The sequence below is a fragment of the Podarcis liolepis genome (assembly GCF_965112155.1).
Source record: "Podarcis liolepis genome assembly, chromosome: 4".
Lineage (NCBI taxonomy): Eukaryota > Metazoa > Chordata > Lepidosauria > Squamata > Lacertidae > Podarcis > Podarcis liolepis.
Window position 1 is genome coordinate 53564588 of NC_139558.1, and position 72089 is coordinate 53636676.

General features: G+C 40.9%; 3 protein-coding genes across 3 annotated transcripts; 1 reads left to right on the forward strand and 2 right to left on the reverse strand.

Moving 5' to 3' along the window:
• The first annotated feature begins 10880 nt into the window (after positions 1-10880).
• Positions 10881-13554, forward strand: CLDN14 (claudin 14). The gene is made up of 2 exons (XM_083498819.1): positions 10881-11625; positions 13481-13554. Exons 1-2 carry the CDS (start codon positions 10922-10924, stop codon positions 13503-13505), a joined length of 729 nt encoding a protein of 242 aa, XP_083354945.1. The 5' UTR covers positions 10881-10921; the 3' UTR covers positions 13506-13554.
• Positions 13555-23697: 10143 nt separating this feature from the next.
• CHAF1B (chromatin assembly factor 1 subunit B) lies at positions 23698-38368 on the reverse strand. Its single transcript, XM_083500473.1, has 14 exons — positions 38260-38368; positions 36303-36429; positions 35225-35357; positions 33840-33960; positions 33171-33274; positions 32058-32154; positions 31750-31834; positions 29908-30001; positions 28374-28443; positions 28197-28288; positions 27257-27413; positions 25525-25938; positions 24992-25086; positions 23698-24563 (listed from the first exon to the last, which is right to left on the reverse strand). The coding sequence occupies exons 2-14, from the start codon at positions 36426-36428 to the stop codon at positions 24454-24456; spliced, it is 1698 nt and encodes a 565-aa protein (XP_083356599.1). The 5' UTR covers position 36429; positions 38260-38368; the 3' UTR covers positions 23698-24453.
• Positions 38369-41574: 3206 nt separating this feature from the next.
• On the reverse strand, positions 41575-69620 carry MORC3 (MORC family CW-type zinc finger 3). The gene is made up of 17 exons (XM_083500187.1): positions 69469-69620; positions 60439-60511; positions 59363-59495; positions 58323-58537; positions 55916-56063; positions 53886-54036; positions 53150-53281; positions 51076-51195; positions 49508-49605; positions 48163-48264; positions 47946-48068; positions 47784-47855; positions 47203-47245; positions 46044-46216; positions 45056-45899; positions 44088-44179; positions 41575-42529 (listed from the first exon to the last, which is right to left on the reverse strand). Exons 1-17 carry the CDS (start codon positions 69508-69510, stop codon positions 42379-42381), a joined length of 2712 nt encoding a protein of 903 aa, XP_083356313.1. The 5' UTR covers positions 69511-69620; the 3' UTR covers positions 41575-42378.
• Positions 69621-72089: the final 2469 nt, after the last annotated feature.

The window sequence follows — 72089 nt, forward strand, 5'->3', positions numbered from 1 at the left end:
CCAAGGTGGAAGCAGTATGAATAATTTTTCTCATGTACTGCACTAAGCCCTTTGGAAGACCCCTGCTTTCACCAGGGCCAGTTCTTTTTATAGCACCAAACACTTCCTTTTATTTAATACGGAATCCTTTAAAATGTTATTGGCTTCCCATAGCAACCGTCTCCATTTGTGTCTGCACAGGTGATTTAATAGAGTTAACAAATTTGCTTAGAGGGGAAGGATTGTGTGTCATTTAAGTTGAACAAATGATTACAGGATATACAGGTTTAGCGCTTGATGGGTTTCTTCAGCTGCAGTTGTACTGAAGGGATGGGAAAATTCCTCAGCACTGAGGGCCGCTTTGTCACAGTGGCTTGTTCTTCTATGCATACATCTATTAGCATAATTGGGAAGTGTGACTATTAACATACTGGGAATTGTTGTGACAAGGCCCCTCTCATTAGCTAACTCTTCACCAAGCTGCAGTCAAATTTTGGATCCTAAGCTTTTAGTAAACACTGGATTTCTGTCTTAAAGTTTCCTACAGAAACATAAGGACTAGAAATTTACCTTATAAAACAATGGAAGCAAAATGGTAGACCACATGGCACCAAGTTCTCAGGTTCGACATCCCCAGGTTGGGATGGGAACAGACTTACCTGAAGTCCTGAAGAGATGCTGCCAATAAGTGCAGACATTACTGAACTACAGTGGGCCAAAGTCTGGGTCAGTATACATGGCAACTTTCTGTGTTGCAGGGCAAAACTGCTTCATATCTGGTCTTGGTCCACTTCCTAGTTGCAGTGATAAGATGGACAATATGGTCCAAGGGAAGAATTTAGCACTGATAATAACAAACTGTCCGGTGATATATTAAAGCAGTGCTTTTTTCTGGGGGGATGCAGGGGGACACCCCCCCTAAACATTTTGTGAATATTTGTACTTTTGTCCATTTACTGTATTTTCCTACCCTGATTTGAACTATAAAATGATGATTTTCTTGAGTCAGAATGAGAGTACTCGTAAACATTCTTAAAGGGGGAAAAAAGCACTGTATTAAAGTCTGTATTGCACTGTAAGAATTAGTAGGGGATGAAAATTGACACCACAATAACTTATTAGTCACTGTGGTGTAAACCACTGATCCTTGGGCTTGCTGATCGGTAGGTCGGTGGTTCGAATCCCCGCGACGGGGTGAGCTCCCGTTGCTCAGTCCCAGCTCCTGCCAACCTAGCAGTTCGAAAGCACATCAAATGCAAGTAGATAAATAGGTACCACTCCTGCGGGAAGGTAAACGGCGTTTCTGTGTGCTGCTCTGGTTTCGCCAGAAGCGTCTTAGTCATGCTGGCCACATGACCCAGAAAAACTGTCTGAGGACAAACGTCGGGTCCCTTGGCCTGTAAGGTGCGATGAGCGCCGCAATCCCTTTACCTTTTTTTAAAGGTAGGATGAGACTCTGTTGTTTCATGACAGTACCAATGAAAATTATAAGTTCCACTCTCACCAATGGCATCTATTAGAACTGCCTGCTTGAGTTAAGTGCATACCTACATGGGTAATACCTTAGCACAGAAATGGGCTGCTCAGGGGCAGGTAGAAAAAATAAATCCACTTGCAGGTCCTAACTTGACCTAGAGTGGCCTACTGAGGTTAACATTTAACAAGCATCCAGCCAACAGCAATTCTCCTTTACAAACATCCTAGCATGGTCTGTATTTTTCCTTGGCTGGGCAAATTCTCTCTCACACACACACTTTCCTGTCAGGCTGTCTTTACAGTCACTGGTTATTTCTACTCCTATTCAGACCCAGGAGAATGAAACACAGACTGTGATTAGGTTTAATTAGACACCTGTTTAAATCCCATATGTACTAACGGTAGAATAAATCCAATTGCCTCTCAAGCTCAAATGTCTATGAAGGTACTCTCGGGTGGGGTATGGGGAACCTAGCCTAGGCCCCAATCCAGGAAAACAGTTAATATAACATACTATACTTTAAGCGTATGAGTAGTCCAAGTGATGTCATTGTGAAAGTGAAGTACATATTTAAGTGCTTTCCTGGATCAGGGCCATAATACTAAGTCACTGGACTTTAGGGTAAGTATCCTGTGAAAACAAAAAGCCAGGACACCATTACTCTTGGCATTAAGAAACCTATTTGTGAGGGACTTTTTTCTTCTCCTCGTGCATGTATAATTCACTGATTTGACTGTCAGGCAAAACAAACCTCAGTATTAAATAAAAAGCATTAGCAAATGCTAAAGGTAACGTCATGGTTGTAGCAGCAAGCCCTCATAAAAGTCAGGAAATTTAGAAAGGTAAGGTTTCTCCCCCAAATGTTAGTTCTGCAGGGCTGAGAGGGCCCAAGCTCACCAGCTGCACTATTGAACTCAGGGCCAGCCTGCATGTTACTTTATCCTTGTGGGTTAAGGATAGAAACTCTCCATGTAATTAGGAGCACCCGTGTGGCTAAGTGCAAGAGACGTTACAGCCAGGGCACACAGAGTTTCCACGCAGATTCCCAAGGGGGATAATGTAATACGCAGACGAGCAGCTCTTAAATCCTAATCCTAACTCTTTTACTGGGGAGCAAATCCCACTGTATTCAGTGAGGCTTTACAAACAGGTAAGAGCACATAGGAATGCACCATTTTGACTCAGTCCTGTGCATGTTTACCTGTGAAGGAAGTCCAGCTGTGACCTACAGTCCTCCGTCCCTGCTAGTAGGTGTAGAGAGGACTGAAGCCTTTGTGTCTAAACCACGTTTTTAGTTATTTAATGTAAGAAAGAATGAGGTAATTATGAGTGTAAATGCAAACAAAGCTTAATAAACTTAAAGGCTACAGAATCACAAAAGCAGCATAAAACAATTAGCAAGATTAAAATGTATCCAAAAAGCTTGAGGAAATAAAATAAAAAGGTCTTTGGTGCAAAATATATATGGTAGGGACCTAGCCAACTTCTCCTCCAGCAGTATATCCTAAGTGGAGGGCCAAATACCTTTTCATTTAAAGACGCTGACTCTTGACAATACCAGGGATGGTCAAACTGTAGATTATGACCCTGATATCGGGATGATGGTGATAATTTATTAACATTAAATAAACATGGGTGGGGGGAGTAAGAGAAATAACTTAGGGCATTTACACTTAATACATTATATTAAAAGTACACCTACTTCTGTATAAATGCTTGATGTTCTTATACAACTGACAACATCTATTAATGCTCTGCTGATCCCCCCCTATTTTAAACGGCTGTAAATAATTGCCATAAACATCTGCATAGATTTCCACTGAAAACAGTGGCAGCATTAAGATAAAATCAGCAGTGTAGTTATTGTTTGAGGGATGTAAAACTGAAGAACAGACAAAATGGTCTTAGTAAAATAAGCAGGGAGAGAAGATAAATAAAATGAACCAAGGAAGGAGAGTGAGGGAAGTTGTTGGAAATTTAATGATATGTTAAATGTCTGTTTTGTTTCTAGAATTGAAAATTCATAAAAAAATAAAAACAAAACAAAAAACATCTGCATAGATTTCTCCTCCCTAGACATCTAAAATGCTATCACTGTAATTTGGCACATAAAGATTGTATCCGGAAATGTTCCAAAGCCATTTTTAAAGAGGTGGCTTGTTACTGTTTTTCCAGTTCTTGCTATAATCATTATGACTACCTCTAAAATATTTCCTGTTGTATTTCCCTTTTATTTATTTATTTCATAAAATTTATTTACTGCTTGATTGTAAAAAAAACAACCTTAAAGAAATGGTTTACAAAAAGAAGAAAACAAGAAAATTATTGGTGAAAACAACAAAAACAATGATTTAAAACATTCAAAATTTTAAAACCAGCACATCAGCATATTTCCTTTATTACACGTTTCCTGGAGACCTTTTAGAGAACAGCTTTTGCTGTAAATGACAACAGATAACTGGTTATATTTCATACAGTTCATATTCCTTCCATTAAACTTAGGATTTTATATTCCCATCATAGGTATGGAGGATGCTTTTTACTAGCACACAACAGGCCATTGCCTATAGATATGCTGTCCCTCTTTACACAAATCAAGTGTGGAGCAGCATGCAATGAGAGAAAAAGCCCCTCAAAATATACACACGGTTGTCCTTAGTATCTAGTGGTAGATTCCTTTAGTTATGAGAAAGAAAAATGACTTCCCAACATTTTGTTGCCCAGGGAAAGAAATATTAGCATAGGCCATCAAAATCCTATGATTCTGACACACACATGGAGTAAAATCATATTCATCACTTGAATTCATCACTGATGTTAGAAATTATTTCAAAAACTTGATATCACAATAAGGGGCAGTGAAGAAATTGCAGTAGATCATCATTTTCACATTCAATTTTAAATGTTGCCTTGTTTGGTGCACACACACACACACACACACCCAAGGCGGATATATACTTGAACCTGCCCTCTGAAAAGAGGTGAGTAATTGAATTTAAAACCACAAAACTCACATCAAATCAGTACATGATGTTTGTTAGTGTATCTGACATGTTTGGCTAGTGAATGTTCACTCAGTTTTTATTTTATTTTTTTTAGTTTGGGGAAAATAGAAACGTTTGTGGTGAAGAAACCCCTATAGCTTTCCTTTTTGTCAAACCAACTCCGCTTAAAAAGAAAGAAAAAGTTCTCTGCTCAAATTAAAAAGACAGAGCTGTTTCATAAAATGTTTAACGTACAGAGTGATGCTTCTGAGCCAGATGAATGTCTTTCTCGAATCGGCATGCTGTGGTTTTGCTTACCATGAAAAACTTAAAATAGGCAGTGTTTAGATAAGGCAGACGTCAGGAGCAGTGTTGTCTCACTATTGTAAAAACGTCGCTCCTTATAAACGAGCTGTATTGCTGCCTGATGGGATTTTTCCTGGCTGGCTTTTGAAAAACCTAAACTGGATTGAATCATCACAGCTGGCTCTAAAATATCAAGAATTAAATAAGTATTTTATGAGCATTATAAGAGCGTGAAAGTTTTAAGTAGTTAAATAATGGCAGCGCTTGGCAAGTGTTACGGGAAAGATGAATGAATTTGGGACGGGTGGTATTAACGTCTATTCTGTCTTTGCAGAGAAAGATAAATGCAAATGGCAAACAATATGGGACTGAAATGTAACAAAAAGCTGATTTCAATATAACTTATTTCCCTCCATGGGGGGAAGCAGAGACATAGCACAACTGAAAGCATTTGGCTGTTAGGCAGCCACAAGAACAGCACTGAATGAATTAAGGTGGCAATGAGAAACCTCTACAGCTTGCTACTTGTGGGTTATGTAAGCCCTGGGGGATAATGGGAGGCTGCAAGGATGCCAGTAAGAAAGTTCAGATAATATGACGCAAGAGCTTAAAGGTGTTTCACTTCCATGACATTAAAACTGCCCTGTGCCTTGAATATGCATTTAACAATGCTCTTGCCATTAAGATGCACACATTATCATATTAACAGTGCTATGAAATTTACATACAAAGTAGTTTACATGGACATATAGTTAAACTACAAGCTTGATTGCAGTGTAATAGTATTGCTTTTGATGTATGGAATGGCATTAAGCCCGTAAGTGTAGTTTTCTTCTTCTTTCTTAAGCTTCTTGTCTCTAGAATCTGTCACTAAAAATATAGCCGTCAGGTGCCTGGAAGTAGTAAAGGATTTGCCTGTCTTGATTCTATCATTCAGGCTCCAGTGTTCAATCAGGCTTACAGTCACCCGATTTTCTGAACAAGTATCAGACACACAGATTTGGGTAGCCCATGTTTGTCTCAAAGCCCAGTGGTTCTGGAGAGGCCACTTGGAGCTAGCCAGCTGCTCTTCCTCACCAAGGAGAAAGAAGAGGAAGCTAAGAGGATGGCCAAGCGAGCAATTTAAATAGTTTGGGTAGAAGAGGGAAATCCTGCTGAAATCCTCTTTCCCTTTTTACACTTAGCCACCCAGTCAGGGAGCAGGAATAACCAGTAGTGCCAGACAGGGCTGACAAGCATCCCAGTACAGAGATTGATGCCCGTAACCGGGGTGTGGGGGGTGGATAGAGTGGTGCCGAGGTTTCGGGTTCAATCCCCATATGGGACAACTGCGTATTCCTGCATTGCATGGAGTTGGATGATCTGCAGAATCCCTTTGAACTCTATGGAAATGGGCTTCTTCTTAGCTATGAATTGAAAGCCTGCCTGACGTTCATAATCTTTTAGGAACAACATGGCTACGATGGTTATTATGAATTATTTGGATCTTGAACTGAGTAAAATGCTTCTCAAAATGTTTATATTCGTATTCTAGTACTCTTGAAGAAAAATTCAACAAAATCAACCACCTCATCCAGAGTGTTATTCATCACTTCGCCGTGCCCAGCTTAAATGCTTTATTTAAAGTATGGAAACATTCAAACATTCTGATGACTTTCAAAACAGCTTACTTAAAATATTTGTGTGACTGTGGAAAAGGAATGGAAGTAATCCCAGAATTCACTAAGCAGCCTTTCAGCCTTTCCATATCACAATATCTCTTATTATTATTAATAGTTTTCAGTGGAACGCTAACAGTATAAAACAGTATAAAATTCTTAACATGAATTACCGTAAGCACTTTGTTACCCCACTAACATTTCAATATAAATGCATCACATAACCATAAACAACCCCTGAATCAAATAACCACAGATCTTGGTACATTTAGCAAAAAAACATTATTGCAAACATCAGCAGACCTTCTGTTAAATAGAAAGGACAGAGGGAAGAAAAACAAGGACAGTTAAGTTATTAGGCAAGTAAGACCCAGTCTGATGGATAGGATATTCTAAAACTGGCAGCAATGTTGCCTTAAATGTTGTCGTTTTATCTCTCTCTATATAACATTTTTTCCATTAGGATTTATGAGCTTGTCATACAATACAATTGGCAACTTGGTTTCCTGTATAGGACTAGAAGCCATTCAGTCCTATACAGGCAACCAAGTTGCCAATGAGATTTTCACAAGGTTTTTTTTTAAACAAAATAGTCAAATGGTAGTGGGCAAAAATACGTTTTAAAACAGGAAGAAATCCCATACGTGGGATGTTCTAACCAAGAAGGCCCTATCTCTGACTGCCACCCAGTTGTCACTTGGAAATGGACTGGTAGCCAGCTGAGTGAAATATGATACAATATCAGGATATTAATTTAAGATTTTGCATGCATTTTTACATCATTGAGTTATCTTATCTCTTCATAGATATAATAATGTGCCTGGAATGGTTTCTTGCTGACACTGGTTTGGTGAGTGTTTTCTTTTCTTTCTTTTTTTAAGGTCAAATCACCAAAAACTGAATTCCTGCTAGCCAACAGAATGGATATATAGATGAAGAAATGGTTTTAGATACCTTTGCGGTGCAAGCTTTTAGACATTTCCCCCTGTGCATGCTATGCGTCGTTGTTGTGATCAATCACTTAACAGATTATGACACTCTGAATTGCACATGAGATGATCAATTTTGTTATTACCTATGGAATGAAGAAATAAATTGTTTTCCCATCTATCAGTTTCTTATGGCATGTAGATTCGCTCACTGTTAACATGCCTTTATTGCCTTGTGTCTTTAGCCACAGATGCCGTTGGACAGCACTAATTCAGGCAGCCATGTTGGGAACAAGGTGGCTGGAATGAAATGGTACAGATGGCAATGCTTTTACAAGTCTTTGATGCTCTTTGAGATACATGTGTTAATTTACAGTTGTTAAGCAGAAGGTGAAAAGCCGTCCCCATAGCAGTTAAAGCCATTCTTAACGCCAGTAGCAGCTGGCAGGGACTGTAAGGAAGGGACTGTGGAAAACATGACGTCAAACAAGTGAGGCTAATTAACACCAGTTTCCCAAATTAGAAAGTCTGCAATAGCTAGAATTTAAAAATAACACCTTAATGATTTCTAAAAATAGCAGCTGACTTGCCATTGAGTATCATGACCTCCATTAAACTTGGAGCCTGTTTCCTGTGACTAATGGCGTAAATCGCATTTACCTTTTATATTCTATTCTCTTTGGGATTAGCACTGAAGCTTAAGGCCTGACCTTGAAAGGCCTTCTCATAAAGACCTAAGATGAGCTCTCAAATTGTACACAACGCATGGTGCATACAGGTATGCATACAGGTATGACAGGATGTTTAATTAACTGAGAGAAATCAAAACCAGGAGTGTACCAAGGATGGGTCTCTGTACATGAATAAAAGGTCAAGGAAAGAAACTGGAGCATCAATGAACTGAAATTAAAAGGCAAAGAGGATGATTTGGCCGATAAGACTCTGGATTAGGACACAAAAAGAAAACCTCAAGTCTTCTTTAGGCTTCTTGCACAAATTCAGGTAAGGAGACTAATTTCCCAAAGGTTACTTTCCCCATCGATTAAACAGAGTTAATAGTACTGATCTTATAGAGAAGATTCTCCTATATAATTTATATTTCTATTTGTTCATTTGTTTTATATTTCTCTGAGTCCACCAGGGTTTTTTTAATGGATACCCTAGACAAAGAGCATATAGATGGAGCTGGCACAAAGAATGAGAACCAATGGTAGATATAATATAAAATATATAAAGGCAGTAAATGTAATGCCCATAAGCCTTAGGTGCAACATTAGGTGCAGCTAAACCCTATTGATTTCAAAAGGACTTAAAAGTGCCCAACTTTGCTCTTGAATGCCTTTGTTGTGTAGACAGAGATGTTTGCAAATATTTCTATCATAGGACAGGGAAGCTCCTGAGCTGAATACAATGGAACCAAAAGCAGAGTGCACCAAATTAGAATGTTCTTCTGGCAATTCTAAACACACACACACACACACACACACACACACACACACACGTGCAAATATCAGTATAACATACATGCAGATGTTATTGTGCTGCAGTTAAAGAAAGTATGCTATACTGAAAGAAAAACCATCAACGAGCAATTTTAGTTCACATGTACAAGAGTCATCATATCTAGTGATGACTGTATTTTACCTTGACACTTCCATTTTATTCATGGAACATGACTATTAAGTGTCTTATTTAACATTTGTTGCGAGTGACCGAGAAAGCAAAATGTGTGATGGAAGATTATTCTACCTGATATCCTGCAACACTATTCAGTGATGCCATCCAATAGGACAGGCATAGGCAAACTTGGCCCTCCAGATGTTTTGGGACTACAACTCCCATCATCCCTAGCTAACAGGACGAGTGGTCAGGGATGATGGGAGTTGTAGACCCAAAACATGTGGAGGGCTGAGTTTGTCTATGCCTGCAATAGGATATTGGATTTGGCCATTGGAGATCTGGATTCTACCTGTCTTGTGCAGTGTAAGTTTATGGTGTAAAGTAATTCTGTTAGCGCAAGAATTTCCATTCACTTAGCAGAACTTCCCTTTCTTCGCTTCTCTCCGCACCTTCCCAAAATCTGATCCAGAGGGTTGGGGTGGAAACTCAGAACAGATTTAGGGGGTGTACATAATTATATAACAAAATCTATAATAGAGAGTTTATTAAAAACTATCCTCCTTAAATGAACAGTCATGAAACAGGCCCAAACAAGCACCAAACTTTAAAGGCATCCAGAACAACATCAACAACATCAAAAAAACCTGCACCTGTTTGACTGTAATTTGGTATACTTTATCCATTCTGGAGAGGCTGCTATGTCTGCACATTTCATCTACTCCTGTAAATAGGGGGGAACATTGATATTTCTAAAAAAATGTCAATAGTAAATGGGGCAGGGAACATTGTCTTTTTTTCTTGTGGACTTGGCCTCAGACCCCAGTCCAGCTCAGACAGCTGTTTTCTGAAGTGTTGAATCGGGGTCTGAACTGAATCATCTGGTTGGTGCACAGATCTATTATTTTGCTTCTTTCCCCCTTGGATCCTATTTGGATTTTGACTCAACAGTTACTTCATGTTTTAACTTTCAGAGTTTTTGATCACACTCTCTTTCTCTCACACAGCTTTTGCAGGCAGCTTGCAAATGAAGCATTAGCAGAGATCACTGAAACTAAGATTTACACAGGTGGAAGGGCCTCTATTTCTTTCATGGTGTTTCAGCTTGAATTTATTATAGGATGTTTTCTATAACTGTGAAGGTACCACCTCTCAGAAGCTGCATGATACACATCTGGTTTCACATGCTGTCATCTAGATTAAAGCCATAACCGGAGTCTCCATGGGGGCTAATGAAAATTATTCCCCTTCAGGTTCCTTTATTAAAACAACACCATCTCAAGAAATAGTGGGAAAGGGAACTGTAATCCACTGTGCTTTACCCTCTTCTAGAAGCCTTTTTTAAAAAATTCACTTTAGTTGCTTTTCAGTTTGAGCAAACACAGCATCATTGTTTTTGTAATCCTGCTATGACCTTTTGGAAATGTTTTTATCCTGCAAAGTAGCTTTTAGGCTCCTGCTTCATAAATCTTTTCTCCCTCTGTTCCATAGGAATTTGAGAGCGTTCTAATCTTGCTGTTGTTGTTGTTTAAAGGAAATAGGTATTTTAGAAAGCCTGTTAAGAAGACAAAATGTTTCTTTTAAAGTATTTTTCAGTGTTATATCTTATATGGGTGTACACACACACACACACACACACACACACACACACACAGTGTTATTCCTCATGGAGCAGACAGGGCAGGTGTAAATAACAAGAAGCAATTACTTTCCCACCGTTTTCACAGAGCGCATTAAAGTGGGTTAAATATGCTAATAATCACACTAACTGCCTCTGGAATGCACCTTACTGGTCACTGGAGTAATGCACTCGTATAATGTTTAACTTCTTGTTCCGCAATTACTTCTTTATTAGGCATCCAGAAGGTGTCAAAGCAAACCTGCCATATATCTCCCGGGAGAGGCTGTGCTTTCAGAAGGAGCCCCAACCAAGATACTGCACCGAGCGGTATAACCCGGACAAACATTAACATGGCCAGCATGGCTATTCAGTTACTGGGCTTCTTCCTGAGTCTTCTCGGTCTTGCTGGGACAATAACTGCGACCATCCTGCCTCACTGGTGGAGAACAGCCCACGTGGGAACCAACATCATCACGGCTGTAGCATACATGAAGGGTCTCTGGATGGAATGCGTTTGGCACAGCACTGGCATCTATCAGTGCCAGCTTCACCACTCTCCGCTGGCTTTGCCTCGTGACCTCCAAGCAGCCCGTGCCATGATGGTGATTTCCTGTGTTCTTTCCACCTTGGCCTGCGTGGTTGCTGTTTTTGGCATGGAGTGCACCCGGTGCGTCAAAGGGTCCTCTGCCAAAAACGTGTTTGCTGTCTTGGGCGGAGTCCTTTTCATACTGGCGGGGCTCGTGTGCCTCGTCCCTGTTTCTTGGTCAACCAATGATGTGGTAACTGATTTCTACAACCCAATGCTGCCCCATGGGATGAAGTATGAGATCGGGCAAGCCCTTTACCTTGGCTTTGTTTGTGCTTCATTGAGTATCATTGGTGGAACCATCCTCTGCGTTTCATGTCAACGTACTGGGAACGATTTGACCTACCACTCGCAGCCGAGGAGTACAAGGGCAGCTCCAGCCTACAGACCCCCAGTGGCCTACAAGGCAAACCACACCTCATCACTAACTTCTGCTTCTCACAGTGGTTACAGGTTAAATGACTATGTGTAAGTTCTCTGGGATCTACTTTTATAATCTCAGTATGTGGAGTGTTTTCAAGGTGGTGTTATTAATGTACAGTCATTTTCATACAATGTTTACCTCTGGTTTGCTGTTCATGTAAAGAATATGTGTAATTTTTTTTTTAAATGCTTTGAAACTTCCAATTAAAAATTACGGACATTTATATTCTAGAGCATGTAACTTTCTTTATCAGTGGAATCATGGTCAGTATATGAACTTCTGCTGTATAGAGCTCTGTTTCCATTAAGGTTCCATTGACGTGCTTTCGAACTGCTAGGTTGGCAGGACCAAGCAATGGGAGCTCACCCCGTTGCGGGGATTTGAACCGTCGGCCTTCTGATCAGCAAGTCCTAGGCTCTGTGGTTTAACCCACAGTGCCACCCGCGTCCCTCTGTTTCCTTTACCTGCTTCAAAAGAAAAATCCCCAAACACATTTACATACAAATAAGAAGAAATAATACACAGTCTGAATATAGCATATCCCATAATAATAATTAGTATTATAATAGTTTACTAGTTACTTTTTGTACAAATCTCACAAATTAGTACAAATCTCACAAATTTGTACAAATTCTAAAACAGTCTAGCTCCGAGGGGCTTCTGGTGGTTCCCTCACTATGAGAAGTGAGGTTACAGGGCACCAGGCAGAGGGCCTTCTTCGTAGTGGCACCCAACTTGTAAAACACCCTCCTATCAGAAGGAAAACAGATAAACATCTATTTAGAAGACATCTGAAGGCAGCCCTGTATAGGGAAGTTTTTAATGTTTAATGTTTTATGGTGTTGCTGGAAGCCGCCCAGAATGGCTGGGACAACCCAGTCAGATGGGTGGCATATAAATAATAAAATTATTATTATTGAGGAGAATTTGAGGCATGTGAGCCAAAGAAGCCAAATATGGCCCTCAGGATTCTCCCCAGGCCACAACTTTCCCAAGCTACATCCCTCACTAATCCCACTTTTTTAAAAATAACTTTATTAAAGATTTTCTTTGTTTACAAAAGCACATGCATTGTCTCTTTCTTCAGGATGTGTTTTCTACGGATCAGTTACATTTGTTGTGAGACATTGGTGCTATATGCAGTATAGGGTTGGGAAGAAAAGAGAGGGGGATGGGAGAGAGGGGGTGGGGTAGTAAAGCTTATGTTCTTTTACTTAGTATGTTTTAGGCTGGCTGGTAGAGGCATCTTGCTAGTTTCCCAGTAGTTGTGCTGACCTCCCCATCAACCTCACCCCTCCTGGTAAGCAACAGGGACCCAGCTGCCGGGAAGCTAGGGTAGCTGCTCTGCCCTGCCTAGTGAGCCCTTTCTGTTGGCAGGAATCTGCCCTTGAACTCTGATGATAAGCATCTTCATTGCCTGAATCGAGGATAGAAGGGGATGTGTGTGGAGAAACTAGCCTACTGAACAATGGTAAAATTCTGGTTTATTGAATCTGTCCACTTAAATAGAAGGTTGCTCAGAGGAGAATGTGGTCCTCTGGCTTAAAAGGCTCGCCAGTCCTGTTCCAAATGGTTAAAAATAAATCTGATAAATGGGGCTCAAGTTAGAGAATTCTAGACTCTGGACAGTCTTCCAGTGGGTTTCTTTAGATGGCAATATTGTTTAGCTGACTTAAACATGTGTCACGTCCGTCCTACTGCATTTGGAAGCCTTCCTGCTCATTCTACTGAGTGGGGCCCCCTGGACATCAGCCCCAGAGTCCTGCCCTGATGGTGTCTCTATGTGTAAATGAGTTCCTTCTTTCTCTCTCTTCTGTCAGCCCTATTTAATGAGCTAATGTGACCACCAGAAGATTCATTTACTCATACATTTAATGGGGTGCTTTTTTTCTTTTGCAGAGCCATTGGAAAAATTGGTGCCTGATCATTTACTGCAATATTGTCCTGTGATTTGATTCCATAGATGCTGCCACACTACTGGGCATAAGGCTGCTTGATGTTAGTATGAAAGCACAGGTGATGGTTGGTGGTGAGACCCAGACAGGGAACTTCCTTCCAGGCAGGACAAAGAATTGCTAACACGTGATCTATCAGTTTCGGTTTCTCTTGCTTTCTAATATGTCGAGTCTTCAGTTTGGTTCGCTACATTTCCACAATAACTGGTGACTATTAAGGCAATATGGATACTCATATTTGAAGAGAATATGAGATTCAAGGCACGGCTGTATGTTATTAGAAACATCATATCTAACTTAGTTTACCTTTCTTCACTTACCTTTCCAAAGATATAAGGCACTGTGGCTGAACGTATAAAGTTTAATTCTGAACTGGTGAAAAGTCACAATATCTCTCATCAAGTTTATTGTGAATCCTGTATTCATATTGTGTGCCTTTTTCTTTCTTCAATTTTTTTTTATCATCTAATTGATCAATAGTGCATTAAAGCTCAGTTAAACTGGTTTGGCAGTTCCTGTCAATTTCATTCATTATCTCCCAGACTTTTATTTAGTTCCGGAAAAGGCAAGTCTGCAAGAATAACTCTGCAGTTTACACACTCCATAACTTTACAGTTCCTTTTATCAGCTGAATATTGCCACAGGAAGCACTTCATTTTGTCTCAATGTACCATGTGAGTTTACAAACATTGAAAGTAGAGTCCATTACCACTGCTGTTGGAAAGACGATACATTTTGTGGTCATGTGGTCAAAGGGAAACAACGTTAAAGACTTCCATCACTCAGGAGGATGTTCCATTTATACTACCTTTTCATGCTTTCTGTACATAGGAGTGATTAACCTAGAGCCCAACAATATCTAGAGGGCTACCACTGGCATCATCCTGGACTACAGACCATTCTATCTGGGGTTGATGAGAGTTAAACTGCAACATCTGTCCCATTTTTTTTCTACAAAGTGGATTTTATTCAGGAAAACCATGTAATATAGAAACTCAAGAGTTCTCCTCAGCTCTCCTTTAGAGACAGGAAGTGGTTCTTCTCTCTAGGGTGAAAAGAGGCACTCTGAGAAAGTGTGGGAGAGCTTTACTTCACCATTAAGGTGTAATGGGAAGTTTCCAGTTTTGACACACAGAGTTAACTTCAGCTGCTTTTGGTAGATTGCAGGTTTAAAAGTTACATTGCCCAGCTATTTTTCTCTGTGTTTTTTAAGTGAAAAGAAAATTCATAATTTAAGGAACATGATTGCCAGTACCAATGGGCCATATGCTGGAAACACTATAACTAATACTATATATTTCAAATGTAGCTGTAACGGATTATTAGCATAATAAATACACACATGGACGTAGCTGATGAAATCCTAGGGGTGGAAGAATGCTTTTGTAAATGTGGCCCACTTGTAAAAACATTCGCTCACACAGTGAGTGTCAGTATTGAGCAGTGAGGAAAAGTATCAGGTAATCCACTAAAGGTGAACCAAAAAATTTGACATGAAATTAACTGTGAGGCAGCCCAGATCAATGAAGTGGGAAAGATACTTTTTTGTAGTGAGACTACACAGGATCCAGGTGACGAAATCCCAATGAGAAGATTTGCACTTCAGGTGTTGTTGTTATTATTATTATTATTATTATTATTATTATTATTATTATTATACTGTTGGGCTTAATTGTACTAATAATTTACAACAGGTCAATGTTTAACTGAAGCAGATTCATCTGCTCCTTAGCATATGCACTGAAACAGATGAAAATATAGCTGTGATAGGAACTAGTGCTAGTTCCCCTAAACACATACAGAGTGCAGATGCTCTCCACAGAGTAACAAGATCTTGTGCATCATGCATCAGAGAGAAAGTCTTGCAGGCCAGTTCCTTTGCTTTCTGCATCCCCAAGGGCAACAACAGTGGCTCAAGACCTGGTGTCATATATACAATTCATGGTGCACCATTTCTGTAGGGTTGGGATGGGCCAGCCCCTAACAGACCTCATGTTTCATGGAGTGATGATGGCCCTCTCTCAGAATTTTGGTTTAGTTATGTAGCAAGTGCTGAATTTGGAGTTACAGATACTCCCACCCATTGCTGAGGCTAAAAATCTATAATTACTTACCAGGGGTTATGGTAAGTCCCACTATGGGAGTTCACTGCATTTTTAGTAAGTTATTTACACCGATATGTATATCCACTTTTATGCACACTTTCTCTAAATGTAATGCATTTTTGTAACACCTTTTTTAAAAAAACTGCATTGCAAAACTTGGAAAAGGATATCTGCATTTCAGTCTGTATATTTTTTTCAGGAAGTAAACATCTGGTAGACTCTGAATTTCTCCCCTCCCCCTTTCTATAGAAGTGCAGGGGCATACCTAGGCATTGGTCAGTTGCCCCCTCCCCTGAAGGGCACAGTCCCAGGGGGGTGCAAAAATCATGCCTCGGCACTCTGGCTTGGAGTAGCTAGGAGCCTGCCCATCTGTGTGGTCAGACAGACCAATGGAGGAGAAGGAGGAGCAGAGCAGACCCGATCCTGGTGGCTGCAGAGGAAGTCCCTGGTGGCGGGGCATAAAAGGTGACACAAAGCAAACTTTTTCAGTTTCTGGTCCATGGTCTTTCCTGGCTTCAGAGGTGCCAGTGCATCTCCTTGCCAGCGGCGCAAGGGACTGAAGGGGCAGGTTGTGGGTGCCGACACATCTCCCTGCCAAGAGCTCTAGGTATGCCTCGGTTGAAGTTCAGCACTCTCCTATTCATGTCTACTTGTAATGAAGTCCTACTGTGTGACTGAAATCTAATACATCATTAACAATCCATCTGGAAAAATATATTTGGAAAGTCCTAGTAATGCTTGCAAAAGCATTTGTTGTGCATGACAGTGGCACATTCTCCACAAAAAAAGCTGTTTGCAACGCTTGCTAACTTGCTTGGAGAAGCAAGCAGTGGATATGGCGATGAGGCTGCTGCATGGACCTGCTAGCACTGATAAAGGAATGCAAAGGAAAGGCTGGAGTTTAGTGTTACATACGGGAAATTGTAAAGCTGAGTAAGGTAATGGACAGTGAGTGAGCATTATGTAATGCAGTGGTGAGGAACCTGTGTCCCTCCAGATGTTTTTGGATTCCAATTTCCATCAGCCCCACACAGAATGGTCAATGTTCGGGAGATGGAATTTAACAACATCTGGAGGGTCACAGGTTCCTTATGTAATGCACGTTGGTTAGGATAACATGCTTCTACTTATTTGGCTTGACGGTTGCACTTATTTACATTACGGAGTGAAAGGAGGCATGTCATTTCCTGCCATTTATCTCACCTATTAAAACAGTCAGGGATTGCCACCGTCTAACAATGGGTTTGCCAAGTCCAAACATGGGGATCCTACTGGCCACTTTAAGAGCTCAGAGGCAGCCTGCTGCCCAGCAGTCCTGAGACGTTAAATCTCACAACAGAGCACATGCAGTAACATTTCAAGATGACAAGAAGGTGGAAGTGCCTGTATATAAAATATAAAATATCTCTCTCTCTCTCTCTCTCTCTCTCTCTCTCTCTCTCTCTCTCTCTCATTCCTGGATTTGCTAGTTTGGGCTGCATAACAAGGTGAAACTATTCCCAAGTTATGCTGGCAAATTTCTAATAAAACTTGATAGTAAGAAAATACAGTAGACGTAAAATAAGCCATGATGAAAGGAACAGATATTTCAAATGCCTCTGGGTTAATAGAAGTTTTGTTTCTTAGTGAGCTTGCTTGTCACTCATCAGATATTGAAAAAACTGAATGTGGAAAATTCCCCCTACAGAAGTTAAGCAATGCCTGGAGGCAGATGGTATTTGATATTTTATGATGTCAAAGGCTCTCTGCTGGAAAGCATTCTGAAATACCAGACAATGCACCATTGGAAACCTCTGCGTATCTCCCTCCTGCCACTTTTTTGTTTGCTGATTCGAAACACGCACACACATTGTGGTGCAATCCTATGCATGGGTAATCAAAAGTAATCTCAATTGTCTTCCATGGAGCTTCCTCCTAGGTGAATATATGTAGGGTTGCAATCTATAATTAAGTACTTTGGTAATGATAATAAACGTAAAAGGTAGGTAGAGGACCGCTGGACGGTTAAGTCCAGTCAAATAAATCTGCTCAATGGACTGTTTTGAGGTTAAATTAGATATAGATTAACTACTACCCCAAACCTTAAAAAAAAAAAGCCCTAGGACATTCAGGGTACAGTGGTATCTCAGGTTAAGAACTTAATTCGTTCTGAAGGTCCGTTCTTAACCTGAAACTGTTCTTAACCTGAAGCACCACTTTAGCTAATGGGGCCTCCTGCTGCTGCTGCGCGATTTCTGTTCTCATCCTGAAGCAAAGTTCTTAACCTGAAGCACTATTTCTGGGTTAGCGGAGTCTGTAGCATGAAGCATATGTAACCTGAAGCATATGTAACCCGAGGTACCACTGTATTTTGATTCATCTACGTGTTTAGTTCTATACAGTCATGGGAAACAGAAAGGGGAGCAAGCAGAGATGAGATCGCTCTGTGCCCCTTGCCTTCGCCCTATCTGAAGGCAACTACCTGAAGCAGGGAGCCTTTTGTATAGTCAGAGCTCCCTGTGTGTTGTAGAACCACAGTTCTAAAATGTGTTGGGAGCCTCCATGGATACAGAAGGCTTCCTCTTCAGATAGCCGCCTACTATGTGTTGGAAAGTGATGATGGGATGGAGCTATTGCACTCATTCCTTACTCCCTGTGTTTACATTTCCCTATTGCTAACAGCTGCATGGGGCTCTGGTAATCAATGACTGTAAATATTTATTATTAGGATCATTGCATTTGGTACGCAAAAGGTAATATTCACCACGTAATGTATGACTGTAAATATACATTGATTTATTTAAGGAGTGTTGCCTTTCTGTACCAGAAAGGTTATTTCTCCAGAAGGTGAGCTAAATTATCTGGGTTTTGTTTCTAATCAAATCAATTTATTCCAAGTAGCTGTGAACATTAACAGTAGGTTAATCACCGATTAACCAGTAGGTTAATTGCAGAATCTCACAGAAGTGCAGCTGATGGCTCCTGCCCTATTTCAGCACAGCAGGCAGACAATCTGAATGGAGTATTAACTACCTGCTGTGCTTGGCTGGCCTCTTTTTCTTAAAATAAATAACCCTATGAAAAAGTCATTAACAGAATATTTGGGCTTGCTGTAGAAAGAAAATTAAAAGTATCAAAGTAACTTCAAAATTTTAACAGCCTTCCTTATTGCAGAGGAACAGGCATCCCACAGCTGTTCATATTGCCTGATGTGCTTTAGCCAACTATAATTGCAGCCCAACATTTCCTCCTTAAAAGTGTTCCTTGCCCAGGAGCCGAGCCAAGTACATTTTGGACAAGCCTAGGGTGTTAAAAATATGAATGTGCTCTTATTGGAGCAAACCTGCATGTTTCATATTAAATGTGCTCATTGAGAAAATAATCCTGCAGAGTTTGTCAAGATGATAATTACTTTGGCAAAAAAAGAGAAGGCCACCTTGCCTGGCCTTCATCAAAAATGGACTCCATTTACCAGAGTTTAATGGAGAGGCCTTGCTTGAAATGGACTGTGATGCATAAACGTTGCTGGTTCCTATTTTTAATATTTATGGTTCAACTGCCTGGCAAATTATCTGGTTCCCTCAAGGGGCCCCCTTTGCACAGGGCCTACTTCAGTCTACAAAGGAATAATGGTTCCACTCCTCTGTGCCTGCCATTGTAGAAGGCCTGAAAGATCAGGTTTGATTTCTATTTTTATTTCACAGTTGTGTTTTTTTTAGACCTAGGGACTTCCAGATATGTTCATAGAATCATAGAATTGAAACTCTCAGGGTCATCCGGTCCAACTCCCTGTAATGTAGGAAATTCAGCTAAAGCATCCAAGACAGAGGGCCATCCAGCCTCTGCTTAAAAACCTCCAAGGAAGGAGAGTCTACAACCTCCTAAGGGATGTTCTTTCCAAAACACTTCAGAAATTGGGAAGGGATGGGGGAGGAGAGTGGGGTTTATTGATTTGTTTGTTTTGTTCTTATTATGTACTTTGTGTTTTTATCATGTATTTTTATGTTGTGAAGAGATCTGTGGACAAAGGTATACAAATTTAATACTACTACTACTAATAATAATATAAATAATATAATATAGCATTACCAAAATGTGGATCATGGATTGATCACCATCACCACCTCCTTCTCTAGGCTTAAGTATAGCAGATCTGTTCACACGCTAAAGGCAAAGAGTGACTGCAGAAGATAGTTGGTTCTTAGAGATGTTTTGCAAATGTAGACATCTGAGGAAAAATATATCATGTGAATTGGCAATACAGTGGTACCTCGGGTTAAGTACTTAATTCGTTCCGGAGGTCCGTTCTTAACCTGAAACTATTCTTAACCTGAAGCACCACTTTAGCTAATGGGGCCTCCTGCTGCTGCTGCGCCGCCGGAGCCTGATTTCTGTTCTTAACCTGAAGCACTATTTCTGGGTTAGTGGAGTGTGTAACCTGAAGCGTATGTAACCCGAAATACCACTGTACACATATTACACTGACATATGTGAAATCCATCAAAGGGGAAAATGCCTTTGAGTATAACATGAACTGGCTCAAGTCACATGTATTCCCAGATTTCCCTGGCCATGCCTACATAAAATAAACCATGGCTTCATTGTTTTCTGAAAGTTTCCAACATGCATTTGGTTTGCCAGCAACCTTGTGGGGCACAACCCTGAAGAAAAAGCCCAGCCTTTCAGTTACTGAGGAAACAAACACTATAAATCTAACTACAGAGCAATTGTGTATTAAAAACATTTTTAAGCACAGTGGAACAAAGCAATTGTGAAATGTTTGAACAACTGTGAATTGGACATTTCTTACTTTAAGGCTTCTTTTAAGAAGTAAAACAGTGCAAAGATAAAAAAATAAAATGTCCATTTTGCTGGCCCACTTGAAATTGCAGACATGTTGGCTACAATATATATATATATATATATAAAGTCACCCCCAAAGTAGCATGTAGTCATAGTCTTGCATTAGATAAGCTTTCTAGTTTGGTACACCTAGGATGCAACTTTGAACTACAGTAGTTGGTGGCAACATTCAGCTCCCATACAAACCCCCTAAAGCCGTATTCCTGTTAAACAGTGACACCCAGTGGCCAGATGCTATTTACACACCCACTTTTCTCTGCATTCTGCAAACATGTTGTCTGTTTTTGATTAAGGAATGCCATGGTATTTTTTAAATGCACATTGTACAAAGAGACCTGCTTGTACATTTTATTATACATGGACAAACTGAAATAGCTAATGCCATAATGGGAAAAAATTCATAACAGCAGCTTTGTCCATTTGTTGTGGTTCAGTAAAGTCAAAGGAAGAGGAAGAGAGAGCACTGGCAGATTCGCCTGCAGCTGAACCAGCCCTGACTTGAGGGGGACTGATGTTACTTTTTGCAATGTTATACTGATCTATTAAGTACTCCATATTCTAGCCGCTTGCATGCTTTAGGACAGGAATGTGCAAGCCTGGAACTAAAGGAAATAAATGATGTCAAGATAAAGAAATCAGCAAGGCACAATGTTCTCTTGAGAATGGTAAATTAATAAATAAATTAATTCTGTTTCTATACAACATTGGGTTTTTAATTGTAAGCTTCGTGTTTTGTTTAATGCTTACTATAAGATCGTTTGAGAACTAACCATTCAACTTTACAGTACCTTTTACATGTGGGTGCAGTAACCCATCAGTAGAGCAGCTGCCACATTAATTGCCCTGCCTGTTCATTGCAATTGGGGTGAGAACATATTAACATAATAGTTTATTATTTATATGCCACCCATCTGACTGGGTTCCCCCAGCCACTCTGGGCGTCTTCCAGAAAGGGCAACTCCCCCCCCCCCCCAATTTGATTCCAGTTTATTTATTATTGAGATATATTACCCACAGTCACCCAAAAGTCTCAGGGCAGTTTACGTAAAATGAATATACAAATGAAACTACAGTAAGACATAGTAATAGTAGGAAACCAATATGGTACAACGGGTGGGAAGAACAAACTGCACCAGGGCCAGTGCTGGTCTTTGCAGGGAACTGAATGAAGGAGCTTTGGATCTGATAAAAGGTAAAGGGATCCCTGACCATTAGGTTCAGTTGTGCCCGACTCTGGGTTTACGGCGCTCATCTCGCTTTATTGGCCACAGGAGCTGGCGTACAGCTTCCGGGTCATGTGGCCAGCATGACTAAGCCACTTCTGGCGAACCAGAGCAGTGCACGGAAACACCATTTGCCTTCCTGCCAGAGCGGTACCTATTTATCTACTTGCACTTTGACGTGCTTTGGAACTGCTAGGTTGGCAGCAGCAGGGACCGAGCAATGGGAGCTCACCCCATCGCAAGGATTTGAACCGCCGACCTTCTGATTGGCAAGTCCTAGGCTCTGTGGTTTAACCCACAGCGCCACCCGCATCCCTTGGATCTGATAGATCCATGCATATCCTGAACAGGTTTCACCTGTATCATTGGTGAAACCCCAGTGGCAGAACAGGAATGGTGCACAGGTGTAGCAGGGAGACCTACTTCCCCATCCGCCCCCTCCCCACAAGTGGCTTGCATGCCACATCCTAGGACTCTTCAGGTAGCAACAGGATCACCCTAAGTTAGATAAAGATTTTTTTTTTTAAAAAAAATATCTTAATCACCACAGGACCATATATTTAAGATCTTATTCACCTTCCCATTTTGTACTATTGTATCCCACTCACATGCCAACCATGTCCTTTAGTCATATGGGACAATTAGGGCACTCCCTGTGTAATATAATCGATAGACAGGACACTGAATACTGCCCCATTAGTAATTTTCAAACTCCCTAGGTATTATCTGTTGGACAGCTATGGTCAGTATATTTAAGCAAAAAGGAGAGGGACTCATACCTTATTCTCAAACTTTGAACAAGAAATCATTATTCCATATTGATATTAGAGTTTACTATCTGTGCAATAAGTGTTTTTGTTAACTAGATATACAATTTTTATTGCATTCCTGCATGTTTTCATTAGGCCTAACTTGACTGATTCTGGATGTACAGTGGTACCTCGGGTTAAGAACTTAATTCGTTCTGGAGGTCTGTTCTTAACCTGAAACTGTTCTTAACCTGAAGCACCACTTTAGCTAATGAGGCTTCTTGCTGCACGATTTCTGTTCTCATCCTGAAGCAAAGTTCTTAACCCGAGGTAATATTTCTGGGTTAGCGGAGTCTGTAACCTGAAGCATATGTAACCTGAAGCGTATGTTACCCGAGGTACCACTGTACTCTAAATAATCTCTCTCTCTTCATGATGTTCTCAGCTTTCCTCATGCATTTAATACTGTATATGAAAACTTGTTACAGCCAATCAAGCATAGTGGAAGTTGTTGGAAACTGAATATATGTAGCAGCAGCAGCTGCATAAGACTCTTTGTATGTGATGGGTACATCCATGTAGTTTTATTTTATGCCTCTTGAGATTGTAGTGGAATTTGGAATGGGGGGGGATTGTGCTGCCTTATAGAAAGGAAGTGCCATATCACAACATCTGCCATTGAGATTCAACTACAGTGTACCTTGGAAGTCAGATGGAAGCTCCTGCAACCAATTGGAAGCCACATCGGACGTTCAGGTTCCAAAGAACATTTGAAAACCGGAACACTCACTTCTGGGTTTGTGGCGTTTGGGAGCCAAAATGTTCAACTCGCAAGGCGTTCGACTTTCGAGGTACAACTGTACATGTAGCTTGAGTGAACCTTAGTGTTCATGTGAAACAGGACTCAGGCTGAAGCCATATACAGATTTACATGAAAGCAAGTTGCTTTAAGCTTGCATGATTTCCTTCCACATAAACAATGTACAGCATTTCACCACAGCAGTAGTTTTAGAATTTGCTCAGTTTGTAAGAACAAAAATAGTCTATCACCCTTAATCTTTTAAAGTTAGTCTAACCATCTACTTCAGATTGCTGCAGACTCCGTTTGCATCTATTGCAAACATTTCCATTAAGATACTGTACTTAAATGAAACTAAATACGTCCCGTCCCCCCATGTATGATTTCTCACTGTGACTAGGAATGAATGAAACCAAATTCCAGAGAAAACATGGACAGGAAAATTAATATGAATGTTCAACTTTTTATTCCAATCACTGCATCATATTGCTATTCTTAGCAAGTATAAAAGCACTCACAAATGACAAAAACCTTTCACGTATTTTTATTATTGCAACCTCTTTCGAGTTTTTTTAAGCACTGTTAAGTAGAAAGGAATTATAACCATCTGTAATATTTGCATGACATATTAAAACCCCATGAGACTTTTAAATTAACTTTGCCTGCGTTTTATGTAGAGAAAAGTAGCAGTTTTAGATTCTGAACTTTGCTTTCAAATCAGTTTACATAACTGCCTATTGAAGACTTGCCTTAAAACTCTGGCACCTTGTCATTTACATGTAGCTGAAAAAGCTTGGATTTTCTAATTTTGCATTTAATTGGTACAGGAAGATAACATAACATGAATGAAGGAATGAATGAATGAAGACAGAATGCATTAGTTTCACAAAATTCTGTGGGACTGCATGGAGCAAATTAGTTTGTGAAGCAGACACCCTTTATTTAAAGCAGCCTTTGTCTGCCAGATACAGACTTCCAGGACAACTTAAGTGTGTAAAGGACTACTGAAATAATACACATTTGCATCCAGGTGAGATTTCCACATCCGCAGACTCTAAAGAGCCTACTGCACAGTCAACTTTTTGCTTAGAATGCTTGGCGTCCATTTCACATGATGTGGCTTTTGCAAGTATTCTTTGGACAACTCTTGCATTCTGCAGGCAAGGCATTCATTGAAGTTCAGCACTTTAGTAGTGGCTTTACATTTTATTTTCATTTTCAGTTAATTCAGAGATGGAAGTTTCATCAGATTTAAGACGCTTAGGAGGTGGTGGATTTTGCAAAGGGTCTTCAGGTGGTGATGGCCTCTCTGAAATAATTAAGAAAATCATTATTTTTAGGTTTAAGGTTTTCAGAATGTTAAAACTACTGGGACAACAAGACAGTGGGTAAGATTCAACATAGCGTATGTTTGGTGCCCACTTGCACTATGTTGCTTCTCCTTCCTATCCGGAGTGTTTGGGGGACACCTGGTGCAGGTTTTGGGGCTGGGTGAAGCAGGGAGTAGAGAAACATGAAGTCCCGTTGTGCACGTGGATTTCTGCTGTGCAAGCAGGCAAACATTGCTCTTCCACAGTAATATCACACATTCCCCCCAATTTATAAAAATGAGCAGGGTACATTTACTGTGCCGCCCATGCCAACCCCCAGTGCAATCATAAATTGTGGAGGCAAATACAGTTAGAGCAACACTCATTCGACACTTTTTGAAAAGCTATCAGCAGTAAGATATTTTACCATGTTGAACCGTTGCCGTGGAAGCAGCTGTAGAGATGGGATCGGAAGGCGATGAGTCTTGAGTGTCTGCATTTAGAGGGATTAAGGCAACTCTCCTAAAAGCAATTAAATATTTAAAAACTGAGAACGCTTGACACCCTTACACACATGCACAGTTTTCCAGACTCCCACTTTCCTCATGCTACGTCTCTAACTAACTATCTCTGGCTCCTTCCAACCCTCCCTTCCCTTGACTCCACGGCTAGAGCTCAGTCCCGTTAGAGATTCTACACTTAAATCTGTTTACCCATCTCTGCATTTTTCCTTTGATGTTTCCCTGTGTCTGTTTAAGAGTGTAAGACTCCTGGGATAGGGACCTCTCATACCTGTTCTTTATAAAGCACCATGTACATAGATGGTACTACAAATATAATGAAGTCTGAGCAGAAGCTTCATTGAGGACCAGGCAATGCTTCCTGGCACTACATCTGCCAGAATTTCCTTTGTAAGGCTGTTTCATACCTATCAGAAGAGCCTGGTTGCATTACGCTCACCTTGGTGCTTTGCTCCATGCTTGTAAGGTGTTAAGGGTAACCCTCCTGGGTTGGTTTGCTTTTGAGCTTGATGGCTGCATAGGTTTCTTCTCTTCCAAAGAGGGCACTGGGGGTTTTCTGACAGCAATAGGTGTTGAGGGCAACTCTTTGCTGTTTATCGGAGTCTTGCATTGCACAGCTGGGCTGCTTGGATCCATGGTCTTATTAGGAGGAGTGGCATCCACTGGTTTTGGAACTGGGGAGGTAACACTGGACGACTGGCCCTTTTTCATTTTTTTCTCAGCTGTGCTGGGGGTCCCGGCACTTACAGCTGGCTTCTCTTTCAGTGGGATTCCAAGCTCATCTTCTTCAAAAGTCACAAAAGAACAATATCCATCCGTAGAAGAAATAGCAAGAAAGGATCCATCACTAGACCTGGTGTTTGTTTAGGGAATTAAAAAGAAGTTTAAGTGCCTCAGTTGCATTTCAGTATTGGAAATATGAACATAAAGCATGTTTGGAGTGTAAATGACTTACATTTGACTTTGTGGAAATAACTTCTTCAGAGGCCCTGCTCTGGCTACCCCCACCAACAACATGGGATGGGCAGCTAACAGAGCCTTTTGGGAAGTGGTACCCCTGTTATGGAATAGCCTTACAGTGGGGGTTTGCCCAACACCCTCTTTGAGGCTTTTTCAGGGACAGGTGAAGACTTTCAAATTGAGAACCACTGTCCTAAGTCTTATGGTCCACTCCTTAGTTTTGACACTTGCATTTTAATTGTTTTTTGTTTTCAGTTGTTTTATTTGTATCTTGATTATTTTGCATGGTATTTTAAATGTTGTATTTGTTTTGTGAACTGCCTAGAGAACTTATGATATGGATTAGCCATATAAATCTGGTAGATAAAAGAAAAACAAATATGTGAATATAAATGCAGTGCATGAGCTGGAGCCAGAGTTCACTGATCTCACCCATAGCAGTTTTGGTTATGACAATGAGACATTTTGGAGCTTCAGGTAATCACAGAGGTTATTGTTGCCAAGGCCCATGCCATAAATGACAAATCCCCAAATGCTACAAGCAGTCTGAAGTCCTGGGTTTGTATGAAAGGAAACAATTACCTATATGGAAAGGAAACAATTTCCTGTTGTTAAAGTTTAGATGGGCCATGCTACTTCTGAACAAAGGAACAGTTTTTGGAACAGTGCCAAAAGTTATTTTAGTGACCATGCCCAGAATGATGAGAAATAGAAGGCTTGCAATAATATTTAAAATCAAGTTCACCATAGTTCCATAACGACATGACTTACTATACACAGGAAAGTTCAGATGTGTGAAAAAGTGATATGTTCTGTTTTACAGTAACATTCTGCCTTACTAAAGTTAAATCAGTGCTCTGACAAGACTCCATATTTGTTGCTCCTCTGGAAGAAAAATATTTACAAGGTGCTTGGTGGTGCTGAGAATGGATGCTAAGATTAAAGAATCTTTACTATGTGGTCTTGGTCAGTATATCAAAAATATTCAAGGCAGTTGTGACAAGCAATCACAAGGTCCTGCGTGCTCTGAAGGAAGGCAGAAGGGCCAGGGACTGCAGGCCAGGAAGCACATATGCCATCAACTCCCAGTTGGCATCAATGGACTCTTCAGTCTTCATTTTTTGTGTGTTTTAGTTTTTAAACTGTATATTGCCTTGGGTGTCTTGGCAGAAAGGCAGCATATAAATCCAATAAACAAACAAATTACCTACCACGAAATGTCACTAATAGTATGGTAATGTATATTAGATACATAACCAAAAGGAAAGGATTGCTCTGTGTCATAGAAGAGCACAGAATCTTCTGAAGCAACAGCAAAAACCATCCGATAGGGTAGATTTATCAGACCAGTCTTCTTGGAAGCGTCTTCTAAAATGTGAAGAGAGTTTCAAATTAAATACCATTTGCCATTTTAGACCCTCAGCCTTCCACAACCATATCCTCTCCTGCAATTTAGGAGGATGAAGGGCAATGAGGACCTCTCTCTTTAATTCTACTGTAGCAATGGAAAATAAGAATGTTGCTTTTTAACAATGCGTTCCGCACATATGTAAGAATATTTACAACACATTCCCAAATGAATGCTACACAGCACTGATAAAACACACATTTAAAGGATGCCTGCAGTTAATGTTCCTTGCACTTTCAGAATGGAGCACATGGGTTGGGAGAAAAGATCTGGCCCCTAGCTGCTCTTATGCATACTTTTGGAAAAGTAATTGTTCAACATTTTCCCTCTCATTTTCTGAAAGTTGAAACAACTGCTAGAAGTGAATAACTTTTCTAACCCTTAAGGTTTAATTTGCAACCAAGGCACTGTTAAGAAAACAGTATGTTGCGGTGATATGGACAAGGTGCAAAGGTTCTATCCTCGTGCAATTCAGTTTGAGGGACCTGGTATCTTTTATTAGGACATATTAGGACACACCTGTTAACAAATACTAAAATGTTATTATCCTGTACAAAAATATTCTAACAGCATGTAAAAAAGAAATTGAATCCTTACAAGAATACGCAAACAGCATTTGTGATGCAATGCAACCCCAAATAACCATTAGAAAGCTAAGATGTTGAACAGTATACCCTTTAACACAGCCAGATTTAATATATTTAAAAATATCTACAATATATTCTCGAAAGGATTTACAATACCTTTGTTAAGTGCAGACCTGAGCTCAAAGTAGATGGGGCAGCAACGAACAGCTAAGGTTGCCTTTCCGGGACAAGGTAAATGAGCTATAGGCCTAATAAGAAGAGGATTTTTTTAGGAAATGGCATTTGCCATTTGAGTTTAAAATATGAATGAATATACATCCAGTAAGACCTTACCTTTTCAGATTTTTTCTGGAAAAAACGTAAGTAGTGTTTGTTACATTTTCTCCTGATTCCACACAGCCTGCTGAGAAAGTTAAAGTAGTGCCATCATGTTAGTTTTGCACATAATCTTTAAGGCTATTACTTAACTAAAAAATCCCCAAACACTAACATAAACCAAACTTTAGGTTCTCTTCTATTGTTACTAAGCTTTCCAACAACTCACAGTGTGACTTCAACCTACAGGAATGCAGTTAGGGGCTCAGTATTAATGCCAAATGTGTGTTGCATATCATCAACTTGTAATCAATTTGCATTTTTTCTTTGGCTGCAAACGTACATGGTCTGTCTCCCCAAGTTTCTAGGGAGTAAGTACAGTGTACATTTTGAAGTATTCATCTTCTGATTACACTCAGCCTACATTTCTAATGCAAAATCAGTAACAGGACAGTGCGTACTTGCACACAGACTTGTATGCAAACAGTATTAAATATGTGGGATATGTTAGTTAAATGTGGGTCACTAATGGAGCTGATTTCAGAGTGCTATTTGTATTGGCACCATCCAGGGGGCCCGGCCTAATTTTGGACATGGTACTCTCATCCCAATACTGCAAAATTAGGAATGCCTCAAGTCAAATGAAACTGTCATCTTATAGAGGGCAATCTTGCAAAAATATTTGAAAAAATACAAGCAGCTTGTTTCAAAATGTTAGAAATGGAGCATAAGGTGGAAAAAGGAATGCAAACGATAAAAGCTGCAGTGAGACTTGCTTCTGAACAAATAGTCACTTTCATTTTATATTACATTTCTGTAAACATTAAACTCAGTGTTTCATAACAAAGACATAATAAATACAAATACACCACTACATTGTTATCTATAGCATCGTCCTATCAAATATAACTGATATCAGCTTCATAAGATACATAATAAAAAGCAGCTCAGTATCAGAATAACTCTGTTACTCTTTTCCTATTGGTAAGACACATCATTTAGGAGAGGCACCCCCAAACTCGGCCCTCCAGCTGTTTTTGGACTACAACTCCCATCATCCCTAGCTAACAGGACCAGTGGTCAGGGATGATGGGAATTGTAGCAATTCCCAGTAGGGGAATGTGGCATTGGTACAAACATATGACAGGTTGTAATATGGATACCTGAAGAAAGATGGGAAAACATGCAGCTGCACATACTGAATTACTTTTCCTTTAGTTCATTCCTAGTGTTTTCAAGGCAGAAATATTTTATTGGGTTGAAAAGCTTGCCACCATTTTTGGTTTATTATTTTTATAGGGGGTATTTGATTTAAATCCATTGATTTCAACTGATCTATTCCAAGTGTGACTAATGCTGGCCATCATCTTTATTTATTATTATTTTATTTATAACGTAATGGAAATATTACAAAATTCCTGGAGGTGAGAGAAGGCACGTGTTTGGTAATAAATTCTAATACACACAAGCGGTTTTTCACCAAATGCTGAAAACACCACACGCCATTCTTTGCTGCAGGGCTGGATGAAGGAAATGAAATATCTGCACTTACCAGGAACAAGAAGCAGAGAGCCATCAGGTGTAAAAGTAAGCCTCCGAAAGAATGACTTCATGCTGTCATCATGAAACATTCGATAGCTTTTTACCTGAAGAATTTGACAACAATTAAACTTGACAACAGCTACTTACTCCCAGTTATTGTACAACTAAGAGCATGCATCCACTCTGTGTCCTTTTTAATGGAAAGGCTAGAGCACTCTACAGCTAAGGAGTGTCTCCCTATTTCCTTTAGATACAGTGGTACCTCAGGTTAAGAACTTAATTCATTCCGCAGATCCGTTCTTAACCTGAAACTGTTCTTAACCTGAAGCACCACTTTAGCTAATGGGGCCTCCTGCTGCCGCCGCGCCTGATTTCTGTTCTCATCCTGAAGCAAAGTTCTTAACCTGAAGCACTATTTCTGGGTTAGTGGAGTCTGTAACCTGAAGCGTATGTAACCTGAAGCATATGTAACCCGAGGTACCACTGTACAGTGGAACCTCAGTTTTTGAATGTCTTGGCTGCCAAACATTTCAGCAGCCAAACGCCGAAAACCCAGAAGTGAATACTTCTGTTTTCGAATGCGCCTCGGAAGTTGAACGGCTTCCGAGGCGCGTTTCTCATTTTTCTCAATGGAATTTGCCAATAGCCCTTTGATCCTTGGTTTTCAAACCTTTCAGAAGTTGAATGGTTTTCCGGAACAGATTACGTTCGAAAACCGAGGTTCCACTGTACATCCATTCAGTTTTTATAGATGTATCCAACAGTCACACTGAACCAGTTCACAGAGTTCAAGGGATTGTGATTCTATAAATACTCCCATGTGCCTTGGAACTATAATGGTGAAGATGAAGTACACTTTATTTGCATAGCCATGGAAAACTAACTAGGCCTTACATTTACGTAATCCTGATCTAGATTCATTTATTAGTAAGGGCTGCTTCACACATTACAGTTTTCCAACATGAAGCTATCCTTGTGTAGAAAGCGGTTCACCACAATGTGAGAAGTGTTGGTGCAAAAGGCTTTTCATGTACAAGTACAGTGGTACCTCGGGCTACATACACTTCGGGTTACATACGCTTCAGGTTACAGACTCCGCTAACCCAGAAATAGTGCTTCAGGTTAAGAACTTTGCTTCAGGATGAGAACAGAAATCGTGCTCCTGTGGCGCGGCAACAGCAGGAGGCCCTATTAGCTACAGTGGTGCTTCAGGTTAAGAACAATTTCAGGTTAGGAACGGACCTCTGGAACGAATTAAGTACTTAACCCGAGGTACCACTGTATACTGATATTCTCTCTCTCTTTCTCTCTCTCTCTCTCTCTCTCTCTCTAGGTTTGAAGCAACCCTGAAAGATGTAAAATAGATTTCCCTTCATTAATAAATACCTGTCCTGCACCTTCCTTTGAGTAATGCTTTGGGGTGGGGAGGAACGAAGGAATAATAGTTGGATGGGTCAGAATAAGAAAGGAAGTGCAACAGAAATAGTTCGTATTTGCAGAATGCAAAGAGGAATAGGATCAATGTTTGCATTCTCACTTCCTCTCCCTTTCCAGTTTGCAGGGGGAGAGAAGGTTTAAGAAAACAGAATGAAGCACAGACAGACAGAATTTGCCCTGTTGTTCTGGTATTTGTATTTCCAGTGATAACATAATGTTTATACCAATAACTTCTTTACAGGTTGTAAACCATTTTGAGGTTTTCTGCAATCAAGTAGCATATAAGTTTTAGGAAGTAATAAAATAAAAATAAACAATAACTTCTTTAGACGTGTAACCAGAGAGGAGATTCCCTCAACCCACCAAGAATTATGTTTTGAAACATCAGTTGTTTAAAAAAACAAAAAATTCTGACCTCTCCTTCAGATCCTCTGCCCGACGGCATTTTGGTAACGTTGAATGCCACTCTCTTAGTCTGCGTATTATATACTCTCAAAACCCTACATAAAAAGGAAAGCTGTTAATTACAAACAAAACACCCACCCTCTTTTATGTTGTGTATGATGATGATATATATATATAGGGTAGCAAGAAGACGACACTATAGCACTGGTCTTATTCTGAACAGTGGAAACAAGGCGATCCTACAGGACTAAGGGAAATAAAATATAAAAAGTAAAAGACATCAATGGAAATTTCTCTTCCCCAGCATTAATGACTTACCTATCACAGCTAAGAGTTGCAATATACTGTCCTGCAGGGTCCCAGGTTACTCCTTGAACGTAACTTTTGTGTTCATTAAAAATAGAAACCTTTTGCCCTGGAAGTAATATTAACAGTGAATTGCTTTTTAAATGAGATGTCATATGATAACTAATGCAGAAATAATTTGGATCAATCATTCTCTTTGGTGTGGCTTGTACACAATGCTAAACCATTATTTTACATGGATGAGCTTCCATGAGCCCAAATGAAGTAGAAACTCAAAATTATGGCTACCTCTGAAATATTGTTTGCTTGGAAAACTGACACACACACAAATCAGAATAGACACTGATCTAATTTTAAAGGACTTTTAATAGGCCGTATTCCTTCCTCATAACAAGGCATTCCACCTACAAATCTGTTTGAACCCCACAGTTTTACAAAAACAGCATTATTTTCTATCTAGTAGACAACTACAATGGTCATTATTTATCAACATGCTTAATCTTTATTGTGCTTATCCTAAAAGCCAACCTTCAGTAGACAACCCTAAAGTAGTGTGAGACCATAGACCTGTTGAAGGCCACAGAGAATACAATAGCACTGGATTACCTTAATAATGAATCAAACCATTCTTTTCATACCGGACAGGAATGTTAATAGCAGTTTGCCAAGATTTTCAGAGCATATTTCCCAGGTAAAGGGACCCCTGACCATTAGGTCCAGTCGTGAATAACTCTGGGGTTGCAGCGCTCATCTCGCTTTACTGGCCAACAGAGCCAGCGTACAGCTTCCGGGTCATGTGGCCAGCATGACTAAGCCGCTTCTGGCGAACCAGAGCAGCACACGGAAAGGCAGTTTACCTTCCTGCTGGAGCAGTACCTATTTATCTACTTGCACTTTGACGTGCTTTCGAACTGCTAGGTTGGCAGGAGCAGGGACTGAGCAACGGGAGCTCACCCCGTCACAGGGATTCGAACCGCCGACCTTCTGATCGGCAAGCCCTAGGCTCTGTGGTTTAGATCACAGCGCCACCCACGTCCCAGGTACAGCAGTCCTAAAGTCTAAAACTCTGGGAAAAACTTGAGAAGAAAGGATAGGTTTGCATAAAAACAAAATCATAGCAATTACCTTTACTGACATCCCACATTATAGCTGTGTTGTCAACTGATGCAGATGCCATGAAGTTTCCATCAGGGGTCCAGCAAATATCATACACATCTTCCAAATGACCTCTGGAATTAAGCACATACACAGAGGGCAACGAAGTTATGGGCAACATACACTCACTTTTCTTTTACCCCCATATTGCATGGAGGGTGACATAAAATGATGCATGTCCCATTTCCCATCTTCTCCCAGCATTGCACTTCACAGCACCAAACTCTGTTCAGAAGGGTCCACCAACCCTCAGTGTGTGAGAGACAGAGGGACGAGCAGAAGAGCAAGCAGAAGTGAAGAAACAGACACAGAAACTGGTAATCTTAATACATCTCTATCATCTATCTCTTTCATTCATTCATTTTCCATAAACTTACCAAACAGTTATGAATTAGAAACACAGAAAAGAAAGAAACTATATAAGATACAAGTATGCTGACTCCATGTATTTTTTATTTTTGGGTTACTTTTTGGAATCTAGAAAGTCCTGAAGATAAACCACAAAGCTATAGCCTAAAAATTAAAGGTTGCAGCTATAATAAACTATTTTTTTAAAAATGATGTGTGATATCGCCAGCAGCTGCTATTAAAACTGAATAGATCACTCAGTGAAACTTAACCAAAAGCAACAAATCTTACCTTAAAGTTTTAATTACTGTCCAGTTCTCCTTGTTTAGTTGGTTATCATCATCACCATCCTGAAATACTGTTGGCTCTTGCTCTTTGTTATCATTCAACTTCCACAACAAAATCGCAGCATCTGTGAAAATTAATCTCAATGAGAACATTTTTCACAACTTCATTCTCCCCGTCATTTTATCATGACAGTATTATATAGTACACACTAGTAGCCGTGATTAGGCTGCAAACCTGGGAGTAAGCTCCAATGAACACAACAGGGGTTACTTCTGAGTAGATATGCTTGGATTTCACTGGACAATATACAAAACATTTGTTTTTGTGTTCATTAATTAATTAATTAATTAATTATCAGGTCTTCACCCTACCTGTCCTCCCAAAGAAGACTAAGGTGGCAAGCATCAAAGTGGTAGAACAAGGTTATTAAATTTTTAAAAATGTATTCAAAACATTTAAAAACATCTGAAAATTTACAAAAGCATAAGGACATTTTTACCCCAAGCAGCAGAGCTAAAAAAAAATTATAGCCAAATATTTTTGTGCTTCTGGACAAGGTGTTTGGTCTAAGATTGGGTAAACTGCCATTTCACACGAGTGAGTCAACTTATTATTGGTTTTGTTTTTTTTCATTTCAGTGAAATAGTTTTGAGGATTTCAGTGTAATAATCACTGTGTTTCACCTGCCCAGTCTTCAAAACATTTTACATAATAGATGATTATATTTTTGGAAAAACTATGCACAACATTGTCAAAGAGGTTATAAATAATGTGGACAGTCTAAAATCTGATGAAAGTCATTTAAAAACTGAGCAAGATTTTTTTCGAGCTATACTGGAACAGATCAAAAACATGCAAGAATGTTTAAGAGGAGGTTGTGAATATTACTTTAGATTATTGGTGTGTGTAGTGTTGTATTGTTGAACGAGGACCTGGGAGAGCAGGGTTCAAACCCCCTTGAGTCAGTCATCGTATCTTAGCCTGACCTACTTCACAGGGTGGTTGTGAGGATAAAATGGGGAGAGAACTATGAACACCAGCTTGAGCTCCTTGGAAGAAAGGTGGGATACAAATGTAATAAGACTTTTAAAAATTTCAACAATGTAAAGGATATAATTTGTATTACTGTAATATCCATTCTGTCTATATGATTCAGTACATTTGTTCTGTTAATGAAAACAGTATTTTTCTTTTTTCTTTTAAAAAAATATATAAGGTTCAGAATATCCACTTATCCATCTAATTTTGTGTTAATGGGTTATCTGAGGTGCTATTGTATGTGGTCCTTTGTAACGGAATATATAGTATTAAATTAGATACATTATATTATTACAAATTACAAAATAATCAATTAAATGGGAAGAGTTCAGTATTGATTTAATACATACCATCTCCACCAGATGCTAGAATCTCACCATTGGGAGCAAAACGCACAACATTCACAGCTTTGGTATGGCGAGCTAAATTGGACAAGAATTCCACAATTGCTTTCCCATCTGGTCCCTTTTCTACTTTCCATATCTAGTTATGAAATATTATAGTCAGAGACAGTAAACAATCATATCCCAAAACCTCATGAAATTTCATGAACATGAATTTCACTGATTTTTGAGAGACATACATACTCATCATAAAAGAGAACATAAATGTCAAGATAACTAAAAAGATACTTAACTTTTGACAACTCATTTTATAATACAAACAGTCCTCTTTCAAACCCGAACCTCATATATAATATCCATTGACACATTTATAGTGATCTCATATAATTTAGCTACAATTATTTTCATACCTGTAAAATTAAACACAACATTCTACAAAGAAACTTTATAATATTTATTTTTCATTCATTCATTCCTTTTCTATACCACCCTTCATCCAAAGATTACAGGACAGTTTACAATATAAAAACACAAAAATATATACCGTAATGACAAACAAAAACAATACTCTCTCCCCCCCATTTAAAAGGCCATAGATTGTTTAATTAATAATAATAATATTTTTTATTTATACCCCGCCCTCCCCAGCCAAGGCCGGGCTCAGAGCGGCTTACAAGCAATTAATTAGCCAATTTAGTTACTCAAAAAGCTTTGCCGGACAGCACAATAAGGATGCAATGGAGGCAGCAAAGTGTGGCTTCCTTGCCGCCTTCATGGCTACTACTTAGGCTCACTGATGAGCCCTAACCACTGTTCAGCTGGAGTTCTCCTCTCCTCTCCCTCAATTAAAACAAACAACAACAAAACTCCCACACAAATGTTAAAAAATTAAACAGTTAAAACAATTGTAGCATTAGCCCTGTCTCTGTGTTGTAGCCAGGAGATGTAGATCAAGATTTGTTTACAGAAATAAGGAGAGTTACTCTGCTCTTGCCCCCTACAAACATAAATGTTTCTCTCTTGTTACATTTGTACAAATATAGAAGATTTAGCAGTATCCCATAGATTAATGTTTGTGACTCACACGAACAGCAGTGTCCACTCCAGCAGAAGCCAATCTATTGATTTTTCCATCAGTGCCATGTTGAAAGTCTAAGCTGTACACTGGTTCTTTATTGTGCCATGCAATTTCACAAGTGAATACTTTCATCCTTTTCAAAGCAAACACAGACATTTTGACTTTCACAGCAATGAAACTCAAAAGTGATGCACTGTTCCATGTGATAATGAACTGAGCAGTTTTCACAGGCACGGGAATACAATTTTTCATAGTAGTAATATATTATTTTATCTTATATTGTTTAATTCAGTTGTAAGTTATTGTAGCACGTTGTACAAGATGCATTTTAAAAAATACAGTGATTATTGATATGGATTGTCACTCCTGTTCTTTCCTTCCCATATGTATATATACTATTAAGGCAGTTGCTCTCCCCAGGGAGGCTCACCTGGTGCCTGTTACATACCTTTAGGTCAGTGTTTCCCAACCGGTGTTCCGCGGCACACTAGTGTGCCGTGAGACGTTGGCTGGTGTGCCGTGGGAGGGAGGCGGGCGAGTCGGGCGGTGAGAGGCGGCGGCGGCGAGGATCCGCGTCGAGCCGGGGGCGGCTCCGCGGTGGTGGTGCCGAGCGGTGGGGCAGCGCGTGCAAAAGGGAGGAGCGCGAGACAGCGGAGGAGGAGGAGGCCAGCATGTCCGGGCAGCAGCAGCAACAACAGCAGCAGCAACTCCCGGCGACGGCTCCTCAAGCCCCGCCGCCGCCCCCTCCTCCGCCCGCTATCGCCGCCACCACCACAACAGCCGCCGCCGCCTCAGTTGCCGCCGTCCCTCAGTCCCTCGCTCTGCTGCCTCCTCCCACCCCCAAAGCTTGGAGGTTCCCCGGCAAGGGGGAGGGAAAAAACTTTCACTTTCGTGCGCCCCTCCCGGCGTGACGCTGCGCGCTGACGTCACGGGGCTGTAATGGTGGTGTGCCGCGAGATTTTTTTCATTAAACAGGTGTGCCGTTGCCCAAAAAAGGTTGGGAAACACTGCTTTAGGTGCTGGGCAAAATCATTCCTCTTCGCCCAGGCCTTTGGCTAATTGAACAAACACTGGCCTTTTAAACTGGAGGTGGGATGGGTGGGTGGCATTGTTTTTGCTTGTTCTTGTGCTTGTTATGTATCCCTGTGTTTTTATATTGTAAACTGCCCTCTGATGCCCTTTGGTATAGAAATTTAAATAATAGCTGGAAAAGTAAAGAAAATATAGTGGGACAAAGAAAATAACTACTTCCCATGGAGCTTCACTGATGAGCAGCAAAACAAGGTATTTGTTTCCAAAGGCATCAAGTTTGTGTGTGTTTGTTAAGGAGAGCACTCCTTACTGCTAATGGGTTAAGCATCCAAGCTCTTTCTGTGAGAGTGGAGATTAATAATAATAATAATAATGCCAGCACTTTCCCAGTGATGTACTTCAAAGCACATCACAAACATCATCTGACCTCAATACATTATAATCCTGGAAAGCAGGCAAGTGCATGTCTCATAGACAGTTGCTGCGGGCGGCAGGGCTCGTTGATGACCCGCAGCCTTGCTAGAACTGCCCTCACCTTCTCATGGCTGGGCTGATTTCAGCCCATTCTCTCCACACTAGCATTTCCTGGACCACATAAGTCAATGGCATCCACCTCCCCCTGCACTGTAGGCACCCTCCCCTGACCCATAACGCCAGGTGACGTTGCATCACCTGCGCAGACACCTTGACATGCACCCCCGTGTTTATGATATACCGCAGGGAAGGCGGTGAGCATCACTCAAGGGACCTGGAAGACCCTAGTTATCGCCCTACACGCCAAACGCCTTTGCTTCCGTAGAAACTCGCGGCGGGGGAGGGAAGCAGATGGTTCCCCCTCGGAAGCAGGAGGAGAGAGGGGCCCCGCTGCCCGTTTCCGTACAGCTTCCACCCAAGAGTCTCCCCTCCCCCTCCTGGCTCTTTTCTCACGTACCTGCAAGAAGGACCGGGAGAGCCACCCCGGACTGCGCGGGCAGAAAGTTCGTCAGAAACTCAAACCCCGGTTCCCGGTTCCCGCGCTCGCGCCTGCGTACTCGAGGCTCTAAGGTTCTGGAAGGAGGAGCCGGGGGAAAAAGGCGCCACCTCTGAGGAAAGCGCCGCCCCCGCTTCTCCCTTACGGCTCCTTTCCTTGCTTGCTCCCCGCCCGTTGTTTCTTCTTCCCTTTTGGCAGGGGCTTTGCAGGATTGCAAGAGGGTTTTTGTCCGGGGAAAGCCTCTTTGCTCTAAATTTAAATGAGCACTTTAAATGAAAGTCTCATTTAAAGTGTGCATGCACAGGAAAGCTCATACCAATAACAAACTTAGTTGGTCTCCAAGGTGCTGCTGGAAGGATTTTTTAAATTTTGTTTCGACTACGGCAGACCAACACGGCTACCTACCTGTAACTTGAAAGTGCTGCTGTGATTGGCAAAAGGGTTCCTTTGAGCGACAGTCGCTCTCTAAAAAGATAGGGCGAAATATAGGTCGCAAGGCGAGTTAACTATGCGCTGCGTCTCCATGTCAGCTTAAGACACCTAGAAGAAATCCTAAAAATCTTTACCTGTTCAAAGCTTAAGTCTGGCGAAAGCTGCAATGCTTTTAGACGGGCCAAATGGAACAATATCTATTATTATTGATGCAACCCCCCAACAGATATTTTATATAGTTTTTACCTCTTGTCTTCAGTTCGTTTTATTTTTATTGCTATGGCTAGTGGCTGAGGCAAATAAAGATTTTTCTGATTGTCTGGCAATGGGCGTGGCCAAGGGTGGAGGGAGTTGCAACTGCCTCCCCATCAATAAACATCAACAAGAATACACAGCTAAGGTTCTGCCCCCCATAACAAAAGGCCTGCCCTCCCCAACAAAAATCCTGGCTAAGCCCATGAGTCTGGCCACCGACATTTCAAGGATCTCACAATGCTTATCCCTACCTACTATTAGCCCAAGCACATATATCTGAATGGAATGTCATAGTTCAGACTTTGGTCACTGAATAGGGAGTTTTATTGGGCTGTTCCACATCTCGAGCGCCACTTCCAGATGGCCTGTTCATTGTGCGTGCATCCCAATGTTCATTGTGCGTGCATCCCAATTTGTTTGCAGGTAGATCGAGACATAAGCTATATACAGAAAACTTACTCTGATTTGATTACAAGTAGATGGAAGCTGTATGCCGGCTCCATTGGCCAATAAAGCAAGATGAGCGCCGCAACCCCAGAGTCGGTCATGACTGGACCTAATGGTCAGGGGTCCCTTTACCTTTAGATAAGTCAAAACTGATGTTATGCCACCTCTCACTGCATCTCCCTATCACTATACTTCTTGCTAGGGGTGCCAAACCCCACCCCACATAACCAGTCACAAGATGCCCCTCACACACACTATTTGAATGGCAATGGACGAAGAAATTGAGGGGGTGCTCAACAAATTTGCAGATGACAGCAAACTGGGAGGGTAGCTAATGCCACCGAAGACAGAATCAGGATTCAAAATGACAAGATTGGAGAAATAGGCCGAAACCAACAAAATGAATTCCAGCAGGGACAAATGTAAGGTTCTGCACTTAGGAAGGAAGAACCAGCTGCACAAATATAAGATGGGGGACACCTGGCTTACTAACAGCACATGGGGAAAGGATCCAGGTGTCTTCTTAGTGGGCCACAAGCATAACATGAGTCAACAGTGTGATGCAGCAGCATAAAAAGCTAATGCTATTCTAGGCTGCATCAACAGAAGTACAGTATAGTGTCCAGATTAAGGGAAGTTATAGTACCACACTGTTCTTCCTTGCTCAAACTGCACCTGGAGTACTGTGTCCAATTCTGGGTACCCCAATGTAAGAAGGATGTTGACAAGCTGGAATGTGCGCAGATGAGAGCAACCAAGATGATCACAGGTCTGAAAACCAAGCCTTGTGAGGAACGGTTGAAGCAGCTGCATATGATTAACCCGGAGGACACCAAGAGGTGGTTTGTGAGATGGGCGTGCATAGAGCACCACTGAGAAGATAGGTTTGCAGTTCCAGAACTGAGCTAACACGTCCTTTGGTGCAAAAATCCACTTCTAATTCTCCCCTCCAAATATTTTTGTTTCCTTGACCAGCTTAATTGAGAAGCTATTTCATTAATATATGGAAAAGCTTGCTGATCAACTGCAAATCACCCAGAGATGTACCAGTAAATCTCATTCTATCATCTAGCAGCCCTGATGTAATGGATGGGGAGGCATAGGAAGTTAACTTGTAATGACAGCTCCTTATTATTTCTCTCTGGTGGGGCAGTTTTCAACTTGTCAAGAACTGTAACCCTTCCCCACCCCAACTTAATAGAGTTTACAGTGAGAAAGATAAGAGACTTCTCCATCTGTCCAAAGCCCGCTGTTAGACTTGCCTCTATTGTAGTCTAAGCAATAGCCAACTCCTATTCCCCAAACCAAGATTACCCTCAACAATAGATCAGTTGGTAGAGCATGAGACTCCTAATCTCAGGGTTGCGGGTTTGAGCCCCATTTTTGGGCAGATTCCTCAATTGCAGGGGGTTGGACTAGATGACCCTTGTGGTCCCTTCCAAGTCTACAATTCTATAATTTAAAATCAAAGGAACTGAGAGTCCTAAAAACCTCTCTTAGGAATCAAAGAAAAGGACATATAATGCGTAAGTATAGTTTTCACACACACACTTTTAAATCAGATGCATATATCAGAAAGGAATTGGATGTGAATTTGACATCAGTCCAAACACCCAGGTTTCCACATGTAGTTCGGCTAGAAGGCTATAATTCATGTGAATTGAACTGCTCCACATGCCTAAGAGAACATGAGTTCCTCAGGACTAGCCCTACAAACTATTGACAGAATGCTGTTGAAATATCAACTGAGTTTCATCATAAGTTCTTGATAAGGTGCGAGGGTCTGCTATCCCATGAGGTAAAGCCACAAGTCCTGACATTTAAACACAAATTACTGGATTGCACCTCAAGTTAACTTGCTGGATTATGGAGATAAGTATTTAGTTTGCTAAGATGAGAAACAAGTACACAATTTAAAGTACTTATGTGGGAGTAAGGCCCAATGAATTTAGTAGGACTTACCAATGAGTAGGCATGATTAGGACTGTGCTGTAAATGCTCATAATTAGAAGGAAACAAAAAAAGCAGGTTTTGTTTTAATAGGGAACAATTTACCCGGATACAGAATTCTTCTTGTCACTCAGAACACCATTATGTGCCCCCCCCATTTAGTCCAAAATATACATCTTTTGATTAACTTCATGGAAATAAAAAATTATTTACATTTATTCACTTTTCTTCAAAGTATTAATGTACAGTATAAATTTAAATAACATTCTCCATAGAGTCACATTTTTTTCAACCCAGACTGTACAATTCATTCAGAGAATAATGAAAAACAAATACATAATTAAAGAAAAAAGTATGTAAAAATTGCTCCTTAGAACCATGTGGCCATATTTTAAAAACTGTTATCTTTTACTTAAACAAAACAGTATAATTTGAAAGAATTTGTTTGCAATACCCTTAACTAGCATATACACTATAAGGTTGAAATATCAATAACCACTCATTGGAAAAATGTTGCTTTCAAGAAAATGAAAAAGGTACATAATATCTATGGTTATTTTTTGACAACTTTATCAAAATTAAGAACATGAGTTGATATTTGTTTTAGAAACATACTGTGACATAACAATTGTTTTACAATACTTTTAATCAGCTTATAATACATAATCATGTATCAAAGTTTAGAAATACTCACAGGCCTCTATAAAATACTAGTAATTTGGGGGGAAATGCTACTTGCCAGTAGCTTACCTTCTGGGGCTAATAGCTGTTGCAGGGGAAGGGTGATTTTTGTCACAAACCACAGTATGGAAGGAAAATGTTACCCTCACCCCCCACCCCAGAATCTGCAGTTCCAATAAAAAGCAGCCCCCTTTGCAGCAGAAGCTTAAAAGGAAACCGGACCAGTTTTCATGTGTACTATGGCACTAAAATGAACAGTCTTTACAGGTTGGAAACGTGACAATAAGGTATGTTGAGACTGTAGGGGAAACAAAATTAAGTAGTGCTTTCACGCAATTGCTCCAGAACTTGCCCTAGAATTTCATCGACTATGCCAATGTCAGGATTGATTTGATGCACATTAAGTTCAGGCATTATTGTTCCTAGTAACTGTCCCACGTTAACTCGCAGGGATCGCAGCTTCACACTAAGAAAGAGAAGATTGAGAACATCAGTTAAAATTACAGGTATGGTGAAGATAAGTTCAGTACTTTAAATCAGAGGTCAGCAAACTTTTTCAGCAGGGGGCCAGTCCACTGTCCCTCAGACCTTGTGGGGGACCAGACTATATATTTGGGGGGGGGGGATGAACAAATTCCTATGCCCCACAAATAACCCAGAGATGCATTTTAAATAAAAGGACACATTCTACTCATGTAAAAACACACTGATTCCCGGACCGTCAGCGGGCTGCATTTAGAAGGTGACTGGGCTGGATCCGGCCCCCAGGCCTTAGTTTGCCTACCCATGCTTTAAATCATCATTTGCTCAACTGTTCATTCATTCCTTTCCCATTTCTATCGCTATTTTATAGTCTGTTACAAATCTGACATACATTGTTTTAAAGACTACATTAAACGACACTTTAAACCAATTAAACTGAAATGTTACATAGAATAGAGATGTTATATTGAAGCTCACCTTGTCTATTAATTTTGTTTATTTAACATAGAAAACATCTGAAAATAAGTTTCACCAGAAATGGTAAACAGTGTTTATGTAAAACTGTTTTTGGTATTGTATAGATCCTTTTCCTACATACTTGCTACAGCTACAAACAACAAGAAAAGGTTCGTATGATTACACCAGCAATCACATGCTACACTAGGACATTCATTCATTCATTCAAAAGTAGGATCAATATCATGCTTCACCATCGAAACCTTTAAGTGGTTTACGTGGCATGTAGTATTTGGGTGGAATGAATTAGGTTATTTAGATCAGTGGTTTGGATGGTGTAACACGATACAGTGGTACCTTGGTTTGCAACCGTTTTGGATTACAACCATTTTGGATTACAACCACATCAAACTCTGAAGTGTGTCCCTTTTTTTTTGGATCACAACCCATTTTGGGGGATTACAACCCATATTTTTTTTGAGGCCCCATTGGCGAAAGCGCGCTTTGGTTTACAACCTGCTTTGGTTTACAACCGGACCTCCGGAACGGATTATGGCTGTAAACCAAGGTATCACTGTATAAACAGCATTATGGAGAAGCCTGAGTTTCCTTAGAACAGGGATAGCCAATGCACATCCCTGCCCCAAATGTTCTCATCATCTTTGACCACTGGCCATTGTGGCTGTGGCTGATGGGAGTCCAACAACATCTCGATGGCACCACAAGGGCCAGTCCTGTCTAAGAAGATTGCCATCAGTTCCTCAAAGAGAAGAAAAGTAAAAGAGCTTCTTCACAATTATCTTATTCCTCAGCATTGCACAGCAACATGAGAATGTTGGGTGTGTTCTAGGTTGCAGTCTTCACTGACATGGCAAGGTGGGTGACGAGACCCAAAACCTGGAAAATGCCCTGCTTGAACTGAGTGTGTGCTTCATGCTTAGGAATTCTCTGCAATATGGATTCTTGGTAGACTTTCATGTGCAAAGGTTTCCTGAAGGTAGGTTTGAAAATAGATGAAAGTGTAAGTTTAGAGCCTTTCCATGCTTTTTCATGCACAAATCGGGCTTCTTAGTAGGAATATATACCTTTCTCCATTAGTTTTTAACTCTGCAAGTTCTGCTTTCAGCTGCTCACATTGCAAGCCCAGCTGAGTTTTTTCCATTTCCAGTAGTTCAATCTGAAAGTAAATCAAAGCTTTATATGCCTGCATTTTTGAAAATGAAAAACAGAAGTGAAATACTTGTTACAGTATACAGTAGTACCTTGGTTCCTGAATGGCTTGGCTGTCGAACAAATCGGCTCCTGAACGCCGCAAACCCGGAAGTGAGTGTTCCGGTTTGCAAATGTTTTTCGGAAGCCTGATATGTCTGATTTACTTACAATATTTTGGTTTGCACAAATCTGAACTAAACAATATTTTTCTATAATAGGTGTTCTCTTTCCACCAAATCTGGCTACCTCAAGTCAAAGGATGTTCTCACTGGCTAATTTCTCAGTTCCAAAGAACTTTTGTTTTTATTTAAGTCTCACTGATTTCAAAGGCACTTGAATTCTATAGGAAATGCATGCTCTAATTCTGAAAGACCCTTTTATATACAGTGGTGCCCCGCAAGACAAATGCCTCGCAAGACGGAAAACTCGCTAGACGAAAGAGTTTTCCGTTTTGGAGGTGCTTCGCAAAACGAATTTCCTATGGGCTTGCTTCGCAAGACGACAATGTCTTGCAAGTTCCTGCTGGTTTTTTTCCCTTTCCCCACCTTTCCCTAAGCCGCTTATCAGCTGATCCGATCAGCAGATAAGCCGCTAAAATCCGCTAAAGCCACGAATAGCGCTAAGCCGCTAATCCGTCAATGGGCTTGCTTTGCAAGACGAAAAAACCGCTAGACGAAGAGAATCACAGAACGGATTCTTTTCGTCTTGCGAGGCACCACTGTACATTCCATTAAAATTAAGTTAAGGTAATGGATTTAAGGTTAAGTGTGAGACTGAAACCCAAAACAAATAAATCTAAATATCAACCCAGCCTTTCTATGTACTGAATTATGAAACTTACCTCATTTTTATATTGGTCTCTTTCAATGCTGCAATTGTCCAGCTGTCTGAAAACATCACCCAGTTGCACAGCCATGTCATCTGCTTCACTTTTATTCTCAATATTTTTACATTTACGACATTCAGATTTTAAGTTCTGCAGAGTATCACACTGTTGTTTCAGTGTTCTCATCTCTTTCAATGCCTGTTCATACAGAATGAATATCTCTTCTTTACTTTTTTCTTTAACTTTTTTGAGTTCTGCATCTGATATTATACTTTTTGTTTCTGTAGACTGAGGACATATTCCCTTTTGCACATGCTTGCCATTTGTATCCATTAGTTTTTGCTTTAACAGTGTTAATTCTTTAACCAATGTTTCACATTGCTGTTGATATTTTTCTTTTTCACTGTTGGATGAAAGCAGTTGAAGGCTTAATTCATTTATCTTAATGTCTGCATTCACAATATCAGCCTCCGAAACATGAAGATGATCTGTAAGTGTTATTTCATGTTCTGATCTGGACAGCTGATTATCTGCATTGCCCTCAGCTTCTTCCTTTTTTACTAGAAGTTCCTCTGTTTCAGTTTGTGTTGCTGCAGTTCCTTTTGAACCATTTGTTTCTGAACAAGCATCTCTGTTCATAGAAATTTCTCCCTCAATATTACTGAAATCAACATCAGCCCCACCTTCAACTTTTACTATTGTGATGTCACATTCCAGAGCGTCAGGTTTTGGAGTACTGTTCTCTTCCAAAATGATAACATCATCATCATCTTGCTTCTTTTTCTCAAATGCTTGGCTAGTCACTTTTGTGATCTTAAAAGGTAGTGGTGCATCAGCATTAGAAAGTTTTCGTTTAAGGCTAAAGAAACAAAAGCAAAGTAACAGAAATCATATCAGCAGTTTTTTCCTTTAAAGGCTAAGCTCCAGAAAATGTTAATTTAAAAAAACAGCACAAGCAAATGGGGAAAGTAGGTGGAAATATTCTTGCATTTTATTCACTGACCTATTTTCAGGATCAGAATGCGGCGATGATACTGATGTGCTGTTTGATTTGTTTTGAGGTCTCGTAAGCGACACGTTTGAAGCTTCTGCATGAAACATTGGAATAGTTTCACTCAATAATGGAGGTGCACTGGACAAGGCAGCCGTTGTTTGTAAATACATTTCGTTATAAATCTGTAGAAACAGCATTATGTCATTACAATTAGAGAAGAAAACATCATTCACTTCCATCACTGCGACTTTTCCCTTGAACTCTCTGCAGTCACCACAAAATGACAACATATATGGCTGGATGGGCTGCGGGAAAAGCCTTGGCAGCTCAGTTACAGGTTTTAGCCATATCGCTCTACCTCGAAATTTGACTACTGAGTAAATTAGATTAAACCAGAATATGTAAACAGTCATCAAATATACTTACGCACAGAAACAGGAAGATTCAGGAGACATAAAAGGAAGTGCAGTGGTACCTCGGGTTACATACGCTTCAGGTTACATACGCTTCAGGTTACAGACTCCACTAACCCAGAAATCATGCTCCGGCGGCACAGCAGCAGGAGGAGGCCCCATTAGCTCAAGTGGTGCTTCAGGTTAAGAACAGTTTCAGGTTAGGAATGGACCTCCAGAACGAATTAAGTACTTAACCCGAGGTACCACTGTACTTTTTTTTTACACGCAGCACATAGTTAAACTACAAAACTCTCTCCCACATTGATCGCAATCAATCATCTTCCACTGCTGTAACCTCTTTCCATGGTTCAAGTGTTACGATTATTCAGCACCCTCAAAGTGGAGAAGATATGGAGATTGATGACAGCAGCATTTGTATCCAACAGTGGAGCCAGGAAATAGTAAATTGCCTCCTCAACTTTTACACTACTCTTTCTGCAATTGGTAAAGTGGCAAGTTTGCCAACTGTCAATCCATGGTACACTGATCATAATCCTGCCTTCACCCCTAGGAAAGTTTATATCCTTGGCTAAATTCTGACCTGGAGAGAATGTATATTCAAGACACACAAAAATGGAGGAAGAAGCTAAAGTATCATTTGCTGCTTTCCATGCAAAAAAATGAACCCGGTACAGTATAGGAAAACTTGCATGTAATTTAGCATTGCTTCCACAAACAAAGAAATAAACATGTCAAGATAATCAGTCACCTACCTGCTGGCTAAGCTCTATCCTTTTCTTTAATTTCTCCCTGTCTCTGCATTGAGAAGAAAAAGTATCATGGTTTATGCTCAGTATATATACATGCTATCTAATATTAAGTTGTTGTTTAACATGACCTTTTGCATCAATAACTTATGTTATAGCCCTCCTGTATTGAAATGGGTTAGTGTGTCTTGCTGTTGGTGGTTTGAGCCCATAAGCGACAGCTGTGGGCAGCATTGTAGGGGGCTGGACTAGATGACCCTCAAGGTCCCTTCCAACTCCACAATTCTATGATTCTATGTAGCTCACTATAACTTCTAATGGTGAGAGCACACAACCATTAGTGAAAAGGACAAAGTTCACTTTTGTATTGTCAAATGAAGGTATGTTTTGGACTAGTGAATTCTTTTGTGGATTTCTTGACTTAAATAGCAAAAACGTATTCGAAACATAATGGGTTTGCTAGAAGGAAGCATGCCACCCATTTAAAACTCTACAGAATAAACTTCCTAGTGCCTGTCTTCAAAATTGTTTGATGGAACACATAAAAAAGCCGACATTTCAACTTCCTGTTTTTATTTAATGCTCACCTTTTCTTAAACTTTTTCTCATATGGAATTAATAAATCATCATCTTCAGGTTCTTCATCCACATTGCAATTTCTAATTTTAAGAAAGGAATATATATATATTTAATCCAGCTAGCAAATGCAATCTGAGAAAAAACGAATTGCCGAATTTCTCCTATTTTACCTGAACTGAGGATCAGGGTTGTATGAACAATACCACTTCTCTGGCAATTTATCCATTCCATCTGGAAGCTTCCTCCATTTTAGACATGAATCACACTGAACCCAGGTTTGATCAGGGCGCTTCCTGTAACAGAGTGTAAGTGGCATTAAAACTAAGCAAATATAATTTAAACCAAGCACAGAGTATGACTGAGTTTTATGTTTTTAGAAAAACTTACTGGGAATCTTCAACCATCTCTTCTTGAGGATAATCCAGTTTCTTTGCTTGCATCTCATTCCAGTAATCATTTAGCTTCTCACCAAGTGCTTGCATTGTACGCCTAATAAGCAAGAAATACAAAGTTGTGTCTCAACAAAACACATTCTGTATAATATGAAACATGCATTGACAGCTGCTACAGAAAGCAAGTACTACTGGGAAAGAACAATGAGCACAAATATCACTTATGCATTTAAGGAAAACATACTAGAAATGTGCTAATGCGTAATCTATTTATTCCTTCCAAATCGGGAACTCCTAACGAGTTACAGTAGGATTCTGCATTTGGTTCAGATTCCAGACATGTCTACTAATGGTAGAGATAAGGGGAAAGCAGTGAATTGCTTATTTTAAAAATGTTTGAAATTCCTCCCTTTAGGATATATTTGTGTAAATAATGCTAAAAACAAGAAATGGAGCCAAAGGGTGAGCTATAGGCAAGCTGCGTGATACAATGAGACGGCTCTAGTGCTTCTAACTGCGGAGTGGATGCTACAGAGACAGTGTGCCTGAACAGCACCCTACTATTTCTCTACTCAAGGAGGTAGGGTAGGTAAAGTGGTAATGACACCACTGTTGGGAAAGCAGCTCTGTATGCATGAGCAGAAGAGACTTCCACAAGCCTTAGCCTCGTATGCTTGACACCTCTCACATGGCCAGGAGAACTTAAGTGACAGCAGAGCTTAGGTTGACCATTAACTTATCATTACATATGGACCTGAAACTCTGGTGTTGATTGTTGCTGCTGTTATTATTATTACTACTTATTGTATGAAACCCTTCCCATAAGGCAGGCTTCCTTAAACTCGGCCCTCCAGATGTTCTTGGCCTACAACTCCCATGATCCCCAGCTAGCAGGACCAGTGGTCAGGGATGATGGGAATCGTAGTCTCAAAACATCTGGAGGACTGAGTTTGAGGAAGCCTGCCATAAGGCATCTCAAAGTGATTCCCAATACAGATTGGAAACAAACTCTGGTTTACTGGTTAGTTAACAAGCCAGCTTGTGGCTTGTTTAGAAATGTACTGCTAAGCCATGGTCTAGTATTACATGCAGACTGGAAATTTAGCTATGGCCACCCACTGGGATGGCTTTGAGTTCAGAGCAATTCACAGAACATAAGGCGATCAATTGCTACTAGCCACAATGGTGGTGTTCTATCCCTAGTATCTCAAAGGAAGTAAGCATCTCAATAGCAGTTTCCTGGGAATCACAAGTGCTATTGCACCCAGCCCCTGCTTGTGGGCTTCTTACTGGCATCTGTTTGGCTACTGTGAAAAGAGGATCCTGGAATACGTTCTTACCTGTATTCGTTAGTATAATCAAAATCTTGTTTGTTATGGGTTGGCTTTAGGAAGTTGCATTCGATAATCCCAACTACACCTACTCCCATGTTGTTTGCCTGCAAAGGGGTGGTGGTGGGGTGGGGGAAGCATATAGACAAGGAAGATATACCAACGTTTTCACCAAGAACACAAATTTCCAGTATTTTAAACAAATATTTATACAAGTATACAAGTTCCATCACAAAAGATGCCAGAACAGGTATTATTCCAAAGAACTTCTTGAAGATGAAGTTTATTGTTTTAACTTCTAAGCCAGCCTCTGCTACCCGTTTAGAATTTCTACTTAAAAGCAAATGGGAGGTTGAGAAGCAACTTAGAATTTGGAGCTAGGTATTGGGGTAGATTGGTTTCAGACTTATTAGTCAAAGTTGGGAATGGCAACATTCAACATGAAGCAGTTAATCAGAACACAGTGGATACACATACAGTTCTGTCAGTTTAAGCATCACAGTGCTTTCAGTGACAGTAGTTCTTTTGGGGGGGGGGGCTGTTATTAGGTTGTTCTTGTTTCTACTTTGATTATGTATTTTGCATTTTTATATTGTAATTTTATCCTGTGAACTGCCCTGAGACCTGCAGGTATAGGGCAGTATATCAATTCAATAAATAATAACAACAACAGTTTCTTGCAGGGGGGGGGGGAATGGCTGGAAAGAAAAATGTGCAGTAAAGAAGGATGAAATGTTAATGAAATGAAATGACTGCACAAAAGAATTCTCAGCCTTGTGTTTTAGATGTCAAAAACAGCCCTTGGCTGCCCCAGAATGCAAGACTTTACTAAATGAGCTGCTGCAATGTCACTGAATGTTTACAACTTGCTTCTCAGAGAATGACAAGGATTTTCAAAAATTTGCAAGAAACCGTTTTGATTAAAAGACAGTTTTTTGTTGGTGTAGAAACCATTTTTATAATGTTTTAAATATCGAGGGGGGATTTCTCTATTTTTTTAAAAAAATAGTAATTTAAAGAACAGCTATCTTAAAATTAATCTGACTATAAGCATGTTAAACCTACATGTTAAACCTACATGCAGGTGTAAACAAAACTCCTGAAACAATGGCTCTATGTCGAACACACTGAGTTAATAATAATAATAATAATAATTTTTTATTTATACCCCGCCCTCCCCAGCCAAGGCCGGGCTCAGAGCGGCTGCCTCTTTTTGCAGTTTGCAAAAAATTTTCTTGGATGGGGGTGAGATTGGGGCAAGGAAAGAATTAGGCAGTACAGTAGAAAGAAAGGAGTAGAAGTGAAACAGAACATGGAGTAATCACTCTGTTTAGTCATAAATTTAAATATTTTAATGTATAGATTGAGCAGATCAATTTCTATGCATCCTTGTTTAGTAAATACGTTAACATACCAATGGATAATTTAAAATGCTGATTTAAGTGGCAGTGCTTTAAATTCAGTCCACCGCGCATTGAAAATACACAAAAATGGAATTTTACATCAACAAGACTAACTATAACAAGTTTCAATTAAAGTGTGGAAAGATGAACTATTGCTATATGAACTTCTCTCACCTTTTGCTGGTAGCCTACTCTTTCATAAGCCTTGATTAGTCTGTTTCTGTGGTACATCATCATTCCATAGTGATCTTTATTTCGACAGTTGAATCCAAAAGTAATTCTTACAGTTTTGGGCTTATTTGTGTAAGTTAGGGAAAATATCAAAATATGGTTCTCTTCATACTGAATATTCATTCTAAACAGAGCTGTCTAAAAAGATAATTCCACTAGCCCCCAAGAACGTGAAAGAGTATTAACCATTAATACAAGTTACAGTACAAAATATAATAATCATTTTGTATATAGTAAAATAAATATATTGTATTTGAAAATAGATAGGTTTTTCTCTGAAAAAAACTCCATGATTACACCGGAGAAGACTCAGAACTTTCAAATTAAACTACAAATTAAAGGAAAGTTAAGTTAGATAAAGCCTTTAATAAAGGGAATTATAATTTGTGAAGAAATATCTTAACAACCCCCCCCCCTGTTTTATGAACAGTAGCAATTTCTGATGTTGTATTGATTATCTTACAAAATGGATCCAAAGCTGTTGGGTTGAAATAAGCGACAGACGAATGGCAAGTGTCATATGGGAGGCATCTACCGAGCATGTCTCGGCGAGTCCCTTTTATTGAATATTACAGCATTGCCACATATGTGCTTGTTGCTGATTGGTTAATCAGCCAGTGTGGTGTAGTGGTTAAGAGCGGTAGTCTCGTAACCTGGGGAACCGGGTTCGCGTCTCCGCTCCTCCACATGCACCTGCTGGGTGACCTTGGGCCAGTCACACTTCTTTGAAGTCTCTCAGCCCCACTTACCTCACAGAGTGTTTGTTGTGGGGGAGGAAGGGAAAGGAGAATGTTAGCCGCTTTGAGACTCCTAAAGGGGAGTGAAAGGCGGGATATCAAATCCAAACTCTTCTTCTTCTTCTTCTTCTTAACACAAATACAATACAAAGGTTGCATATAGGCATTAATCATCAATAGATTAAAGGTTGGGAAAGGGAACACATGGTTAGACAGGTATGAAATCCTCCTTGTTAAACTATTACTAGTGATTGATATTGCATGACTTGAAAGAGCATATCAATCGCATTCCGTAGATGTGGTCAACAATGCGTTAAGAATAGGTCAGGGTATGATGAACTCAATGTGAACTGAACATTCCCAGACTCATGTGCAGAGGCAGAACTTCCCATCACAAAGCCAGCGAGTTTAGCCAAATGGAGTAAAACAAAATTTAGGAATAAAAAACTATGCTTGCATAACACCGCTCCAATCCTAAAGTTGGTGACAAACCTAAGACCAATTTATTTCATTTAAAACTTAATATTCTATCCTATGGATCAGTTGCTTGTATTCTTCAATACAGTTCTGGAACAACTGAGCTTACTTCTGTATGAATATTGATATTAAAATAAAAAGGGATGATTATAATTTTGTTCACTGACTAGCAAACTTTCACATTCTAACCAGTGACCATAACCATTGCAACTATTTAGCAACTGCTTTCCTTTGCTGGCTGCCACTAACATAGGACTCTTGGTCACTCAAATTCCACCAGTCCTACTACTTTTGTTGATGGACTCGCCTCTAGCCTTTCCAGTTCTGTGCCCCATTTTGTGGGTTAGATTGGACATTATCCTTGTTCGTTTTTACTATATATCACCTTGGGACAACTATATAGAAGGCACTATTAGAGCTGAGTGGTAATCCTTTGCTTTTTTAATACCCCCCCCCCCAATTCATGTTATTAGGCTGTATACCATAGCCACTGCCAAAGCAACGAGAGTGATGAGGTGATACACTACTATTGGGTCTTTCTAAAGAAGAGAGATATGCATGTTCAATGCAGCCCACCACTTTGGATTTTTTTCACCTATGAAGCAATAGCAGGTAAGCCTAAATGGGAATGTTTCTGCAACATATCACAAATTACGACAAAGCTTGCTTAAAATCATGCTTAAAATCTGAGCTGATAGTGGAACCAAGTGGGAAGAGAAGTGAAGAGAAGAGTCAAAGGTTTCACGTGTACTTGGCCAGCCATTCTTGGCGAGTCTGCAGCAGCCCACAGTCATAAAGGATACAGCCAGAAACTTTGGCCTGTAAACATCTCGCTCTATGTGAGCAAGGCTTTTGGAGACTAGTTGCGTTTGTACTTTCTGTCCTCTTATAATTATTTGCATCCTTGGTTTTAAATATAAGATACTGCAATAAGCCTGAAATGGAAAGGAAAGTACATAGTTAATTTTTCATACATATTGCAAGCTAAAAGAAAACAAGTAACAAGTTTTCAGCATACAGCTTGTAAAATATATAAATTGGAGTTCTATCAAAATTTTGCAAATTTAAGTCAAATGATATTAAGCAAGCAATCAGAACTCACATGGCACTTTAAACATGTGTCCAGATTATACATAGTGTTAAGCACTGGATTCTGCATGTGTGGGACAGAACAGCGAGACACCGGCAGATACAGTGATTAGTAAGGTGTCTGCTGATTGTTAAAGAGAAAATTATTCAGTCCCCCTTCTGTAAAACCACCAGCATCAGAGAGTCCATCACAGTACACTTGTAGACTATTTCAGCCAGGAAGAATGCCCATTTGCACAGTGCAATTTCATTTCATCATCTTTGGCTATAAGTCTTATAACTTAGTGAAATGGAATAAATGAACTTTTAATATAAGCATATTTTAACAGTGATTTTTTTTAGGGTCCAATGAGAAAAGAACAGCTGTGATGATTCTGGATATAATACCACGTACAGACATAGGAGAATAACATTACAACCAATAGGAAAAAAATGAATAGTAAGCATTACCCGTAATGAATAATCACTTTCAGGAACAATCTGATCTTGTCTCTCTTGTTTTTTATAGCCTCTTTTCCCTGTTAGTTCATCTAAATCTGCAGGAATCCTAATATCGTATTTATCTGTATCGAAATCAAATTCTGTTTGTTCGTTTTTCTCTCTGTGGAAGGACATTTAAAGAAACTTGAATTTAAACAATACTATATATAAATACAACAATAGCAGTCCTCAGTAATCAGCACCATTTAAAGTATTATTAAACATTTCTCTGAAGTCATAGCCTAACAACTTCTGGAGGGTACATCATTATCTCTCCTTGATTTAGGGTATGCTGCTACATATTAACTACCGGTACATACTTCTAACTAGACAGGGAAATTAAACCAGAGCACCTGGACTCAGTTAGCAATACTATAGCCATCTTAAAAACATAAAATACGTTTCTGTATTTTTGTATTTCTGAAGCCAACTGACGATTCCTAGGTAAGATCCTCCCTCTATTGTGTGGGCAGGTAGTCCCTCCCCCTACCTGGCCCGATCACCTTGGCAGCACTTCCCCAGGCGGGATTGGGCAACTGACTGAGGTAGGCGGAGACCTCCAGGTATCCTACCTGGGGGGAGACAAAGCCAAGCCTGTGCTAATGGTGCCGCATGGGGTCCAGGGGCTGCCCGCGACCATGCAAATGATGCCCCCCATTTAATGTGGGGAGCGGTCATTTTGACTCTACAGAGTTTCCTGACGAAAGCAGATCAGGCTAGTCAACTTAGCAGAGAGCCCCATTTGTTGTTTTATATGCTTATTTTATGCCTCTCATACACAACTGAGAACTCTGTCTATTGGGTGTTGATAGAATATTAATTATCCTGAAATCAAAGGGGAACCAAATCTCTGTTAACTTAAGTCTTTGTCCTCTGAAAGGCATGGCCAAAACAGTCAATTGACTTGATGGCAAGGAGAAATAGCATAATGGACAAAACCTTTTAGCGCTGTATACTTACATATGCCAAGAATGCTATGGAAGAAACCTGGGTGTTTGTCCTTTAACCATTTGCATTCTGGGATATTCAGTTGCCAGCAATGAAATGGGAGACTATTTAGCATCTTCCAACTATTCCAACTACGTATATATAGTTGGTAAAGCATGCTACCCTTTATCCTTGGCTTCTATTCTGTAGGAATATGGCCCGTTTTTCTTTCACTAAATAGTGTTGAATTTCACTTTGCGAATATTATTTCATTCATTCTGCTTTTTCCTCCTTCATTGTATTGTTGAAATTTTTAATTGTTAAAAATAAATTATTGAATTTGCCTTATGCTTTATATTGCTTGAGGGACACGTCTCATACTATAATATCTTAGGAAACAGGGAAAATGCAAAGCCTAGTGATCCTTAGATTTCACCATTGTTAGATACTCCTTGAAAAGTGGCAATAGCTGGAAATGATCCTAAACGATTTCCCCTTTAGCATGGGAAGAATACATAGCTCTCTGGTCCCATGGTGAATGAAAATATGGAAAGGAAAGCTTTAATTTCTGCTGGTGAAAACAGCATGCACGGTAGAGAAGTTGTGCGCATTTATCACTAGAGAGAGCCATTTCCCTATTCAGAATATACCTGCAATTTGGGGAAAATATGATGTAAAAAGTGGCCCTTTCATGGTCTGCAATTATAAAATTTGTTTCACGGGAACGTATTTTAGATGTCTGAAGCAAAGTTAATTTCCATGTTCACTTTACTACGTTAAAAGCACATGGTGAAACTTCCCCCAAGACTCAGAGGGACCTGTGTCAAGTGGTTCTTGGGAAACATTTTTCATGGGAGTTCATCCCAGATTGCTTGATTCATTCATGATTAACATTAGAATTTGAAGTAAGGTAGATGGGGTGAAGTAAATAAAATGTGTCCTAAAAGAAATATGAACAATAAAGCAGTAACATGTAATGCTTTGTTTACCACAGCTTAAGCCTTATCAATTTTGTGCAACCATATCAAATTAGCACACATCAATGCAACTATTAACAATGGATTTTCTCTCACCTTCGAAGGTTCCAAATAATTATTCTTGTTCCTTTTTTCCCTATAATGGCATCAAGCTCTGCAAGCAGCTCCTCTTCAGTAGGAAACAGAGAATGTTCCAGGATAGCCTTCAAGCTGGCTGCTGATTTCTCACGTTTCATTAATTCCCGTATATTATATTAAGGAGTTGGCATATTTAAGAACTGTTAAACCTTGCTCAGATAGCTTATAGCCTTTTCCATCTAAATCTGATGAGCATTTATTGTGCGGCTGCCACTTAAAAGTCCACCCCATAACTATTTTACTGTTTCAATCAAATTAACAGCTGGTCATCTTAAGTCTGTGACCACACGGCAACTTTAACATTACCATGTTCCTGAAGTAGTCTGGAAATCTTGGCTCACCACCAGACCCTCCAGAGGTCCCTAGCTCTACAAGAGACTATATACAACCACAATGAAATATTTAAAACTGTGATCCTATGGTAATCGGTTATGTGTAATTATGTTGTTACAAACCATAATGCATATAATTAAATGGAACACATCTATTGTCAGCTTAGTCTTTTAACCTGCCTTTCATACTGCATGCTCCTATTTAATATCCAAATCAGGAAAACTGTAGAATACAGTCATACCTCGGGTTACAAAGCTGCAGGTTGTGCGTTTTCGGGTTACTGACCGTGCTGAACCCAGAATTAGTCGAACAGGTTACTTCTGGGTTTTGGTGCTCGCACATGTGCAGAAGTGCAAAATGACGTCACACGCATGCGCAGAATCGAATCACACTAGTGTGCAGACACGGCGCTTCAGGCTGTGAACGCTGTGGGTTGCGAACGTGCCTCCCGGACAGATTACGTTCACAACCCAAGGTATGACTGTACTTTTCTAGTTCCAGCCTAGGAAAAAACTCTCATTTTCTGCTGCTGCTGTTTACTTCCTTTCAACCTTACAATTTTATGTCATAAATTTATATGCTGCCCTTCAATGTAATTTCCCCCTGGCAGCTTACAATAAAAAATACTAAAGAGACCTGCAACAAAATGTTGCAGCGAGGAGTGCCCTGTTGATTTTACAGCCAGCTATGCTCTCCTTAGCATACTCCATTCCATTCCATCTCCCACAACAGCCACGGTGGAAACCTAGCATGCTAAATCATCATTGGCCTCTCTCTTTTTGGATGGGTGGGACACACTTTTCTATAGTGGTATCTCGGTTCTCGAACTTAAACTGTTCCAAGAGTCCTTTCGACTCCCAAAACCATTCAAAAACCAAGATGTGGCTTCCAATTGAGTGCAGAAGCAGCGTCGGATGTTCGGCTTCTGAAAAACGTTCACAAACCAAAACACTTACTTCTGGGTTTGTGGCGTTTGGGAGCCAATTTGTTTGGCAACTAAGCCGTTCGGGAACCATGGTTTGACTGCACTTCTGAGTTCTGTTTTATTATATATATAAACATGTGTCTTTAGAAGAGGCTGCAGTGATTGTTGGACTGTGATAGGTGTAAATCACCTGACATCATTATGTCAGGTGACCAAGAGGTGGGTGATCAGGTCCACCTGTCAAAGCTGGTGTGCAGTGAGTGGTGGTGGATTAGGATAAGGTCCACTAGTCAGATCCAGTTTGCCACCTGTGATATATACGTTTAGAGGTAGAACAATAAAATCATAGAACAAAAAATAAAGCCTAGTAACATAAAACTAGTTAACATTACAGTGGTGTCTCGCAAGACGAAAAGAATCCGTTCTGTGATTCTCTTCGTCTAGCGTTTTTTTTCGTCTTGCGAAGCAAGCCCATTGAAGGATTAGCGGATTAGCGCTATTAGCGGCTTTTAGAGGCTTTTAGAGGCTTATCTGCTGATTGGATCAGCTGATAAGCGGATTAGCACTATTAGCGCTATTAGCGGCTTATCTCCTGATTGGATCAGCTGATAAGCGGCTTAGCGCTATTAGCGGCTTTTAACTGCTTTTAGCGGCTTATCTGCTGATCGGATCAGCTGATAAGCGGCTTAGCGGCTTAGCAAAAGGGGGGGAGGGGGAAAAACCAGCAGGAACTCGCAAGACATTGTCGTCTTGCGAAGCAAGCCCATAGGAACTTCGTTTTGCGAAGCACCTCCAAAACGGAAAACTCTTTCGTCTAGCGAGTTTTCCGTCTTGCGAAGCATTCGTCTTGCGGGGCACCACTGTAATCTCTTCAAGAGTTAAAAGTCTGAGAATAGAAATAGCTATTCATCTAGCACCGAGGAGACATTAGCATAGACCCCAAGCCAAGCTTCTGTGGTGAGAGACTTAAATTCTATTGGAATGCAGTACTGGTCTACAACTACTGCCCAGTATATAAGAAGTAATGCTGGAATAAGAGATCATCTTGAGAAACAGATATCCCAGATACAATCTATCACTTGGGCTTCAAAATCATCGAAAGGATATGTTTCTTGTTGAATTTTATAATGGGAACAACTACATGTTCTGCCTTTGTAACTTCCAAGAAGGTTTGTGACAACATGCCCACACTCATGATTTCTCCATTCTTGGTGAAAACAATTGCATCTTTCCCAAGGCGCATCGATCCTGATTTAAATCCATTTCCATACAATCCAACTGGAACACGGCCGTTCAATGCAACTTTGTCGCTGAAGCCAAAGCTGAAACACATGAGTTTGAAAAGATGGAAGAGGGGGAAGTGCTTATCATAATGCTGTGCTGCTTATGAGATTTGATTTCAATCAGCGGTTTCAACTACCCAAATCTGTAGTGGAGTTAAAATAAACCAGCTGCTGTTCCTAAACAGTATTCTTCTTTCAGCTTCAAACATAATGTAACACTTTATTCCTGGCTAATTCATATTTTGAGAAATACATTGTGATAATCATGATGTAGAAAAAAATGGTATCTGCTAGTGCACGTTACTTGTGATGTAGACAATCTACCAGATTGTATTGGGTGTTAGGGGTGGGGGACACACTGTGCTCTTTCTAGGGTAGTTTGCTCACCTTTGGGTTCCCACCCTGCTTTTGGCTCTCACCTGTGGTTCCTACAAGCTGTCAGCATGTGAAAGCGACCACACCCTGGTAACAGCTTTGACTGGCCAGTTAAACCAGGTGATGGTAGCCGATGGGTCTCCAACCCTTGAGTTATAGCTCCAGCAGATTGAGGAAACAGACCAACACAGATAGTCAGCAGCACATATACATGGCATTTCTACTTATACAAAGAGCACCCTGGATCAAGGCCACTGCATTTGCACCTGTCTCATTGTAAAATACACTTTAGACCATACAGAAGCGCCGGTATTAGTTTTTCATGGGCACATAATTGTGAATCATTTGTGTTGTCTAAACTGAAGTACAGTTAATATTTCTCCACAACAATAAATTTGGTGTCCTAAAACTGCAACTTTCTTACATTATACTTTTACGAGCATGCAATCAAAAGCCAGAGACTGCACACACCACTAAAACTTTACCCACCTCAACATCTTATGCAACTTGTCTGCATTCATACCATTTCCATTGTCCATAAATGTTAAGCACGTGTTCTCATTTATAACAGTTTTGTCAATCCACATCTGTTTTGCATTCACATCAGGATCGTAGGCATTATCTGAGAATAAAGAGTGGTGCAAAAATTAAGAACAAGAGTAATCTTCAATAATAAAAACAGAACCACCCTGCTGGATCAGACCAGAGGTCTTATCTAGTCCAGCACCTCATTTCTCACAGTGGTCAACCAAATGCCACAGGCAGGACAATATCATTTATTTCTGTCTTTTATTATTATTTATTGAATTTATATACCACCCTATACCTGGAGGTCTCAGGGCGGTTCACAGAATAAAATCAAAATATAAAACCACAAAATAAAACAACAACCCAATAATGCCTCCCCCGGCAAAAAAACCCCCACATTTTTAAAGGGCACTGGTTGTCAATCAAATCAACCAAAGGCCTGGTTAAAAAAGAATGTGCTTTTGCCTGGTGCCTAAAGGTGTATAATGAAGGTGCCAAGCGAACTTCCCTGGGGAGAGCATTCCACAGAGGAGGAGACACTGCAGAGAAGGCCCGTTCTCACGTTGCCACCCTCCGGACCTCTCAAGGGGGAGGCACACGAAGAAGGGCCTCAGAAGATGATCTCAGGGTCTGGATAGATTCATATGGAAAGAGGCGGTCCAACCTGGTTTCTGAATTCTGCACTAGCTGTAGTTTCTGAACCATCTTCAGAGGCAGCCCTCCTACGCATTGCAGTAATGTAACCTTGAGGTTACCAGAGCATAGACAACAGTAGTTAGGCTATCCCTGTCCAGATAGGGGCATAGCTGGACCACCAGCCAAAGCTTTTTATTAGGGTCTTACAGCACAACCTACTCAGAAGTAATCCCCACTGAGTTTTATGGACTTTGCTCCCAGGTAATTGGTAATGGATTGCAGCTTTAGTTTGTTAAAGATTGTTGTTAAAGATTCTAACAACCAGTCAGAAAAAACTGCTCCCGTGTAATACATAAACCAAGTATGGCTTAGCCTGCAAAAATACAATGTTGTTCACATACCTATAAGTTCAGCTGCAGCACTGAAAGGCCAGGTGTGACTGGTAGAGTTTGTGTGCAAAAATTTTGGACATAGCTGAAACAACAGAAAGTGTACAGGTTAAAATCAAAATAATTAAACTTCTAGGTACATACATCTGCAATGCATACAGATGCAGTGTTGCAATGCAAAGCAGTTATGAAGTTTTACTTTAGATAATCCATCACAAATATACACCATCTGCAAAATTCATAAAAAAGCACTGTAAGAACGAAAGAAAACATGGTACGCAGAAAGGTGCAATGCCTCATTGACTCAGAAGTATATTGAGTTCCTGACCCAAAAGCTTTACACACCATGGGGCTCAGCTGGGGATTGGTTTCTATTTAAATAATAATAATTCTGAAGTTTTAAACAAATTGAGCACTAAAATCCAAACACGTTTATAAAAAGATAATAAAAAGCAATATCAAAAAAGAATAATATAAAATAGAATGCTTATGATCCTTACAAAACACAATTATATAAAAAGAGGAAAAATAACAAAAAGAATAGAAAAATAGATGAAAAGAACTCCTACCTCCCTATCTGACAATTATCTGAAACAACAATTATTCAAAGTCAGGAGTCAGCAACCTAAGGCCCATGGGCTGGAAGGGGCCGTTTGGCTGGCCCACGAGCCGCCCCCAAACTGAGTCACGCGCTGTGCTAAACCGGCGCAGCGCGGCACGGGGACTTGCTTCCACAGTGCCAAAAATTGCATCTGTGCAGACACCAAAAATCGTGGGTGCACATGATCCAACCCACGAAGGGATCTCTGCAGGACCCAGGCAATATAAGCCTTGCCGAGTTTCCGGTTGATCGTGCACGCCATCACAGTTGGGGGAAACTGCTCCAGCGCAGCAGACCCCCAAGAAAAACCTCAAATCGAGCATTTTGAGGACGTGGGATCCAGCAGGTGTCAAAAAGCGGGCTCCCCCCTCCCGGCAAGCTCTGTTTTTGAGCTCCGAGAGTGAGGGGGTCATAGCTGTGATGCATCGTACAAAACGCTTACTTTGATGATACGAAGCTGCGAGACTGTGAGGCATCAGCGGTCAATTCTTCCAACATTAAAAGCATTCAATGACTGTATTGTGAGTACCTTCTACATTTGGATTAAAATTCGGAGCTACTCTATCCCATTTTTCCATAAATTTTTGATTTGAATTGCCTCTCAGGCTATTTGTCAGCTGCGCCATCTCAGCGAATTATTGTAGCTTATATTGCCAGTCCGTTATTGTCGGGACGACTTTTCCTTCCACCCCTTTGCCACCAAAGTCCGAGCTGCAGCCACTGCATATAAGAATACCTCTCTAAAGGTATTCAAGATGTCCCTGCCAACAATGCTTAACAGAAATGCCTTGGGTCTTTTTAAAAAGGTTATTCCAAACATTTTTAAAATTCCTCGTAAATTAAACCGCATAACACTTTGATCTTCCTACATGTCCACATGTGATACATATTGCCATTACTCTCACCACACCTCCAACAAATATTCGCTAAATTTTTATACATCTTAGATAGTCTTGAGGGGGTCAGGTACCATCTGTGTTGTATCTTTAACATATTTTCTTTGACGTTATAACATGCCGTAAATTTCATATTTGTTCTCCAAAGATCTTCCCATTCAGCCATCATTATTGGAGGTCCAATATCCTGTGCCCATCTTATCATTGTTGCCTTAACCTCCTCCTCCTTGAGCCGACTCCTGTTCAAAGTGTTTAACATGTGCACTCTAAATCAGTTTCCCCCCCTCTGCAGGATGTAACTTTTCCCAAATTTCCCCCCCAAGTCCAGCTTTAAATTCTTGGTCATCCAGACAGCCAATATGACTCTTCTAATGTCCTTCTAGTAATCCAAACAGGTATTTCTCCAGTTTCTATATAAAAGCTCTTACAAAGTTCTTTTAAAGAGTTTCATCAATCTCAGCCAAGTCACAGTCCAAAATTATTGCCAAATTGATATTCATCCAGTCTTCCTTCCTTGCGGTTCCTTTTCCTCCCCCTTAGATTCTCCCAGTCTTTCATCATTTTGATTCACTGGGGAAGAAGAGACGTGTTTCTTATTTCCTCTGCCTGATCTGGCATCCCCTCCAAATTGCTTTCCTCATAAGAGACCATAGCTTGAGTTGTATTGCAATTACCTGAACTGCCAACATCACCATCTGTAGGTTGTTCATTTTTCTACGAAGTGAATTTCCCCACCACCTCAACAGAACCTTTCAGCCCTTCCACTGGTGAATGGTTTCTAAATGCACAAGTGGGTCCCCACAACCTTTTTTGCAGAGAAGGTGGGACACAGAGAACATTTTCCTTCCTTCTCCAAACTGTACCTTCCTCTCATGGTTTGCTTGGTTCACATGTAATGTGAAGCCAGCCTCTGATTTCTTTCCTACCTGGCCTACAGCAGGAAGGAGCACAGCAGGGAATTTCTAGTAGAAACTGTGTTTATGGAATACAATCTTACTCAGCTATGAGTGATCACTGAAGAAGAAGAGGAGGAGGAGGAAGAAGCAGCAGCAGCAGCAGCAGCTGAGAATCAAGGGGAAGTGGCATCAGTATTCAAGTCAAAGAACTGGTTGCCAGATGTGAAATATATTGACTTTTTCCCAGCTCTCCAGGGCATTTCAGGACATAAACATTTGCAAAATGATCTAATTTGTTGGGGGATACCCCTTGGGAGAAACACCAGTGTTAGAAACTTGGATATACCAGCTAGGCACCAAATGGCTCCTTAAACCAAGATTACAGTCGCCAAAACGAAACATCTAGTTGCAACTGGAGCCCCCAAAGGTTTCTGTCTCCTTGGCCTTTGTGTCCTTCTCCCAATGTCCGGTAAAGGTCATAAAGGCTAAGAGTGAAACATCTGGTACAATACAGCTTGCTGACAATAAGTTTTAGAGAACAGGAGTTTGATAGGGTGGCTCCCCATCCCTCATTCTCCTCTCTAAGTGGTTTTCTGAGAATATTAGTTGCTGACTAGGAGATCACAACCTCCGCATGAATGACTCCAGAGTGCAAACATGGAAGCAGCAGCATGTTCTTACTAAAATCAGTTGAAAATCCACCAAGGATTGTGAAAGAAAATCCAAGACCAGACAAAGATTTACTAAAACAATACATCTCTTATGAGACATTCTGTGTGTTCCCCATCAAAAGCAATATTCTGGAAAGGGCATAATATTACTTTGTTCATCCTCCTCAGCTGTAGCTACATGCATCTGTCTTCCACCTGATGCATCATCACAGTGCAAACACAATAAAAGTGTTCGTGCCACTCCCTTTAGACTGGTTATTTAAGCCGGAAACAAAGGAAGTGAAAGGATATTAGAGTTGCCCCTCAGACTTACCATATTTTTCGCTCTATAGGACGCACCGGACCATAGGAGGGGGAGAACAGGGGGGAAAAAATTCTCTCCCTCTCTGCGCAGCGCCCCTTCAGCGAAGCGGCAGGAGAAACAGAGCCCCTTCCATTTCTCCTCCCGCTTCACTGAAGGGGCGCTGCGCAGAGAGGGAAAACTGTGCAGCACCTCTCCAGCGAAGCAAAGCCTGGAAAGCAAGAGGGATCGGTGTGCACCGACCCCTCCCGCTCTCCAGGCAGCTATCCGCAAGCCTTCTGAGCGCAGCGAGAACTCCCGCTGCTCTCCGAAGGCTTGCGGATAGCTGCCTGGAGCCCCCGGAGCGCAGTGGCAGTTCGCACTGTGCTCCGGGTGCTTCAGGCTTCAGATGGTTATCCACAAGCCTTTGGAGCGCTGCGCTCTGAAGGCTTGCGGATAGCTGCCTGAAACCCCCAGAGCGGCAGTTCTCGCTGCGCTCCGGGGGCTTCAGGCTTCTCCTTTTTAGCTGCGGGGCTGGGGCAGGGGAAACCTGAGCTTCCCCCAACCCCAGCCCCCAGAACAGGAGCCACTCAAAGCTTGTGTGCGGCTCTTGGGGGCTTTTCCTGCCTGCCTCCCCCCTGCATTCACTCCATAAGAAGCACAGACTTTCCCCCTTAGTTTTTAAGAGGGAAAAAGAGTATCCTATGAAGCAAAAAATACAGTAATTTGATAGGAAACCCAGCCCCTACAGGCAGGTTGGGCTTCACAGTGTAGCAGCATGTAGGTCATATTGTGTCAAAGACTGAGTGAGCTTCAAGCAGTCTTTGCTATGCTTCTGTCCAATTTGAACAATAAGCTTGCATCTATAGTCAGCTGTTATTACAATGGTGCCTTTTTTGCGCTTTTTTTTAAAAGCCGCTTGAAGAGGCGCAGTTGCGACGGACTGTGCTTTGCAAGACGAAAAACATCGCAAGACGAAAAGACTCGTGGAACGAATTCTTTTCGTCTTGCGAGGCACCACTGTATCTCCCCAAATCACTCTGGGAGAAATTCATTGTAGCTGTAAGGAGATTGTTCTGTCAGTGCAAGCATTTTAGCTTACCAGTGTGCTGCTCTGGGGGTTCCCTGACCTGTTCTGAGCCCATTTCAGGGGCTCAACTAGGCACACAGTAGACTTAAGTCACTCCTGGCTGCTACAGCAAAAGCAATACTCCCACCCACTCATCCACAGATAAAAATTAAACTGAAACACTCTCACCCCTCTCCCTAGCCCAGAGGTCAGCCATGCCAACCCAGGAATTTTATCTCCCTCCACTTAGATGCCTTGACTCAAGGCCAGGAACAAGTGCATTTTCCAGGGATGATGTGGCAACTCATCACTTGCAAGATGAGCAGCAAATGGAAAGCAGGGAGAAAGGACAGAAGTTTTCCTACACTGCAGTCCCAGCTGCTGCATCTCTCCTGCTGTTGCCCAGGGTCCTGAAAAGCTGAAAACCACCCATTTCTGGCAAACTAAGAAATTATGCATAAGAGCCAATATCTTTCTAGCTGTTGCCATATTTTCGTGTGCATAGCTGTAACTTAATAAAAATTTACCAGTGATTTTAACTTGCTTAGATCACTGCCTGTTAGTTGGATGGTAGCTCCAGAAACAGATCCCTGCTGAAAGGTGCTGAGGGCATGTTTTAAACTGTCTCTCACACACACACAAAAAAATAATAATAATCCTACAACTGAGGAAAAAAATCACATGGTGTCTATGGCACACAGTGTATTTCATCAGTTGAAGCTTATATACAGGGGTGCCTCGCAAGACGAAATTAATCCCTTCCGGAGACTTCCGGGTCAAGCGCCATCGACTAATGGCGGATTCCCTCCGAGCTCCGAAGGGAATCGGCTCCATAAAGGACGGGTCTTGCCGCCGCGGCGGCGCGGGGACCCTCAAAAACCACAGGCGCTGAAGCCTGTGGACTTGGTGACTCGGCGGGCACCATTTGCGCCCCCGACCCGCGAAGGAGCCTTTTTAAAGGCTGCGGAGTGGGGGCCGGGGAGTGGCGTGGTGCTGAGAGTAGACCGCTACTTTTACGGAGTGAAGCCGCAAGCCATGGCCGGAGAGCGCTGACTTCTTCCTTTGATTATTTGGACCCTAAAAGCAACACCTCGTGAGTAATACGGAAAATTGGAATTAAAAAAATTTTTCCTCTTGAATTTGGCACGATCGGGTGAGATGCTAAAAAGGAAGTCCGCCTCCCCTTTAAGTAGACACATTAAAGCAAGAACCGGATAACTAAGGTTGAGAGACTTTTCCTTTCCATGGGATATAAGTAAGTAATTTCACGATTTGGCATTATAAGTATTTGTGCTGGAGGATAAGAGTGGATGTTAAGTGCTGAAGTGCAACCCCCCGGGAGCCGGGAGCGATCTGCGAGAAAGCCTGTTGAGGAGATACAAAGAGTTTGACAGCTGTCAAACGAGCTGTCAAAGTTCGGAAAATTAGGTTTTTGTGATTTCTGCTGGTTATTTTTTGATACATTTGGATTTTAAACTGTTGAAAATAAAGAAGAAACAGAAACAAATTAATTTGACTGCTGGAATTAAGGCTGGAAGGAACACTAAGTAACTAGAATCCCTCTAGAGGGAGTTCTGAGACATTACAATGGCTGCAGATGGAAAAATACAGGCTGAGTTGGATAGAATGTTTTTTCTCTTGGGAAAATTACAAGGTCAGAGTGAAGCTATGGCTACAAATGTTACAGCTTTGAATTTTAAAGTAAACAGTTTTGCTGATTGTGTCAAGGACTTGATGCAAGAAACCTATGCAGCTGGAAAAGAAGAGAAATGTGTTGACTTAAAGGAGGGGGAAGGAGGAGCTGAAATGCTGCAGAGGAAAAAGGAGAGCCAGAGGCCTGCAAAGATGGATTTTAAGATGAAAATTTGGTTTGAGTTAGAGAAGGAAGATTGGAGAGATCTCCCTATGGGGAATCTGAAGACCTATGGATTACAAACTTGATTAAGATGAAAGTTGGAGCTTGTGGGACATCTGGGACATTTGGACTTAAAAGCAACAAGAAACAAGATTTGGGCTCCACTTTCGAACATGGAGATTTGGTTGGAAGAAGATCAGATATTTTTGAGACAGAGCCTCTCCAAAACCTGAGGGTTAATATAAAGGACTACCAACAAAACCGGCAGAGAGGGACTGAGAGAGACTTAAGGGCCTCGGACGTAAGATCTCCAGGCTGAGAGCTGATGATTGAGAGATACTTTTGGGATCGAAACCGGGAAAGGGGGGGGGGAGTGTTTTGGAATCCAAAGGGTGTAACTATATGGTTTTTTCTTTTGGTATTTTGTTTTGTAATTATTATAAAAATTGGGAAATTTGTGAAAGGGAATTTGGGTCGACCTTAGAAATGGGTGTAAATGATGAGAATTGGGGTCTAAATTGAGGCTCATAAGTTAAAATTGGGCATCTGAGATGAATTAAGTATGACATTAATAAGGTAAAAGTGGGGAATAAGAACTTGCTGAGCTAATTATGGGAATTGGGATACAAGAAGGGGAGATGTGGGGAAGTCAGTGAAAGATGTCAACAAAATAAGGATTTGAAATTATATTTGTTATTTGTGTGGTGTGGTGCTATGTATGTCTATGTTTTTGTGTTTGTCTTAAAATTTGTGGAAATTTAATATAGTCTCTTCGTCTAGCGTTTTTTTCGTCTTGCGAAGCAACCCTATTAGCAGCTTAGTGCTATTAGCGGTTTAACGGCTATTAAAGGCTTAGCGGATTAGCGGCTAAAAGGCTATTAGCGGCTTAGAAAAAGGGGGGGAGCGGAAAAAAATCGGAACACTTGCAAGACGTTTTCGTCTTGCAAAACACGCCCATAGGGAAAATCGTCTTGCGAAGCAGCTCAAAAACGGAAAACCCTTTCGTCTAGCAGGTTTTCCGTCTTGCGAGGCATTCGTCTTGCGGGGCACCACTGTACCAGTTATGGTCCCTTGCAGACAGAAACAGTGTGGCCATAACTTTGGTACCACTTACATAGCTTTACTTTTGCTTAGAGTTATTCACAGTAACCTCCAGATAGATATTGAAATGCACTAGATATAGAGCTACCTTTGAAAACTCTCCTGAAACTCTAGGACATGGGTAGGCAAACTAAGGCCCGGGGGCTGGATCCAGCCCAATCGCCTTCTAAATCTAGCCCGCGGACGGTCTGGGAATCAGCGTGTTTTTACATGAATAGAATGTGTCATTTTATTTAAAATGAATCTCTGGGTTATTTGTGGGGCATAGGAATTTGTTCATTTCCCACCCCCCAAAAAAATATAGTCCAGCCCCCACAAGGTCTGAGGGACAGTGGACCGGCCCCCTGCTGAAAAAGTTTGCTGACCCCTGCTCCATGACTTGGTAGTCCAAACTATAGATCAGGCTTCCTCAACCTCGGTCTGCCAGATGTTTTTGACCTACAACTCCCATGATCCCTAGCTAGTAGGACCAGTGGTCAGGGATGATGGGAATTGTAGTCTCAAAACATCTGAAGGGCCGAGGTTGAGGAAGCCTGCTATAGACAGACTAACTAGGACCTGCCAGCAAGGAACACTAACTATAGACAGACTAACTAGGACGTGCCAGCAAGGAACACCTGCTACTGGGACCAGTTCAGTGTGCTGGTATAAACATATAAGGCCCCAAACAGCTCAGGATCAAGTTATTTGAAAGACCACCTTACCCCTTAAATACCCAGTAGATCGCTGTGGTTTGTGAGAGCGTTTCTCCTGCAAGTTCCAAATATCTCAGAAACCCACTCCACAATAACTCAGAGCAGAGATTTTATGTGGCCACCCTTGTTCTGTGAAATAGCATTCCTATCAAGATGCACACAATGTGTCTACCGAGACGAGTTGCTGTGCTCACTAGACCTGGGTATCTTCACCACAGCCAGAGCATACATTATTGCCATTTGTCAGGCAAAAGCAACACTACTCAAATCCTGCCTCTGCTGACTCCTCCCCTCGAATTGCTGGAAAGCGAAAGCTAAAAATCAGGGCAGTTGCACCCCTCCCGCGCTTCCTTCTTTCAGACTCACACAAGCACCGTATTGTGTGCGCCCCCCTTCTCACGCAGAACTTCGCCCCCACGAGGGCACAAAAGGAGCAAGCAGTATTTACAACGCGCGTGCCGACATTTCAGAGGTGTCTGGAGCCTGCAGCATTGCAAAAAGATCGCTAAATCTAGATAAGAGAGCCAAACTCCTCCGCCTTTAGGGAGATGCACGGGAAAGAGAATTTGCCTCTCCCGCAAGGATGGGATTAGCCCACCAGCGGCTGCCTCTTATTTTATTTTGCACAATTTTTTGCACAAGAGGCAACTTGGAAGGGCAGAAAGGGGTTTCCCTAAAGAGAAGCCTCGGAGCCCTTCAGCTCCGCGCTGCTGAGAGAGCAAAAGGGACAGAAACCGGGGGGGGGGGGGGAGGGAGGTTCCCGCAGCCTAGAAAAACCGCACATTTATCTTCCCAGAGAGGATTTGCAACCGGGCGCCCCGAGAGCGCGAAAGGCAAGAACTCGAACATCTCCACCCGCGGCGGGTAAAGCGCCTACGGGACGACGCCCCAAACCTCGCCTCTGCCTCGCAAGCCCCATAAACGCAACCTGTCGCGGCACCCTGCGGAAAAAGCCGCCGCCTCCCCGCCCGCTCTCACCGCACTCAGAGGAATCCCGTTCTCCTTTAGGGCCGACGCCATCTTAGCTCCTCCAGTACAAAAGCCGCTGCCGCAAAAAAGCTTCCTTTTTCCCAGGCCCCTCTTCTTCAGCGCAAGTTATTTCCGGGGAGGAGACTGGGCGGAGCTGGGGAAAAAAATCAATAAATAACGTTTTCCCTTCGCTTTCCTTTGCGGCTGGCGCTGTTGTTGATTTGGCTCTGCCGACGATGAAACGCCACGAAGGGCCGGTCGCCGCTTGCATGGCCTTTCGGTTCCACTGTTTACGTCTTCGGCTTCCCTTCTCTGCACGTGTGTACGCAGATGCAGAGAGCGGGGAGTTCAAGTTGAAGGCATGATGCAGCGACAGTTTTTCGTAGCGGTCAGGGTGGGCTACTTCTCTGGAACGCAACCCGTGTAAAAGAGAGATTCAAGATAAGGGTGGGAGGCTAAATAGAAAGTGTCGCCTTCCGTATTTATTTAGAGAGATTTACAAGCTTCAAGAGCTCTCGAAGCGATCAATGTACGCAAACTAGGCAGGGCCAGATTTAGGTTTGATGAGGCCCTAAGCTACTGAAGGTAATGGGGCCCTTTATATGTCCACCTGCCCTTTGTCAACAACAAATTGTTGCTGTTTTTTGTGTTGAATATATGCTATATGGTAATTTATGGACCTAATAGGTATCTAAAGCCATTTGCACGTAACAAAATATGTATTTTATCATAGGTAGCCGTGTTGTCTGCCATAGTCAAAATACAAAAATTCCTTCCAGTAGCACCTTAAAGACCAACTAAGTTAGTTCTTGGTATAAGCTTTCGTGTGCATGCACACTTCTTCAGATACACTGAAACAGAAGTTGCCAGATCCTTCTATATAGTGAGAAGGTGGGGAGGGGTATAACTCAGAAGGGTGGTGGGAATGGGAGATTGGCAGATAGCTGAGATGAGCCTGTTGACGACTCTTAACGACTTTAATAGGTCTTACAGGAAAAGGCAAGGGGTGAGAAGGTGAGAAATGGCTTAGTCATGTATAATGAGATAAGAATCCAATGTCTCTGTTCAGACCAGGTCTCTCCATGGTTTAAAGTTTGGTAATGAGTTGCAATTCAGCAGCTTCTCTTTCCAGTCTATTTCTGAAATTCCTTTGTAGTAAAACAGCTACTTTGAGATCTTGTATAGAATGCCCTGGGAGATTCACACATCACACATACCATCTCGGGACTATTTAATTGCTCATCGTCTAACATTGTGTATGCCATCAAATGCCAACAGTGTCCTTCAGCTCTCTATATTGGACAAACAGGCCAAACCTTACGCCAAAGAATAAACGGACATAAATCTGACATCAAGAATCACAAAACAGAGAAACCAGTAGGAGAACACTTCAATCTCCCAGGACATTCTATACAAGATCTCAAAGTAGCTGTTTTACTACAAAGGAATTTCAGAAATAGACTGGAAAGAGAAGCTGCTGAATTGCAACTCATTACCAAACTTAAAACAATGGTGAGACCTGGTCTGAACAGAGACATTGGATTCTTATCTCATTATACATGACTAAGCCATTTCTCACCTTCTCACCCCTTGCCTTTTCCTGTAAGACCTATTACAGTCGTTAAGAGTCGTCAACAGGCTCATCTCAGCTATCTGCCAATCTCCCATTCCCACCACCCTTCTGAGTTATACCCCTCCCCACCTTCTCACTATATAGAAGGATCTGGCAACTTCTGTTTCAGTGTATCTGAAGAAGTGTGCATGCACACGAAAGCTTATACCAAGAACTAACTTAGTTGGTCTTTAAGGTGCTACTGGAAGGAATTTTTGTATTTTATCATAGTAATTGTTGAACTGAAATACAATTAAGAAGAAGTATATTAATCGTGAAATACGATTAAGAAGAAGTAAATTAATAGTGAAATAATTATTAAGCTCTAACTTAAAATGATTGGGGGCCCATTGATTACATCATAGGAGCCCACACAACACTCTTGCTGTATGTAGGTTTTATTTGTTTTTTATCTTATATTTTGGAAATTTACATCCAGTTTTTTCCCCTTTACATTTTTTGGGGGGCCCCAAGAGAGTAGGGCCCTAAGCTATAGCTTGTTTAGCTTATATGTAAATCCGGCACTGAGTCTGTAGGTGAATCACAGAATTGTAGAGTTGGAAGGGACCAGCAAAGCTAAGATCCACAGCTCTAAAAAAACAATTCAAATACAATAATTATCAAAGCTAAAATTGGTACCTTTTAAAAATGAACATAAGTAACCAAAATAGGTCTGTGTACAAGCCATACCTTTAAGTACAGTACATACCCCCTGCCAAGAATTCTGGGAATTGTGGTTTAGCCCTCTCGGAGCTACAATTCCCAGCATTCTTTGCAAACTATAAATTTAAGGCACTTTTATGCCACTTAAAGGGTCATGGAGAATCCTGGGAACTGTAGTTTGTTAAGGTGCAGTTCTTGGCACCCTTAGCAGACTGCAGTTCCCAGAATTCTCTATGACTGTTACAAATGGTATAATAGTGCTTTATCTCCATTGTGTGGGTGATACGTAAAGAAATGTTCCTTTCTAATATTCCTAGATTTGAGGGTTGTTTTGAAAAAGATTTTCAAGCCTGAG

Excerpts from the sequence above, each read along its gene's own strand:
- CLDN14 (XM_083498819.1), top strand. The coding sequence starts at position 10,922 with ATGGCCAGCATGGCTATTCAGTTACTGGGCTTCTTCCTGAGTCTTCTC. Across the intron at positions 11,626-13,480 it reads TACAGGTTAAATGACTATGT|AGCCATTGGAAAAATTGGTG; the intron begins GTAAGTTCTCTG and ends TTTCTTTTGCAG.
- CHAF1B (XM_083500473.1), bottom strand. The coding sequence starts at position 36,428 with ATGAAAGTATTCACTTGTGAAATTGCATGGCACAATAAAGAACCAGTG. Across the intron at positions 35,358-36,302 it reads GAGTGGACACTGCTGTTCGT|ATATGGAAAGTAGAAAAGGG; the intron begins GTGAGTCACAAA and ends TTTCATAACTAG. Across the intron at positions 32,155-33,170 it reads AATGTGGGATGTCAGTAAAG|GGCAAAAGGTTTCTATTTTT; the intron begins GTAATTGCTATG and ends TATTACTTCCAG.
- MORC3 (XM_083500187.1), bottom strand. The coding sequence starts at position 69,510 with ATGGCGTCGGCCCTAAAGGAGAACGGGATTCCTCTGAGTGCG. Across the intron at positions 56,064-58,322 it reads TATAAAATTCAACAAGAAAC|GGGAATTAATGAAACGTGAG; the intron begins ATATCCTTTCGA and ends AATATAATATAC. Across the intron at positions 53,282-53,885 it reads AAAGTGATTATTCATTACGG|GCTTATTGCAGTATCTTATA; the intron begins GTAATGCTTACT and ends TTTCCATTTCAG.